A 71,623-nucleotide genomic window follows, 5' to 3' on the forward strand; every position below is an offset into this window, starting at 1 on the left:
CTCAGTTGTGTCTGGAACTATCTGGAGTCCAGTTCTCAGATATAACAGAGATTCAAGGTAGGCACCCCATAATGGGGAGCCCAGACTGAGTGAGTGCCTGCTTCCGAGGAGTTTGTGACCTGTCCAGTATTACGTAGAAATTCTGAGAGAGGAGAGGATGGAATCCAGTTTTCAACAGTAAAAACATCCGGATCATGGGTTATTTCTCCACACTTCACAAGCCTGTCTTTCATTCAGTGGCCCGTCCATGTCTTCTGGAACAGATGGGGCAGCAGTTTGACTGAAATACTCTGTCTAGATCCATGTCTAGAGACACATTTGTGTCGTGCAAGGAATAAAGCTGGGGTCTTCAAGATTTCAAGCCTGTGACTTTGTTGTTCATGATTTTCTGTGCGCAACACATAGGGAAACTGAAACTGCTGGAGGAATACTATGTGGCTCACTGTGTGTCAGAGATACAGAGGTGTGTATCTATGTATGAGAGAGAGGTTGTGCATGTTTAAGAAACAGGAATGGCCTCTTTGTGACCATATGTAGTGATTTTCAGCAAATTTCCCTTCTACATTAAAAAGTAGAATGCCTTGGAAGAAAGGAATTCACCCAGATGCATCTTAAATCTGTATTATGATAATTTTGTCTCGGAGTGCACGAATTTGAGGGGATTTATTTTATGTTAAGATTTTTGTCACAAGTAGGATGATTCAAGATGCACTCTAGGTGTAAATAAGTAGTATTAAGTCATGCTGGTTATAAAAATGTGTGGGTTTTCACTGCAGGTGAGAACTCGGGGTCTACTTTTCATATGTCATCATCAGCTGAAAAAGACGATGTGAAGGATGCCATTGAATATTATGGGGTGCAGGTATGTAAGCCCAAATATTTTGGATTACAGTCTGATTCAGTAAGTTGTATTATACACTAAGGTAAAGAAAACTTATCAGTCTGTGAATATTGCTGAAGAGAGAGTCCTGTAGGTGAAGGCTGCGTTACAGTCTGAAGGAGAGTTGGATACAGTCGTCTTATGGTGGGGTAAAATCCTTGTCACTATGTCGGATGCTTGCTGTTACACTGATTTGTTTTCAGTTGGTTTGCTTAATTTTTGAGGGGTGTTTTTCCTCTTGTGCACTGCTGAGAAGCAGTGCAGGCAAATGCGGGTTTTTTTGCCTGTGCAAAACGCATGTTCAAGTGAAGAGGGAGATTTGTCTATAATACGCTGATCTGTTTGATGAAACACGCCGGTCTTCCTCTTTGTAAGACAAAGATCAAAGAGAACGCCTTGAAATGTGGTGACCTTTCTGATGCTTCCCAAGCCTCTGCAAAATGTGCTCTTGTTTGGCCACGTGAAGTGTTTGAAAAGGGTTTTCTCGGAGGGTATCCTAGAGGGGAATAAGGCAGGCGTCCTGCTTGTGTTGGGTGTGCGGGGCAGGGCTGCACAGCGGGGTCTGGCGTCCTCTGGAACACCCGAAGGGACAGCGTAGCAAATGATTTCCACCCCACAGCCGGGCATCACGAGAGAGGGACGTGCCTAATTCTAGCAGGCAAAGCGCAGGACTTAAGCCTGTTGCAAGGTGGTAGTAGTTGGCCAGTGAGCTTGGGAAGGGGGAGGGTGAGACAGGTGGTGTCTGGCTGAGGTGCTCCTTCCCTCTTGTGAGCGGAGGGGTCTTTGCCGCGGGAGAACAGGGCCTGGCTGACGAGAGGAGCGCGAGGAGCGTGACGGTCTCAGCCCGCTGGGACACCAAGGCTGCAGGCCCTCTTCAGGAGGCACCACGAGGGGAAGGGGCGTGTGGGCAGGACTGTGACACGGGGCAGAAGCAGTGGGAGCTGTTGAGAAACAGAGCGTGGGGACAGGGACTTGAGGGGGCTGGGTAGGGTTAAGGCGTGGTGCGGTTTTCCTGCGAGCTTGGGTTCCTGATTCCTGGGATGAGGGCAGGAGCAGGCAGGTTTCCCTAATAAATCCTTTCCTTTGCACCTTGGAGTGGAATTCATTATTTCTGAAGCTCGGGTGAAGAAATAATCCTCCCTTAGCCAGTTCTCTGTGTGGTGAACGGTAAGAAGCTTGTCATGTTCATTCCCGTTGGGTTAGCTTAGGTGGCCGGGGACTGTACAATGCCAGACGGCAGAGCACGATGGAGGGAGGAGGGTGGGTGAGAAAAATGTTGGCAGTTTTAATGAAAAACGGTATTAAAGCAATAAAACATGAAAAATAAACATGCTCTGTGACAAGCGCCGGCAGTTACAGAAAGCAAGCAGGCTAAAAGGTAAAAGCAACCCTAATGCCTAGGGTGTCCCTTGATTTTTCTTATAAAAATGGCTTTCAAAATGCCTTATTTCTATTATAGGATGAGTTTGCAACAGAAATTGCATACATCAACTGTAATTTTTTTTTTTCTTGATAATCTTTCTGTCTGTACCTGTTTACTTAAGGATAAATGTATTGTAGAAACTATCAACTTGATAGAAAAAACAGCACATGAAAATCACACTGATAAGGCAGAAATTTCACATCAGAAATTTCACAGCAGAAAATGAGGAATTGCACAGCGCTGACAAGCAGTTCTAAGTCCAAAACCTTGGAAAGAAAGAGATGCAAGAATGTGGGTTGAAAATGAGAAGAGGGAATTGAAAACAAGTTTTAAAAACGTTACAGCAGAACTAAAGCAGCTGCTTGGTGAAATTAATGAAACTGGGAAAACTCCTTCCCTTGTGGAAGAAATGTCAGAAGATGGCTTCAGTGCTGAGCTGAAGAGTTCTCATGCTGTTTCATCTCATGCAACAGAATCAAGTAACAGCTTAGAAAGTAAAGGTGAATTTGGAGACATTAAACTTATGCTAGGTGGAAAAGTACCCAAAATGGAAACTGTAATCCAAGTCTTGGTGTCCTTTCTGATCAAGATAAGTGAAATGCAAACACAGAAGATACCTGGAGTACAGGTGAAGGAGATTGCACAAATAATATCAATGATACAAAGGTGCCTCTAGCAAATGCAGAGAGAAAAAAAAAGCCTCCTATGGAAATGGAAGAGAATGAAACTGGAAGTAGTAGTAATGCAGTGGGAGGTTGTGAATACTCCCCGAGATACAGCTTTAAAACAAGTCTTTTGGATGACATTTCTAATATGATTCCTAAAATAAGACCAGTTTCTACACGTGATGAAAATGCACTTTTTGTAACAGAGAGGGAACTTGGAAAAGACTCTGGATTTAGTGATGATTTTCCCAGGGACTGCTTTATCGACAGCAAAATAGGAGAAACAGAAATGGAAAGTCTTTTTGCAAATGCTCAGCAATCATACGTCATGCTGAAAAGGAATCTTGATGAAGAACTAAACCAAGATACGGGAAGATTTAAGGGTAGGGTAGGAATGCTGCAAATAGTATTCCTGGCTTTGGAGAAAGAGAAGGTACAGCTGCTAAAAGAGGTGGTTCACCTGCTACTCTTTAGTCTCCCTCCGGATCAACGGTCCTGTTCACTTTTGCTATTTGTCATGAAGGGGAAGATGCTTCCTACAAATTGGGTTTTGTTCTAATGGAAATAGGTGACTTGTGAATAAAGAGAGCAGTGGAGAGTTGTCTTTTCCCCCATTTTTGGAAAACGGAATGCATTATTGTTCCAGTTTAACAGCAGGTGGCACTCGGTTCCAGTGCAAGTAGTTATCACTTCATTGCCGTAAAAAGAAATCCATATAAATATGTCGGTTCTGATTCTGAATCAAAGAATGAAAATAGCTTCTGAACAGGGTCTTGACTAATAATTCATGTGCTGTGATATCTGCGTGGTGTGTCTTCATTGCCTTTCACTAAAATTCCTCTTTCCTGTGAAACCATTTGTGTTTGTGGGTTTGGGATCTTTTTTTCTTTCCTCCCCTTGTTCAGGAAGCAGTAGCCCAGCACAGTTCCACTTGATTTTTTTCTGGTGGTGTTACAACTAACATTGTGCAGTCCTTCTAACTCTGTCCATCAGTAATGCTTTCACTTTTTTGTTGTTCATGTTTTAAGAGACACTATTGTTTTCTTTCTAAGGGCTGTATTTTTGTTGTCTTTCATGATGAGTGAATTTGAAGAACCCCCAATGACATAATACATTTTGTAGTGTAATTTTGTGAAAATGCTTCTCTATGAATTACAAAAAAGATTTCATTTTATATTATTTCAGAGGTAAACCCTGAATTAATCAATCTTGGATGTGGTGTTTCTGTCTTCTAGAAATACTAAGAAATACATGAAGCTTAACTTTGTTTTTATAGGTTGAGAAGAAAAAAGCAAACAAAGATGTTCAAAAGTGCAGGCGGTGGCAAAACAGGAATGTGTGGATAAATTAAATAACATCACTAATCGGCAAATGAAACAAAAGATTACTGTAAGGAAGTATGACTGAAAATGGAGAATGAAAACACGAAGACAAAAAGAATTTTTCATCTGGGGAGAGCTCAAAATTATTAAAATGCCAATGAAAGGGTAAGCTAAGGAAATAATCTTTAATTCTTATTTGTAGTACTATGTAAGTGTCTTAGGTTTTCTAATATTGTAGTAGTTGAAGTAGTTTCCTCAGTGGTGAAAGCCATAGTGAGTAGTCCACTGCTTCTCAAAAAGTGAAGAAAATTTCTTCTTAGAAAACACTAAGCTCATGATGGAGGTTCAAATTTATTGCCTGCTCTAAAAAAAAGAAAAGGAAAAAAAAACAACCATCCAAATTCCTGTGATTTCCTTGTCAATACTGAGGCAAAATGCATCTTCAAAACCAGAAAGAGAAGCAGACTGGAAAAAGCAGTTACTTTTGTAGGAAATGGCCACCTAGAAAAGAAAAGTAGGAACTGGCGGTTTGCTACTACTCCCTTTTCTAGGTGATTTTAGTGATCTCCGTGCAGTTGGTGTTTTCCTTTTCATTAAGTTAATATGCCCTTTGTCAGGAGAGGGTGATTTGAAGAATCAGTCAGCAGTATGCAGGCGAGCGGAGGTTATCTTTATTCGGCAGCGCTGGGTGCATGGGGGATCGCTCCACCAAAGTCATGCACCCTGAGGGGACTTTTCAGTCCCCCCTTTATACAAGCTACTCAGACCTATTCATTAGTTTTCCAAGAAATTGCTTACATATTCATTACAATTCTGAGAATTCATTTACATATCTCGTGCCTGCGCAATTGTCCTTGAGGAGTTGTCTCTGCCCAGACTCTATTCATCAACGGCCATGTTTAAAGTCTTTGTCTTCGCCACGTTGCATGTACAACAGGAATCTAAGACAGAATGTCCCTTCTTAAGATAACCAACCCAAGGACTTAGCAGTCTGTGCATCCGTCATGTGGCAATAAGGGTCCTCGGACATCTCCCGACTTTTAACTAAACATAGGTGTGTCATCCTTTAGATAAGTGGTACAGCATTCACTGTTCAGAGTTCCCGTTGTTTGTCAGGCAGCACCAGTCCCGCTGTGTCACCACTTTTCCTTCTCAACCTGGACTTTGGACAGAGACCAGTCCTGCAGACACCTCGGCAAGGAGGAGCCCTTGATGAGGACGACGACGAGCCGCTTTTGGGTGAGCTCAGAGCTGACTGAAACACAAGCGAAAAGCCCCAGCTCAAACCAGGCCACTTTGCTTTTCTTGAAAGTCACAAAGCTTCGCTCTGGTGGGTCTCTTTGCATCGGAAACCCTTGTGCTCCCAACGCTGTGACCTGTGTGGGTGCCAAGTCAGAGCAGTCCGTCACCGCCTGCCTCTGAATTCAAGGTTTGAACCGCGCAGTGTGGCCAGAGAGGGCACATGCTGCGAGAGGTCACGGACCATCATTTCCCTGGCCCTGCGGCTAAGCCAGCGCAGCCCGCTGCTGTGCCGGGAGCGGTGGGGACAGTGCCGCTCTGTCCCCACACAGCTGCCCAGAGCTCAGGGGAGGGGGCGGCCTGGAAGCGCCTGGGCTCCAGCGGCCGGCCAGAGAAAGCCCCCCCCCCGTTCTCACAGGGGAAGTGACTGACATGTGCAGGGTTTCTCCTGCTCGGACTGCAACAAGTTTCCCAGGAAGCTCCCCAAGGCGTGGACGTTTGGGTCTGAAGCCCCCCGGGCCGAGAGCAGGCGCTGCCAGGGAGCTAGAGCCCGCGGCAGGCTGGCCGTCACTCAGCAGGCAGGTGAACCTGCTTCCCCGCGCCCCGCTCCATCCACCTCCACCAGCTCTTACTTCCAGCCTGCTCCCCCCGCCCCGTACCCCCATCCTTTCTCCCGTGCGGCAGCTGCAGCAGGCACTTACCAGCCTCCCGAGCCCCCGGCTGACGCGGGGCACTGGCACGCTCAGCCGGCAGCGCTGGCCCCGCTGCAGGAGGGCTAATCCGCAGGCTGCAGAGGAATCACTCACTGACCCAGGGAAGGGAAAGCCCATTTATTTAGGCTACTTGAATTTGGCACGCACAGAACATATCCCAGTAACGCATGGGAGGCTAAGGGGTTTGTTTTGTTTTTTTCTTTTTTCTTCTTCTCTACAGACATAGAGGAAAACTCTATGCAACTCCCATGTACACACCGCACAAAGGAAACAGCTTTAAGCAACCACCGGTGAAACGTGGAAGCCTTTTAAGATCTCTGGAGCTGGCACAGGAATGTTCTCTACCCCCCATACAAAAGGCATTTCAATTTCAGGTCAGACTGTCTAGGTGATATTTCCATGCATTTCTACAGAAGTAAAGAAGCTAACAGACAAAAAGCCCAGATCAAGCCATATTAGTCAGGCTGATTGGTTCTACCAAGTTAGATCAATAGTGATTATGAACAAATGGACCAAGTGACCAAAGCCTGAGGCTGAGAATACCACTTTTTGAGATGTGGTTTCTTTTCACTGTACTACCCATAGAACTGGAGCACTCTGATAGAAGTATCTGCATTTGTAGAAGCCTCAGAAGCATCTGACCCACTAGTAAGTGTGTATTAGAGAAACGAAGGTAGTTCTAAATTAAACTATGTCAACAGAAAAGTAGTTGATAGAATCCCTCAGGCTGAAGGAGAACTCAAGGCACTTCATAACAAGAACATTGAACCTCTAGAACAAGTGAACCTTTAAATATTATTACTGCACCGTGAGTTTACAAGAGTGGATTAGGACTATTTCTCCAGAAAAATGTGTCTATTTTATGTCTGTTTCACTTCAGGATTAGCCTTTATTAGTACTGCTCTGCAACTGCTAGCACTAAGAATTTAACCCAGTTTTTGTGCCAACAGGTTGTTTTAGCCTAACTTTCACTACAGGTTTTCAGTTTTGTATAAAGTGGTTACAGGGGAAACTGTTTCTGAGTTTGGCCATTTGACCAGCAGCCTCAAAAAGACGGACTGAATTTTGCTTTTTACAACAAAGAAAATTAAGAACAGGAACCAGTTTGTTCTCACCCCCCCACCCCCCACCCCCCCCTTTCATCCCATGATACATTGACACTTTGCAGCTTTGGACCAACATTTTTGGAGACCTTTAGTGTTAATCCATTGGGGACAGTATTGGGCTGCTGGACAACCAATGCAAATACTAATAAACCAAGAGAAATCCTTAGATTTGATTTGTTGAGGGTCATTTGTACATACGAGCTACATCTCCAAAATGTGCTTTATTCTACCAGACAGCTTCCCTGCAGTTAGTGAAACCCTTGCCTAGAGTGGTTGCTTTACATAACTGATCTATTAAAACATGGAATGCCTGTAGAGTTGTGGCACTGCATGACATCTACAAGGGACTTGCTTCAAAAGCTACGACCAGGGAGCCTCCTGGCTTCTCAGCAGTGCAAGCTCGGGGCAGGTCCTCTGGCCCATTTGCTTGGCATTCATGCTTTATGCCTAAAAAAGAGGCAAAACACTCAATGTGGTATTCCAGCATGCTAGTAATCAATCAAATGTACTTGGTAGTAACATTAGAAGAGGCAATCGGGTCACCAAGCAGGTAAGCCCTGCCTTGGCTTAGGCATTTGGATGGTTTTCTCTGACGTGTGTCAGAGCAGACCTCTGGCTACACGCCAAATAGCAATGCAGAAATACCGGGGAGAACGTTTTCACTACATCCGTGCTCAGACTGTTCCCCTTTTCACTGCAGGCTCTCTCAGGAGCGCATCTCTCCTTTCTAGGGCTACCCTGGGTATGGCGGGTGAGGAAGCTACACGCAGGCAGGCTCCAATGGCTGACTCAGCTCCCGCTGGCTCTGGAGAGGTGGGTGGAAGAATCAGAGTGAGAATCTGGGCTGTAGAGACCAGAAAGGCTTTGCTGCTCCAAGGGATCAACAATGGATTCTTTTTTTGGAGATCAGGGAGCCCAACCCAAGCCCGTCTGATGTGGAGAAAAGCTGAATTTCTTCAGGATTTCTTTTTTTTTTTAACTTCCACCTGTGCAGCACAGCCTCCCTGGCTAGTTCGAGTCCACTGGCCAGCTGTCGTGTGAAGGCTGGCACTGCTGCACAATGATCCTGTCTGTCTTGCAGGCTGCGAGATTTTGGCCCAGTGCAGCAGGAGGAACTGAAGGGGGTCAGCGCTCTCTGGCTACAAGCCACGCCGACTGAGCATGAAATCTCTGAATGCTGCAGCAACATGTTTACTCCTTGGTTAACGGTGTCTGACAGGCTGAACAGAACTTTGCTTCTCCACGTGGAGATGCAATGCCCTTTGAAATGAGTAATCACAACCACATCTCTAAATCAAGCGCATTGTTAATTACTACTGTTGCACAGGATGTTTGAGATCATGTCTTTCAACAGACACAGGCTTGAACGTCCTCTGCCACAGCAGCAGCTCTAGAAGGAATCTAATGGTTTCTAGCCTGTATGGTGCAGATGTGCTGCTCTGCATGGTACAGCTATGGTGTCACAGACACTGCAAAACCTGCTCTTGTCCTGCGCACAGTTCTAGTGCCTCTAAAATTCAGTCAGACAGTGTAAGTTTTAGCCAGAGCTCATTTGAGCTGCATCACGGGGCATTTCACTTATGAAGTTCTCATCTCTCACTAGTATCTCAAAAAACCCAGCCATCCACAACCAAAAACCAAAGGCCAATCCAGCATCCAGCTGCTTTGGGAGGTGGCGGGAGCAGCTGACGGGGCTGGAGAGCATTTGCCAGCCGTCAGTGACGCCCTTGCCCTAAGCTGGTGTGGTGAATTTTGATCTAAGTCTGACGTGGTGGCAGTGTGAGGTCAGCAGCTCTGTTGGTACCAGCGCATTGTTGGGGTTGCTAGGTGAGGAGTGCAGGGTGCTCAGCTCCGCCCCGGTCAGCTCCGGGGCACACTGGTCTGGCCCTAAAGCCAGCAGAAGGACGTGGGTACATGTTCTCTGGACCCTCGTTTCTGTTTCCTGCCAGGAAGAGGAAATCCATCCCTTTTCACCCTGCAGGTTAGGAATAATCCCTCTGTCCCGATGGGGACCATCCCAAAGTGATGCTGCGTTGTCAGGAGGGAGGGGGCTGGCACCAGCTGTGCTGGGATGGAGCCGGCTGAGGCCGCTGAAATCCCAAACGACTGGGATGGACCAGGATAGCGATGCCTGTAGTATCAGCTGGGATCTCGCGCGGTGCCCTGGTGTAGAAAGTTGGTCCTGCCGGAGGGAGGCTGGTTCCAGCTGGCGTTGGCAGCCTGCCCGCCTGCCGGCTCTCTGCTGCTTTGTCTGGGATGCTTGGTGAGGCGGGCAGGGAGAGCTGGGCTGCTGATTGAAACAGCCCTCAACAACCCCCCTGGGGGTTGGAGACGACGTTTCCATTGCACTGTCACCCCCTGGCTGCACCAGTGCAGATTCGGCTGTGAGTGAGTTCGCCGCTGTCGGCTGTGAGAAAGGGAAAGGCTCTGAGGTCTCTCCCTGTGAGCACTGAGGTTTTGAAAAGATGCTGATCTCCTTAGTTTTATTCTTATTTTTGCCTCCTCCCTTTCCAGCCACTCCCTCTGTCCCCAGCCCACAACCTCTTAAAGAGGAAATTCAATGATGTTTACAGTTAAGCGTGGGGATGGGAACTTCTGACAGCCGAGGGCTTGATGCATTGAACACGAGAAAGCGCAGCCTGGCACCTCCTGGGGAGTGCCCCTGCGCAGATGAACTGCCTGACTGCAGCATCGGGGGGGGTGGGGGGGTGGGGGGGAGTTGTGAGCCACATGGAGGTGATGCCCATGGGGGAAACGCACGAGTGGGACAGCGGGGAAGAGACTGGCTTCCAGACTCGGGACGGGGTTCGGTTAGCGATTAAGAAGAGTGGAGGCAGCAGCATCTTCCTCCGCGTGGGGTTGCACCCTGCCTGCCAGGTCTCAGACCAGGCAGTACAGTCTCCGTTGTGGCTCCGTGTGTTATGGGTGGAGAACCTGAGCGTGGAGAGGAGGGTGGGAACGGATGCCCGCCAGTTAACAGCAGAGGTGGAAAGGGAAGCACCACATCCAGTGCTCCCTTTGCAAGTCTCGTTTCTTCCTGTGGGCATCTGCTGGGGAGATGAGATGGTTAATGACCATGCTTTTGCTTTTTTTTGGCTTGAACTTAGGCCTTTTCCTGGTGTTTGCATTGCAAGGAGATGGTAGCGTCTTGGTTCTCTGTGTGGCGTCTGTAGCATCATTGCTGGGGTGGTTCTCATCACTGGAGGCTGGGAGCAGCGACCCAGTGGGATGTGGTCACTGTGTGTCCTCCCTGCCAGGCTGGGCAGAGGCCAGCAGTGCTGCAAGCTGCGGGTGGCAAAGGGAGGCGGCCAGGGCTGTTGCAAAGCTGGGGAAAGCTCTCCCGTGCATGCTTTCCCCTTCCAGGGGGGTGTTTTATTCCAAAACTGAGACCCTGGATGCACTATGGGTGCAGAGATAAGGCCAGGTGCCCCAGGGAGAGCCCAGGTCTTGTCCAAACTGTACCAGGCAGTCTGGAAACGGGCTCTCTTACTGCTGCAGGGCTGCAGGTATTGCCCAGGGTTGTGCAAAAGCGTCCCATTGGACATGTCATGGGCACTTTGCTCGTGGCTGTCTCTGATTGCATCCCTGTTTTTTTCTTCCCCCTCTTTGGTTCTTCTGGAGCTTGCTGCAGCCAGTGCAAGCAGCCCCTGCGGCGTGGCTGGAGCACTGTGTGCAGGCAGCGCAGCGGAGGAGCGCAAACCTGGGAGGGGGCGGGGGGTGTCAGCAGGTTGCCCACACAACACAGATGGACATGGGAAACTCGCTGCTCACAGAGAGGCCGTTGCGCCTCTTTGTTTTCCCCACTGTTTGCGGCGAATGAAGAGACGGGACGCAGCTTGATGCAAGCAAATGTCAGTTTATTGTACAGAAACACGAGTTTATAAACACTTTCAAAAGCTGCGCATTTCAAACTAATTGGTTCTTGAAGCTAAGCACTGCATACCAGGCAATCCCTGATTGGTGGTTAACTACCAGCAATCAACAGCAAGGTGTTACCTTTCCTTGGCGCCATCCTTGGCGCCATCCGTCTCCCACCCCCCTGTGCTCTGCAAACATGCCTCATGTTAATTGTTGTCTAGACAAGCTCGAGCAAATTCCCCTCAGCTAACTGATTGCCGCGCGTGGTCCCAGTTTGCAGACCGCTCCTGCATCTCCCCCTTCCTGTTGCACAAAAAGAACCTTTGAAACCGAACAAGTAAAAACAAGGTATAAGTAATAGAACAAATAAAAAACTGAGACATATTATCAGTGTCAAAATAACCCACTGTCTTTGTTCCGTACAATTTTACAATTTCCCCTTTTTGTTTTTGAACAGCTAGTACCAGGTTTGCCATGTTCTGCAGGGCCCTTGCAAACATGACAGCAACCAAGGTAATAGCAAACAAACAATACTGCCAATTGATTGAATGAATGCCAAAAAGGCTGAAATTTTCTCAGATTTTGATAACATGTTGCTGCAATGGGGCGCCTAAAATCCACGCAGCGCATACCATCAAAATCCTCACAGCCATGTCCCTGAACCAACAACAAAAAACAGTGGCAATTTTGACTCACATTCTTAACTGCCTACCAAACAAGGTGATTTAACTCTTTAATGCTTTCCCTGCTGTTACTCTGGGTAAGATAAGAACCGCTGCGACACATTCCCATCATAGCCTCCTACTACTTTAACATCTACAGAAAAACAATTATCGACAAAGTGTAAACAATATCATCTTCTTTTGGATTAATATTATACATAGGTGGAAGGGCACACCAAACAAGAACTGGTTCAGTCAAAAAGTCCGAAACATAGCATGCCTTCTCTGAACATACCTCTGGGGTCATTCCCTTCATTCCCTCTTTTTTATGCAAAGAGAGACACTTTACCATAACAGAGAAGCCCCTATTTACATCTCTGAGTCAGGACACAAACCGCAGCTGTATGCGCCACCAGGCTCAGGGCAGGAATCATTCATGTAGTTACATAGCTATATATCTCTACAACTGTGCAGACACCTATTAAACACTAAATAATCATGTTTATCTTTCCTATTCTCCTTCACAATACCTAGTTGTTCTCTCATTATGAATCCTCCCTTCCCCTCATCAGTGTCAATGGAATCATTGTCCGAGTTGTCCTGTGAGTTGTCCTGTTCCCATGCTTAGTCCAAGAGTATTACCTTTGTTAAGTGGTTTGATCCAGGGTGATAGTGTTCGTTCTAGGCGCTGTAAAAAGCGAAATCTATATTCTATGTCCTGATTTTGGGTATCTAACATTAATGCAAAACAGTAATCCTCACACAGTTTTTATTTCATTCTGTAGGGTCAGTGTCGCTATCAGTTGTCTGCGGTAAAGGTTCACGGAAAGGTCTTACATTCTTCGCTGGGATCCATCTAGGTCCTTTTTCTGTAGAGACACAAGCATAACCTTTTCCCCATGTAACAAGAGGATATGGTCCCATAATTTTACCTGTTTCTGGATCTCGGACCAATACTGGGGCTTTAACCCGTGCCTTGAAGGAGGCATTTGCAGTGAAATGTCGAACTATTGGTGGGTTGTTATCTATTAAAGAACAATTCAAAAAATTTAAAACATACAATGCTTTCTGTAACCGTTCCTCCGGAATAGCCATTCCCATTCCCCCTTTTTGTTGTTGTAATAAACGTTTTAGAGACTGATGAGACCGTTCAATGAGAGATTGACCGGTGGGGGAATGAGGAATGCCAGTAATATGAGTTATGCCCCATAGGGCAAAAAAGGTTTTTATAGTTGTTGAAACATAAGCTGGACCATTATCTGTCTTTATCTTTAAGGGAATACCCAATGTAGCAAAAGCACGCATTAAATGTCTACGAACATCTCGTGCCTTTTCCCCTGTGTGACAAGAGGCAAACAAGGCACCTGAAAATGTATCAATGGAAGAGTGGATATATTTAAGGTTACCAAATTCAGAATAATGTGTGACATCTGTTTGCCATAATTGTAGGCTTTGTAATCCTCTAGGGTTAACTCCTGCAGCAATTGATGGGAAAGAATGTTTTTGACAATCAGGACAGACAGCAATAATATTTGATGCTTGGTGAGAAGTAAGGTCAAACTGTCGTTTAAGAGCTCCAGCATTTTGATGGAAAAAGGAGTGACTCAGTTTAGCTTGTGCAATACGGTCTGGCAGTACTTGAACTGGTCACGTCAATAGATCAGCTCGTCGGTTACCTTCTGCAAGAAAACCAGGTAGTGAGGTATGAGACCTAATATGCATAACAAAATAAGGTGCAGATCGAGAGTCCAAAAGGAAAATAAGTTCCTGTAACAGGGTAAAAAGTTGTGAATGTGAAACATTTCGCAGCACAGAAGCTTCAGCTCGTGTAACAATACCTGCAACATAAGCAGAATCAGTAACAAGATTGAGTGGTACGTTCCATTTTCGGAAAACACGAACAACTGCATTCAGTTCTACTATTTGAGGTGAACCGGAGACTGTCTCTATGTCCGAATCCCATTGTCTCCGTTGATCATCCCACCATAGAAGAACAGATTTATGTGATTTGCCTGATCCATCTGTAAAGACAGTAAGTGCCTGTAAGGGTTGTTCGCTTCTTCTGGGTTTTAACATCAGACGAAAATCAATGTTAAACAGTTTGTGTGAAGGTGGATGGGAAGTTATTTGACCTGTATAGTCAGCAAGTGCCATAGCAAAGGTGTCTGATTGCTGATAAAGCCATTGTAAGTATACTGTTGTTATTGGTAGACAAATACAGACAAAATCCTTCCCTGATAAGGTTAACAGGCGTGATCTAGCTTTAACAATCAGAGAGGCAAACATTTCATGTTGTGTCAAAATAGTTTTTGTAGACTGGTTAGGTAAAAAGATCCATTCAATAATTAACAGGGGGTCTGAGTTCTGAAGGTCCCATTGAAATATCAGGGCATGAGGCTGTCGTGCAGGGTTTAAAATAATCAAGTAAAAAGGTAGTTCAGGAGCCCATCGGTGGGCCTGTCGAGAAGCGATAGCTGAGGCAACCTTTTGTAAAGATGTATCTGCTTCAGAGTTAAGACTACGTGGAGAACAAAGATTAGTGTCCCCTTTTAGTAGGTCAAACAAAGGACCCAAGTCTGTATTAGAAATTCCCAATAATGGTCGAACCCAATTTATTGTTCCCAGTAATTTTTGTGCATCATGCTGGTTTCTTACATTGGTATTGATCTGCAATGGTTGAGGAACAATAGTGTGTGCTCTTATTCGCCAGCCCAGATATTTCCAAGGGGGAAACTTCTGGACCTTTTCTGGTGCTATACAGAGACCTGCCGAATTCACGGCATCTGTGACAAGGGCTACAGCTTTCTCCATGACTTCGTGATGTTGTGCTGCCACTAAAAGGTCATCCATATAATGATACAATAACACAGTAGGCATAGCATTTCGGACAGGACTGAGTATTTTTGCAACGTACCATTGACACATTGTAGGGCTATTTTTCATACCTTGTGGCAGTCCAACCCACTGATATCTCTGCAATGGAGCTTGCATGGTGATGCTTGGAATGGAAAAGGCAAATTTTGGGGTATCATCTATATGCAATGGGATACTGAAAAAACAATCTTTAAGATCTATGACAGTTAGATGCCAATCTCGAGGGATCATAGTTGGAGACGGGAGACCAGGTTGGAGGGCTCCCATATCTTCCATAGCATCATTAATTTTTCTGAGATCATGGAGCAAGCGCCACTTGCCAGTTTGTTTTTTAATAACAAAAACTGGTGAATTCAATGGGCTGGTAGAGGGTACAATATGTCCTTTGGACAGTTGTTCTGAGACTAAGTTTTGAAGTGCGCAAAGTTTTTCCAAAGGAAGGGGCCATTGATCCACCCAAATAGGAACATCAGTTTTCCAGGTTATTTTCAGGGTGTCACGCACTTCAATGGCCCCATCTAAAAATGTGTACGGATGGACATTCCCCATTGTGACAATACATCACGTCCCCACAAAACCATAGGGACAGGTAGCACAAAAGGTTTAACAGAAGCCACATGTCCCTCTGGTCCTTGAATTCGAATTAGTTCCAAACTCTGACGACTGTTACCAGTCCCCCCTATCCCAGCCAGTGTCTGAGAGACATTAGTCAGTGGCCATTGTGGAGGCCATTTGGCTTGAGAAATTACTGTGACATCAGCTCCAGTGTCAATGATCCCATTTAGTGCTATTTGTTCGTCATTGTAAATAAGGGTACACTGATACATAGGTCGCTGTGGAGAAATAGATTGTACCCACAAAATGTGAGGCAACCCTGTAGAACCAAAACCTCCTCTCCTCTGCAGAGGGTGATCAGTGGTAAGAGAGCTTACCCCTGCCGGGATCAGAATCAATTGTGCTATTCTACTACCTTGAGGTATCGTACAGGGTGGAAATGGAGTCCATGCCATGATTTTGATTTTGCCCACACTGTCAGAGTCAATAACACCTGGTAAAACAAATAGACCAGACAATGTTGTGGAAGATCTACCAATTAACAGAGCTTGTGTATCAGGGGGTAATGATCCTTTGACATTTGTTGATAATAAATGAACCGAGGAATCGAGCAACGTTACTGTGTGTGAGGTTGCCAGGTCCAATCCTGCGCTGCCTGAGGTTGCTGGACAGAGACTTGAGGTGTCGGTGCTTCTCTCCGAGCTTGTTGAAATGTCAGCTGTGGCACTTGTGTCTGCGCGCGTCGCTGCCCCGCGCTCCGCGGTCGGTTTCCCTGTATCGGTTGTCCCTGGAAATCATACTTAGGTCAACATCGATTAGCATAATCATGCCCTTTCCGACATGTCGGACAAACTCCAGGACCAGGAGGTTGTTGTTTATTCCCCGCAGCCCGAGCAAGACAATTTCTCTTTAGATGACCAGGCTTACCACAACCATAGCAATTCCCCACAACACACATCGCTGCAAAAGCAGCAGCCATAGCTTCAAACTTGTGGTCAACCGTACCGATTCGGTTACATGCTTCCACCATTTCCACCAGAGTGGGGTTTGGGTTGGGAAGAGACTTCAATAGCCTTTTACAATCAGCATTAGCATTTTCAACAGCTAGTTTTGTTAGCAATATATCCCGAGCTTCCGCATTATCTACTTGACGTTCCAAAGCCTGTTTTAGTCTATCAATAAACTGCATATAAGGTTCTCGAGACTCCTGAGTGATGTTAGTAAAGGCTTTTTGTGGCTTTTGTACGTCAGGAACCTGGAAAAAAGCCTTTTTCGCCTCTTCTCTAATTGCCTCGAGAGCCGCACGGGGGCAGTGTTGAGCCTGCGCTACCGGATCAGCATGTGCACCGGTGCCCGTAAGATGCTCTATTGTCAGTGCAGCTAATACAGGATCATTATGATTAACATACGTGAGCAGGAGTGCTTGCAATCCTCCTTTCCAATGCGACTCCCACAACGTATACTGAGTCGGGGTTAATAGCAATCGTGCTAAAGATTTCAAATCATGAGGAGTCATGATATAAGTATCAAACACAGAAGATAACAGACTTATAAAATAGGGAGAAGAAATACCATGTTCTGTGACTGTGCGGTGCAGTTTTTTAACAACCGAAAAAGAAAGAGGCTCCCATCGTGCTCCCCCTGCCCGACCCTGAGAATACAAGACTGGAGCAACTATAGTTTTAGCCATTTCTAAATCCCCCTCCTTTAAGGCTTGTTTCTTTATTTTTGTCCACACATCACGTAGATCAGGAGGGTATAAATCAGGTTCTTTTTCACAGTCTATCAGTCCTGCGTCAAAAGGATCTTCTCTGGCGGATACCCCACTGCATTGACACCCAGGGGTCTAGAGCACTGTGACTTAGAGGCTGATAAGGAAAGAGCTATAGGAGCTTGCGATTCCTCCTCCTCTCCTTCCTCTGCTTTCATAGTCTCAAAAATAACTCTCCATGAAGAAAGCAGACGGTGGGACTCAATATTGCCTTTTGTCGCAGAATCCCATAATTTCACCCCTGTGTCGTCCCAAAGTTCCCGCGTAAAAATTGTAGATGCAGTCACTGCGGGCATATTTACTTGCACCCACTTGAGCATTGCTTTAAGGTCTTGCCCAGAGATATTTTTCTTATGTTTATTAAGAATACCTTTCATAAGCTCATAAACGTCTCCTTCTGGGGACGAAGCCTGATTCCCCGTTACGGATTTCCCACAGCTCACCTCTCAACTCCGGAGGGATTTCTGGCCGGCTCCTGCTTCCTTTCAGCAGATCATTCAAAGTTCTGTGGGATTCGCTGCATGTTGCTCAGATAGGCGATTCGAGAGCCCTTCACTATAGATCCTTAAACGGATCACGTCGGGGTCACCAATTTGCGGCGAATGAAGAGACGGGACGCAGCTTGATGCAAGCAAATGTCAGTTTATTGTACAGAAACACGAGTTTATAAACACTTTCAAAAGCTGCGCATTTCAAACTAATTGGTTCTTGAAGCTAAGCACTGCATACCAGGCAATCCCTGATTGGTGGTTAACTACCAGCAATCAACAGCAAGGTGTTACCTTTCCTTGGCGCCATCCTTGGCGCCATCCGTCTCCCACCCCCCTGTGCTCTGCAAACATGCCTCATCATGTTAATTGTTGTCTAGACAAGCTCGAGCAAATTCCCCTCAGCTAACTGATTGCCGCGCATGGTCCCAGTTTGCAGACCGCTCCTGCAACTGTTGTTCTGGTGTCTTGCAGGCACAGAAGAATAAGGCAGGATGGGTGTCTATGACCCTCAGATGCTGAAGGTTGTGCTCTTTGGAGGTTTGATGCTGGTATCGGCCATCGGGATCTTCCTGGTGTTCACCTTCGTGGAGAAGGTCCTCCGTCCTTCTGAGGAGGCCTTGGCCAAGCAAGGCAAAGGGCTTAAGAAGACTCAGCAGAAGGAAAAAGAGAAAAAGAAGAAAGAGGAAGCTGTTGAGAAAAAAGGAAAAGGAAAGAAAAATCAAGAGAAACCTAATGGACAGGTCCCAGAGGCGCACCAAAGTGCTCCAGTGGTCAGCTCTGTCACCATAAAGAAAAGCAATGTTCTTCCAGCCCATGAGGAGCAGAAGCATAATGGACCTGTCAAGAAGGTGGCTGCATCCAAGAAGAAGAGCGAGCCAGGTAAGGCCAAGTTCCTCTGCATATATCCCCGTCGGGTAAGCCGGCAGAGGGATCGGAGAAGGGCTGGAGTCATCTCGTTCCCTTAGCAAAGAGCTGGAACGAACCTGCCTGGTGAAAGGCAGGAGATGACCTTGCTGCTCTGCATCACTGGCACCGCTGCGTGGAGCGACAGTCCCCCAGCGAGGCTGTGTCACGATGGAGTCCAGCTTCTGATGCCCACCATGTCTCTGCTCCCTGGCTTTAGCAAAGCGTGCCCAGCTCCGTCTGGAATCGCTCAGTGTGATGGAGGGTGGTGGCAGGGCGGCAGGAGCAGTAGCAGAGCCAGGCAGAGGTGGCAGCTGGCTCAGGGAACACTTGTCTGTGGTGGGTGCCGTCCCCAGCACTCGTCACGTTGCTTTCAGTTAGAGAGGTATCAAACTTGGCTGTGGAAATCTGGGCGGTTGCTGGCGTGAAATGGCAGTTATGGGGTTGAAGTCAACTGAGGTGATGCTACTCAGCCCTGCCGTTGGCTCGAGCGCTCCCAACCCCTCCTCTCTCCTCCCCAGCACCTGCGGACTCGGATGGGCCCCTCTACCTGCCCTACAAGACGCTTGTGTCCACTGTCAGCAGCACGGTGTTCAGCGAGGGGGAGGCCCAGCAGCTCATCGAGATCCTGACGGAGAAAGCGGGCATCGTCCAGGACACCTGGCACACGGTAGGGCTGCCAGCAGCGTCGTGTCCACCAGGGCTGGGCCAAGCCTCCGGGGGTGCGGAGGGGTGAAGGCAGCCCGTTTTCGGGCAGGCTGTCCCCCGAGGGTCAGCCTTAGAGACAGGAGCTGAATTTTCCCCTGGAGCAGAGGGCAGGACCCTGTGCGTGTGGGGTGGAGGGGTTGGATGCGGAGGTGGTGGTCCCCGCTGATGTGCCACCCTGTGCCGGCAGGCCAAGCAGAAGGGTGACCCTGTCACTGTCCTGAAACGCCAGCTGGAGGAGAAGGAGAAGCAGCGCGCCACTAAGCAGGAGGCTGCAGCCGCTGCCAGAAACAAGGTGGAGGAGCTGAGTCAGGTAAGTGCCGCGCAGCCCTCCCGGCACCCCTGGCACAGGCTCTGCGCCTCACGGCTCGCCGTGTGCCTCCCTCTCCCCACGTCTTACCCCCCCTTGCAGGTGAAGCCCAGGGGTTCTCTGGGCCCTTCATTCATTTGCTGTTTTCTCCCCAAAAAGGGGAGGAGATGCCCACCTGAGCTCCTCTCCTGGGCCTGATCCAGCCCGGGGAGGCACGTGCCCTGTTGGCAGCCGCAGCAGGAGCGGGCTAAAGCCATGCCTGTAAGAGACTGCAGCTTTCTGCTGCTTTACGGAGGACAATAAAGCCCTTCTCATCTCTTGGCAGAGCCCCTGAGCTGAGAAGGTGTTGAACAGTCGCTTTTTAAGGAGCCTGATCCTATTTACAGCCCCCTTGCCTGACTCAGCCCCTTGCCTCCACCTCTCGTTGGGTGTTGAAGTCAGAAGGGACCCCCGGCGCGTCGTGCTCAGCACCTCCTGCCCCGCAGCCGCCAGGACCCTGCTGCAGCAGGTCCATCTGCCTGCAGGCAGGAGAGGAGAGGGCGAAGCCACCCTGTGCACTGAGTGCTGCGCTAAACCCCGGCCTGTGCAGGCAGCCCAGGACAGCGGCACGGCATCACCCAGCCGGCCAAGAGAGCACCCCTGCCTTGGCAGGGGGCGGAGGGGGAGTCTGTGTTTCATTTGTGGGGGTGTTTTCTTTTTTTAGTTTTCCTGCTTTGCCGCAAACTTGATGTGATGATGTTGATCCTGGGGCCGGGGAGGGGAATAAAATTCCAGGCCCTCACTCCTGTCTCTTAGCTGGCCCAATGTGGAACAACAGTGGCATCCAGTGGCCACTGAGCCCAAAGCTTAATGCAGGAGGAAATGTAAGTGCGGAACGGTGTAGCTGGGCCTGGGGGCAGCGCCGAAAGGGTTACGCTTCTTAAAGTCTTCTGAGCTAGGAGGCCACTTGGTTCGAGTCCCCTTAAAGCAGGGAAGTTCCTACGCTGAAACTGACCGGGTGGCTTCTCTCCTCGAAGGAGCTGGCGGCCGAGCGGGCCAAGGCGACAACCCTGGAGGGCAAGCTGAAGGAGCAGCTGCTGGCCCGCGAGCAGGAGATGGCAGCGGTGCAGGCACGCATGCAGGCCAGCTACCAGGACCATGTCAGCGAAACGCAGCAGCTGCAGGGCAAGGTGAGCCCCACGCGGTGCTCTGCAGCTTCCTCCACTGGCTGCCGGCTGGCCCTCGGTGGCAGCTGCCTGGTCTTTTGGAGAAGACCGAGGTGGACGAGGGGACCAGAGCCTCGGGGAGGGGCGAGAGCCCCGCAGTGCTCCTGAGCCGTGGTGCTCACGCTAGAAGAGGGATGTGGGAGCATCCTCACGGGATGCAGCAGCCGCAGGGGCTGTCAGCATCAGCAGACACCTCGCTGTGGCTTCCTTGCCAGTCCCTCTTGCTCATGGAGTGGGCTCCTCAGGGGAGAGCTGAGGGGCTGGCAGCGGCGGCATTAACCCCTGTTGGTCTCTCCCTAGATCCGCACCCTGCAGGAGCAGCTGGAGAATGGCCCTGACACGCAGCTGGCTCGCCTGCAGCAGGAGAACTCCATCCTGAGCGATGCCTTCTGCCAGATCAGAAGTCAGATGGAGAGCAAGTAAGACTAGTGGTGGGGGTGGGGGGCAGAGCCTGGGGCCGCCCTCTGGCAAGCCCTGGGGGTGGCTGTCCATCATGATTGGCCACCCCCTTTCTTGAGGGTGCTTCTACAGACGCCCCAGCTAGCTGGAGGTAGAGGAGGGAGTGAGGAAGAGATTGCCAAATGGCTTTTGTGGGCCTGGCAGGGGAAACAAGGATGCTTTTCCCAAGTGGAAGGGCAGGGGAAGCCCTCTCTGCTTTGGAGTCACCTGTGCTGATGCTAGCGGAGGGGGCAGAGGGGACCAGAAGGCGCTGCAGCATTTCTCCACACTTCGGAGAGCTTGTTCTCACCAACTTCAGAAGAAATGTCGCTGGCTCTTTGATGGGAGCGGTGCTGCAGAGAACCGAGACCTGCCTGGTGCATACAGAGCAACCAGGAGCTAGGGGGAAGAATTTGGCACTCTCTTTTTGTAGAAAGTCTGAAATGGCTGGTGATTAACAGTGGTCAATTAATTACGGAGCAGACTCCAGCTGCTTACAGTGCTTCCTCCTGTGTCTGGGAACACAGATCCTTGCGTCTTCTATTTCATGAGAAAGGAATGTCTCCTGTGATGGAAACGGAGCTTTTGAAATTGATGTGTCAGCTCCTTCCACCCCATCCCTGAAGGACCAGGCGTGTCCGAGAAGCAGGCCAACACAACCGTTGAGATGTTTCAAGCCCTGTTATCAGGCCCACAGGAGGATGTGTTCCCCCTGGGTAACGCCAGGGATGCTTGACTGGCCTGCGGGCTGCAATAACGCTGCTTCTGTTGGTGCAGGCAAAACGCTGAGGTGGCCAGGTTACAGGAGTGGTGCGGCAAGCTGATGAACGAGCTCTCTGAGAAGTCAGAGGTGCTGCAGCAAGAGAAGCAGCTGAGGAAGAGCTGGAAGATGAAAGTGGCAGCCTTGGAGAGGCAGATGGAGCAGCTGCAGGTCAGGCAAGCGCCTGCAAACCTGCTCCCCCCGGCTGTGAGGGTGGGGGGGGAAGCCTAGGTGGTGCACCGTGCTGGGTGGTAGCCTCAGGTGAGAGAGGAAACCCAGTGGCCCCTGCCAGCGGGTGCTCACGAGGACGTAGGTGCTCCCTCTCGACTCTGAAGCCCTTGGTGCAGGAGGTAGAGCTTGTGGCTTTGTTGTTGTCACCGGGGTGTGGCTGGATTTGGGTTTTTTAGGGGTGTTTAAAGGACACCTCCCAGGTAGAGCCTCTGAGCACGCCGCTGGAGCAGTGGTGCATCGCTGGCTTGTGGCTACCGAGGCAGCTCAGTGGAGACCTGAGGTGACCCGAGATGTTTTGGAGGGGGGAGTGTCACCAGACGGCCAAGGGAGACTCAGGCAGATGCCTTCTTTTGACTCCCATGTAGGAAAAACTAGGAAAAAAAAAAGAGAAAGAACCGGGGCCAGGCAGCAAGCGAACTACAGGAGCGACTGAAGGTTACCCAGGACCAACTGGCCAAAGGGAGAATGAAGAAGTGTAAAGAACAGCTTCAGGAAACGGTACTGGTGGTAGCCACAGCCATCCCTCCCCTTGGTGCTGGTGGAGGGCAGGGGGAAGCGCCTGTCAGGCAGCGGTTGAAAACCGGAGACAAGGTGGCACTTGCTGCCAGAAACCATCTGGGTGGCTTTTGGGAAGCTCTGGGAGCACAGGAGATGGTGGTCATGGTTCTCCCTTCTCAAAAGGCAGGACCTGGCCCATCTGTGAAACGCTTTGATGCTTGTGTTACCGAAATCTCGGAATGAAGAACTTATCGACACCAATGTGATGTAGATAAGCAGACACTTCTTTATTGACGGCCGGGTGCGTGAGCGAGTCCTCTCACGATCAGCGCACACCAGGTCCCACACTCAGATTCCATATATAGAACTTATTCATACATATTCATTAAATATTCATGCATAATCATAACATTTCCCATAAATCATTTACATACTCTCCTCCTATATCCGTTTCTGCGCAGTAAAGCTTAGAAAGGTCTAGAAATGGGTCTAGGGTACGATTTGGGTAGGTGGTATATGAGTCGGTGGTCGCGATCTCCCCCTGCCGGAATTACCTTTTACTAAAGTTCACAGTTTCTTGGCAGGCACCTACAAGCTGTTCCAGTCGACTCTCCCCAGTTCCCATTAATCTCATCCTCTGACATTTCAATGCACCTCTACGTAAAGAAGACTGGTTAAGTACAAAGGAACCTTTCAACCCTAAAGTTATTACCTAAGTTTTTCCACAATAGTTCCAGGCCCTTCTTCTAGCCTTGGTACAGGACGTACAAAAGATGTCATAACTACTTCTACTATATAGCTGTAAATTTTCCATAAAAATTTTCTTATTCCTCTATATTTTAATTCTATTAAATGATTTTATAAAATCAATCAATCAATCTAATATAATCAATCAATCTTAACTTATTAACAAATCGATAACATTTCCCCCCTTTGAAAGTGTTGAAAATCATCATTTCAATACTTTCACATTATTCATATATCTTTTGTTTCAACATATTTTGGTGATGGATCATATCTTGGTGAAATGGTTGGTACTTCTCTCATAATCATACGATTCACTGCAATTCTATTAGTAAACTGTTTCTTCAGACATGCTTATACTAGCATGCTCATCAAAAAGACAACTAGCAACAGAAACAAAGTTTTAATTATAGATTGTATCCAAGAGCTCAAATTCCATCCCAGTTTGTTAAAAATTTTTCCAAACCAATCTTCTGACATATCCTTTTGAATTGTTTCAGTTTCTTTTTCAATTTTTTTTTCCCAATAGGTCTAGATCATGTTCCACATCCTGAGTGACATTTGGAATGTGGACACAACAGTGGTCCAGTTTATCTTTGAGATATCCACACACTCCATGTTCTTTAAGCAGGAGCCTATCTAGTGCCATTCTATTTGTAAAGTCATTCTGGAGGTCGCCTGTAATTATATATTAAATTCCTTAAACCCCTTTTTGTTAACGTTTGCTAATTTTTCCACTTGACCAGTTAAATGATAGAGCCATGCTCTATTTCTATATGAAGCTATAGGATTTAAAAGTGATTCCAGTGCCCAGCCAATTTTCACTCCTGTAGATGGTTCATTCCAAACATCATTATTTATCCCTGATCTCTTTATTCGTTTCAATTCTAAATTCTCTAGAGATCCTTTAAATGGTGATTTCTTCCAGATTGGACACAATGTTGGCATGCCTAACGTGATTTGTTTCACCTTACCATCTAATGGTAGGTGTGTTGTCCAGGTTCCATCACTTAATGCCCAAACTAAATGTCCTGGACTTCGAATAGTAGATTTTCTACAACTAAACAAAGTTCCTCTTCTGACTGTAAAAGCGCTGGTTAAATTTAGAGTATTCTTAAGACCTCGACAAAAACAACCAAATTTTAAAACAGTGGCCTACAGAGGAATTCTTTGGATTACTAAGTCTGCATTACTGCAATCATACACTTTTTCACATTTCCACCATGGCACTATTTTATTTTCTTTCTCTCCCAATGTAGTTGACCTATCATCTACCCAGGGTAATACTGAAAAAACTTTTCCATCCCATGTAAAACACCAAGGAGTTCTTGATATATATTGAAAATGGGAAAATATGGACATAGACCATATAGAGTCCCACTGGTCTACTAATTGGGTGCTTTGGCCAGTTTCGTTACACTTCCATTCCATAACACTTTTGCTCACATTGGTTTTAAATTGTTCATCATAAGAACACCATCCTACATTCTTAAATCTCCCTATTTTGGTAAAAACATGATTTAACAATTTTTCACAATCTGCCAGACTACCTGGAGTTTTCCATTGTTTTCTAGTGACTTTCACTTGTTCATACCATTGAGTCACTGGCCTCTGTTCACAATAATTGGTCTCATTTTTATGTTCCAGGTTAGTCAAATTCATGGTTAAAATTCCCCATGGAATAGATTCACCTACTGCTCTTGGTATAGGTAAACAAGCAGTGATCTGCGTGATGTTTTGTAAATTGGCAAATTCTTTAATTAATCCTACCATCACATCTTCCTCAGCCATTTGTTTGGGAATGTCAATCACTTGTTCTGTTTCTATTTGTCTTTTGTTCCTATTCACCAAGTCATCCCATGATCCCACCAACACTATCAACCAAAAGAAAATCCAAAAACCAATCATAACTTGATCTGCAAAATTAGACATGTTCCAAAGTCAATTTTTAAGTCTCTGGGTCACGTTCCACAGTCCTCCACGGAGTAGATGCCTTCTTTATGGTGCTTTCTTCACTCGAGTATAATGTATCCAAGCATCCGATTCTGCAATTTTGATAGCTGTAAAAGTGGTTAGCAGTATCTGGAAAGGTCCTCTCCAGTGCTCCTGCAAAGGTTCAGAGGTCCAAGTGTTCACATAGACATAGTCTCCTGGTTGGAAATCATGCACTGAATTTTCCAGGGATAAAGGTCTATTCCAAATTACTGCACTTCAAATCACAGCCAAAGTTTTCCTTGGAAAAAACAAATAGTTATACACATCTTGTTTTCCTTTTACATATATGTTTGGATTTGGTTCTGGAGACTCATATGGTTTTCCATATAATAATTCATAAGGACTGACTGAGGTTCCACTCTTTGGTTGTACTCTGATTCGTAATAATGCCAATGGAAGTGCCTGAGGCCACTTTAAACTAGTTTCTTGACAAATTTTACTTATTTGTCGTTTTAACGTTTGATTCATCCTTTCCACTTTCCCACTAGATTGTGGCCTCCAAGATGAATGTAAATCCCAATTAATACCCAATGCTTTGCTAACACTTTGGACTACTTCAGCCACAAAGTGTGGACCTCTGTCAGAGGAAATTCCAATAGGAACTCCAAATCTTGGAATTATTTCTTGTAATAACCACTTCACAGCCTCTTTTTGCTTTTGTGGTGCGACAGGGAAGGGCTTCTGGCCATCCTGTAAAAGTATCAACCCTTACCAGGATGTACCGGTACCCATTTTGTCTAGGTAACTCTGAAAAATCTACTTGCCAATAATCTCCAGGTTCTGTACCAGATTTCAGTCTACCCATTTGAACCTTTTTCTTAATCACTGGATTATTTTTCAAACATACTTCACACTTTGCAGTTACCATTTTAGCTATTCCCAACATCTTAACTGATATTATTTGCTTTCGTAAAGATGTTACTAAGGCTTCTGCTCCCCAGTGACATTCTTGATGTCTTGTTTGAATTATCTCTCTCATCCCAAGAGGTGGAATTACTACTTGTCCATTAGGAGTTATCCACCATCCAGCTAAGTTTTTCTTAGCACTTAATAACTGACCCAATTTGTCATCTTCCTCTGAATATCTCGGTTTTTCCCTAGGAAGGGTTACTGTTTTAGAAGGAATTATTGCCATTTGCAATGCTTGTTTCTTTGCTACCTTTTTTTTGCTGTTTTATCAGCTAAATTATTTCCAATTATTATTTTTATATTTCCAATCTGATGTGCCTTACAGTGCATGATTGCTACTTGATCTGGCTTTTGAACTGCTTGTAATAATCGTAATATTTCTGTTTGATGCTTAATGTTTGATCCTTGAGAGGACAATAGCCCCCTCTCTTTCCACAAAGCTCCATGGACGTGCACTACCCCAAAGGCATATTTTGAATCAGTCCAGATATTTACTCTCTTGTCTTTGCTTAATTCTAAGGCTCGAATTAAAGTAATGAGTTCTGCCTTTTGGGCTGATGTGGTACTCGCCGATGCTCCTGCTTCTATAACTGTAGTCTCTGTTGTTACCGCATATCCGGCGTATCGGACTCCTTGTTCCATAAAGCTGCTTCCATCATTATACAATTCCCAGTCTGGTCGCTCCAATGGCACATCCTTCAGATCTTCACGACTGGAATAAACATACTCGATGGTAGCCAAGCAGTCATGTTCCAGTCGTCCTTCTTCCTGTATGGAACTTAAAAACACTGCAGGATTTACCAGGTTAGTTGTCTTTAGATTCACATCATCTTGTTCAGTCAATACCACCTGGTATTTCATCATTCGGCTGGGGGACAGCCAGTGTCCCCCCTTCTGTTCTAGGACAGTTATCACCATGTGTGAAACATAGACTGTTATTGTTCTTCCCAAAGTCAATTTCTGAGCTTCTTGTATGAGCATCACTGTTGCTGTCACTGCTCGAAGGCAGTTTGGCCACCCTTTACTCACTGTGTCCAGTTGTTTAGAGAAATATCTGACTGGTCGTTTCCAGCTTCCTATCCTCTGGGTTAACACGCCCAGTGCCAGGTGTTGTCTTTCATGTACGAACAACTGGAAATCTTTGGTTAGATCCGGCAGTCCCAAGGCAGGTGCAGACATTAAGGCACGTTTCAATTCTACAAAAGCCTTTTGCTGTTGTGGGCCCCATACAAAGGGAGAGTTCTTTTGGGCCTCGTACAGCGGTTTAGCTATTAGCCCATAGTTCATGATCCAAGGCGACACCACCCAGTCATTCCCAAAAATGCTCTGAGTTCATGAATATTTCTCGGCTCAGGTATACCACAAATAGCTTCTGTGCGATTTTTTTCCTAATTGTCGTTGTCCTTTTAAAATCTCAAAGCCGAGATATATCACAGTCTGGCAGGCTATTTGGGCTTTCTTCCTGGATACCTTATACCCATTTAGTCCCAGGAAATTCAAAAGGTCAATAGTCACCTGTATACAAATAAATCTTTCTTTTGTATCAATATATCATCCACATATTGTAAAAATAAATGTCCAGGTCTTGGTTTGTCCTGTTTCCAGATTTCAAATTCCTTAGCTAAATGATTTCCAAAAATAGTTGGACTGTTTTTAAATCCTTGGGGTAATCTAGTCCATGTCAGCTGCATCTTTTGGTTTGAGGATTTTCCCATTCAAAAGCAAACAGTTTTCTGGTTTCCTTTTCCAAAGGTACACAAAAGAAAGCATCTTTTAAATCAAGCACTGTGAACCACTGATAAGTCTCCCTTAACGCTGTTAACAGTGTATAAGGGTTTGCTACTACAGGATAAATATCCTTAACTATTTGATATACTGCTCTCAAGTCTTTCACCAGCCTATATTCACCCGAGGGTTTGGTTTTTGTTTTTGTTTTTTTTTTTTTTTTTTTTTTTTTTGTTTGTTTGTTTGTTTTTTGTTTTTTTTTTTTGTTTTTTTTTTGGGGGGGGGCTGGTAAAATAGGAGTATTATACTCAGATTCACATTCTTCCAAAATTGTATACTCCAAAAATTTATCAATCAATTTCTTCAATTCCTGTCTCACTTCTGATTTGATTAGATATTGTTTAATTCTCGCTGTTCCTGCGCCTTCCTTCAAATCTATTTTAACAGGTTCTGCTAGTTTCGATTTACCAGTAATATTTGTTTCCCATACAGTAGGGATCACTGCCAAATCCACCTCCGGTGGAATTTCTTGTTCCTTTACCTTTTTTTGTATCATCAAGATTTCTCCCGTTTTTGACTCAGGTATTTTCAAGAAAAGTTCTCCTTCATCAAAAACAATCTGTGCATTTAATTTGGATAACAAATCTCTTCCTAAGAAGGGTATCGGACATTCTGATACATACAAAAATTCATGTGTAATTATTTTATTTCCAAATTTCAAATCTATGGGTTGTAGGAATGGCCTGTTTTCTTCTTTCCCTGTTGCTCCTTTTATATTGGCTGTCTTTGTTCCAATTTTTCCTTTACAAGTATCTAATACTGAACGTGTCGCCCCTGTATCTACTAAAAATTTAACTTCTTTATCTCCCAGCTTAATTTTAACCAGAGGTTCAGCTGGGCTCCCCTCCGGTCCCCTTCAGTCATCTAAAACCATTATTTTGGCAAGGTCGTGAAAAGCACTCCTGTTTCTGGGGCAGTCCTTTTTCCAGTGTCCTTCCTCTTTACACAAGGCACACTGATTTATTCCTAAGAGGGTATTAAATTTCCGATCACCACAATTCATATACCCTCCATGCCACTTCCAACATTGCATTTAAACTTCTTGAATTCTCTCCCTCCAGTTTCTGGAGTTTTTTTTTTTGTTTTGTTTTTGTTTTTTTTCTTATATCTGGTGCCAATTGCCCCATAAAAATCAAAGCCAATTGTATCTGTGCTGCCTCTGTTTCCACTCTCAAATCAGTGTATTTTCTAGCAGCTTCCTTTAATCTTTCCAAAAATGCTGAGGGAGATTCATTTTTATCTTGTCTTACTTCATATAATTTAGACCAATTCAAAGATTTAGGCATGGCATGTCTAATCCCATACAAAACCCACTTTTGATACCGCTTTAATCTTTCTCTATGTGCCACATTATTTGGATCCCACTGCGGATCCCCAGATGGAAAATTCTGTTCTATTGTTCCACCTGTTATTCCACTCATCACATCCAACTCTGCCTGTGTTTTGCCAGCTTTTAATACCATTTGTTTCTCTGTATCATCTAACAAATTATCCAAAATCACCTGTAAATCACTCCAGTCTGGATTCTGTGTTCTAATTATAGTATCTACCACCTTGCCCACTTTTTCAGGATCTTCTCTATAGTTTCCTGCTGCCTGTTTCCAAGTCATCAAATCCGTAGCTGTAAAAGGTATTTTCACATAGACTGGTCCGTCGCTGCCAATTCCCTGTCGCAGGGGAGCTATTGTATGGGTCTGTTGCCGAGTTCTCCGTGAAACAGGAGTATGAATTACAATCTCCGATAATCTCTCTCCCACATCTCCTGTTCCACTGCTATCTGGTTCAGTCACCGGTTCTTGTATCCTTAATTCTCGACCCTGATTCATTTCTCTCCTAGGAGGGGATATATCTAACTCTGGTCCATCGTCATTCTCAATAACAGTCCTTTTCTTCAAACAACCTTTCCCAATCTCACAAGTTGTACAACACTTTTTCACTTTCTTATTATCAGCGGTTACAGCCATTACTAAATTATCTCCAGTAGTTAACTTACATTCCTCCTGCCAATCCTTTCTTTGTCTCAAGTAAAAGAACAAATCCACATATGGCATTTCACTCCATTTCTCTTCTCTTTTACAATACAACATTAACTGCAAAATAGTGTTATAATTCAGTGTCCCGTTCATGGGCCACTTTTCCTGATCTTCTAGTATATATAGTGGCCACCAATTATTACAATACTCAATCATCTGGCTTTTTGGCAAATCCTCATATAAATCTCCCCAATGCGCTAACAAACATCCCAATGGAGAATTTTTCGGGATTTTATCAGTTAACACAAGATTACCCAAGCTTCTACTTTTAAACGACCGAGTTAACTTATTTGCCATGGTGTAATTACCCACAGTACAATACATAATTATTCAACTCTGTCACTCCGATCCGCGGATCCACACTCCACACTCGCTTTCGTTTTCAATTATACGTCTCACCCTTACAACCACACTCACACTTTCCCACAGTTGCTTTAAACAAGCATATAACACAATTTTATACCTCTTAATTTTCTTCTTAATACACAGACTCACAAAACAACAGAAAGACAAACATATAACACAATATTATACCTCTTAATTTTCTTCTTAATACACAGACTCACAAAACAACAAAAAAAGCACTAAAACTTCTAACTTCTTGTTAGAGGCACTACCTTAGAGAACACTATAGCATATAGTTTCTCTTGTCTACACTTTTGTCCAACCCTGCAATAGCTTTCGTTATGTCTTACGGGCAGACGCCTAGGCTTCCACTTCCACAAGGATCCTTTTAGTCCAACCCTGCAATAGCTTTCGCTTATGTCTTACGGGCAGACTCCTAGTCCTACCCTGCGCAGGTCTTTCACTGCGTCTGACAGGTAGACTTACTCAGTGGGACTCCAACCCACTGGTGGGACTCCATCCCACTCTTTCCCATACACTTATTATAGTGGGACTCCTGCCCACTTCCTCTAGTGCACTTACTTACTACAATTAAAAGAAGAAGTGTCTTACCCAAAAAAATCCAGGGAACGTCGCGAAGAGCCTTACGGATCGGGGATCGATGGGTGTCCCCGAGAAATCCTCGGTGCCGGCTGGAACCGATCAGGTCCCCGACTCCTCTGGTCTCCTTCAGCGAGGTCCCATCTGGGTCGCCAAAACTGTTACCGAAATCTCGGAATGAAGAACTTATCGACACCAATGTGATGTAGATAAGCAGACACTTCTTTATTGACGGCCGGGTGCGTGAGCGAGTCCTCTCACGATCAACGCACACCAGGTCCCACACTCAGATTCCATATATAGAACTTATTCATACATATTCATTAAATATTCATGCATAATCATAACATTTCCCATAAATCATTTACATACTCTCCTCCTATATCCGTTTCTGCGCAGTAAAGCTTAGAAAGGTCTAGAAATGGGTCTAGGGTACGATTTGGGTAGGTGGTATATGAGTCGGTGGTCGCGATCTCCCCCTGCCGGAATTACCTTTTACTAAAGTTCACAGTTTCTTGGCAGGCACCTACAAGCTGTTCCAGTCGACTCTCCCCAGTTCCCATTAATCTCATCCTCTGACATTTCAATGCACCTCTACGTAAAGAAGACTGGTTAAGTACAAAGGAACCTTTCAACCCTAAAGTTATTACCTAAGTTTTTCCACAATAGTTCCAGGCCCTTCTTCTAGCCTTGGTACAGGACGTACAAAAGATGTCATAACTACTTCTACTATATAGCTGTAAATTTTCCATAAAAATTTTCTTATTCCTCTATATTTTAATTCTATTAAATGATTTTATAAAATCAATCAATCAATCTAATATAATCAATCAATCTTAACTTATTAACAAATCGATAACACTTGAGCTGCCATGAGAATAAGGTCGAGACCCAGTTGAGTAACCCACCTCTCTTTTCCTTCTCCAGGGGGAAGAGGACAGTTTGAAGGAAGGGACTTCAGCTTGATGAGTCTGTGACCTAGACCTTACTGTCAGCTTGCCAAAATGCCTTACACATTCCTAAAACTAAAACTAAAAATATATGCCTGATTTACTGTAGAAAAAAGTTGCAAGCCATTTGTGACCTAAAACCTAGTTTTGAAACTTAAAAAAAACCCCAAACACAAAAACCCAACCAGTAAACACTGGAGGCATATGTTTGTAAGAAAATCTTCATACTGTTTTGTACAACTACCGTTTGTTCCCAAGGGCACCGCACCGACCACATCGGGGCAGGCAGAACCCACAGATCTGTGAAAAGGGAAGACTCTGTTTGTACATCAACTGGTGAAATTATTTTTTTTCTTTCTTTTTTACTTTTTTTGGTTTGTTTTGGGTTTTTTTGTTTGTTGGAGTGCAAGAAGTGTGAAAGTGAGACCCAGCATGGAAGGAAGCCTCTCTTTGATGGGTGGCTCTTGGCACGTATCTTTTTGTGTATTTCTGGGTGTCGATGCATTTACAATGATGTAGTGAAAAGAGCTTATCCTTGCTTCATTTTCCCGTTATTATTTACTAATTTTTTATCAAGTTTGCAAGCCAGCCAGGTGTTTGGGGTCACTGAAGAAGGACCCTGCTGTGGCCGGGAGCAGATCCTTTATTCCCCGCCTTGCTTGCTGTGCTGCAAACAGCCATCCCCTCTGTTTTTTCTCCAAGATACGCAAAGGAGAGAAGCCTTCCCTTCCAGCCACGAGTGTCCTCACACTGGCTGCACCCCGAGGTCCCCTGCCATGGGGTCAGGCTGAGCGTGGGGACAGGGCACAGCAGCGTGAGCGTGGGGACAGGGCACAGCAGCACAGCCTCGCCAGCCCAGCGCAGGCTGCTCCTGCTCTCTTAAGCCTCAGCGCACCCCTGAAATTCTGTCCCTGCGGGTGCTGTGTGGTGGTGGTCCTTGGGCACTGCCTTCTCTCTCCCCTTCTTGTGGCTTTCCTTTTGAAACTCCACACAAAACCACCCTTTTTTCCCCAGGTTTTCTTCTTTTTAAATAATTTTTCTTTTTTTTTTTTTTTTTTTATTTCAAGTTGGTTTATTGGGAAATGGCAGAGACCACGTCACAGCTTGGTGCCTGCCTCCTCACAATAAAGCTGCTGAGCCTGGCGCTGACATCAGTGGGATTTGAGGAGCTGGTGGGGGGACAAGGCCCCCAGAGTACTTGGTACCTCTGGGGTGTGTGAAGAACCAAGGCCAGGAAGGGGGATGAAGGCCAGACCCGCCTCCATTTTGTTCCCAGAGAAGTCTGCGTGTGCTCAGCCTCTATATTAGACACACCAGAGATTCCACGCAGGCAGGACTGGGTAGACACGTGTCCTGTCCCCCCAGCACTGCAGCTTTGGGGGTCATGATGGAGAAGGGATGTGCAAATCACACTTGGGCTGTGCGGTATGTGCATGACCTGTCTCTGGTCAGGCAAGAAAAAGGGGTCCTGCTGAATTCTGGCTGAGGGAATGGCAAGCTGAGAGCCCACCACCCACCACCACCCCTACTGCCTGGTGATTAACAGTGGTCAATTAATTACGGAGCAGACTCCAGCTGCTTACAGTGCTTCCTCCTGTGTCTGGGAACACAGATCCTTGCGTCTTCTATTTCATGAGAAAGGAATGTCTCCTGTGATGGAGGAGCTTTTGAAATTGATGTGTCAGCTCCTTCCACCCCATCCCTGAAGGACCAGGCGTGTCCGAGAAGCAGGCCAACACAACCGTTGAGATGTTTCAAGCCCTGTTATCAGGCCCACAGGAGGATGTGTTCCCCCTGGGTAACGCCAGGGATGCTTGACTGGCCTGCGGGCTGCAGTAACGCTGCTTCTGTTGGTGCAGGCAAAACGCTGAGGTGGCCAGGTTACAGGAGTGGTGCGGCAAGCTGATGAACGAGCTCTCTGAGAAGTCAGAGGTGCTGCAGCAAGAGAAGCAGCTGAGGAAGAGCTGGAAGATGAAAGTGGCAGCCTTGGAGAGGCAGATGGAGCAGCTGCAGGTCAGGCAAGCGCCTGCAAACCTGCTCCCCTCAGGGAGATGGGGCGGGTGGCTGAATTGTGTGGGATCCGTGGGGCTGGCCATGGGGAGAGCTCGGGGGGAGATGAGCGTCCGCATTTGGATAGCGAGCTGCCTGGCGGACCTCTTCATTGCCTCCTGCCCCCTGTCAGTTTGTCACATGCAATGAACTCTATTGCACATCCCCGGCAAAGCCCAGGGGGCACGCTGCCCTGGTGGGAGCCGTTCTCGCTCACCTGTGAAGCTCCCCAGCCGGCTGTGAGGGTGGGGGGGGAAGCCTAGATGGTGCACCGTGCTGGGTGGTAGCCTCAGGTGAGAGAGGAAACCCAGTGGCCCCTGCCAGCGGGTGCTCACGAGGACGTGGGTGCTCCCTCTCGACTCTGAAGCCCTTGGTGCAGGAGGTAGAGCTTGTGGCTTTGTTGTTGTCACCGGGGTGTGGCTGGATTTGGGTTTTTTAGGGGTGTTTAAAGGACACCTCCCAGGTAGAGCCTCTGAGCATGCCGCTGGAGCAGTGGCGCATCGCTGGCTTGTGGCCACCGAGGCTGGTAAGATGCATGGAGACGTCAGGTGAGCAGCGTAGTCCCCAGGAGGAAAAGGTACCTTGGGAAGGGGGTTTGCTGACCAAGGGGTGGTCGCTAGCGATCTTGAGGGCAGATTGAGCAAACCAAGGTTACTGCCAAATCCTATTAAAAGCCCGGAGGCCTCGCAATGGAAAGCGGGGGGCAGGACGGAATAAGGCAGAATCTCACAGTAATAAGTTAAAAAAAGGGGGACCTCATAGCAGAAAGTAAGGGAAACTTTGCGTCGGGAAAAAGGAAAACAGGGGAGTAACAAAATCTTAAATAATTCATTACCAATAATCGTTTTTATTATCTGTTACATATTCTGCACAAGGCACTCCAGAAGCAGCCATGGCCCTCACGGAGCCTCCTGGCCAAAAGGCTTCAGTCTTGAGGGCAAAGGCTGAAGAGTGCACGAAAGTGAGAGAGACACAGGGGCAAGCACTTGTCCCACCTTGTAACATCACTTGTCGGCATCTTCTCATCTGACCCCAGGCTGCAAAGGGTTGCAGCTCCGCTTGTAAATGACTGGGTACCATTACAGCGGTATTATCAATCAAGGAACAACGTTAGAGTAGCAAAAAGACACGGCTTTGCCCTCGGCTGGGGAGGCACACTGGGACAGCCTCCAGCGCCAGACCATTTTTAGCAAAACAATCACAAATACAATTATCTTCTTAGCTGACTTGTCTACAAAGAGGGAAAGGCTCCATACGATAAGCAGCACTCACTATTACTCTGCTGCAGAATTTAGTTCTTCCAGAGGTAATACACTCTGTTTTGCCAGCATCTAACAGCAAACCATGTAACACGAAGATGCGGAGTTAAGGTACCTGTAAATGCACTGGTTTTGTTTCCTGGCTTTTGTGCTTCCCAGGGCTGTCCTGTGTTGTGCAGCTCTGATATTTTCCAATGTTTTTATATTTGGATATAGTAATTGTTAACACAGAGCCTAAGGCTAGCAATCATAACATCTATTTACAACATGCACACTGGCTGTGTGCACCTGTTCCACCAGCCTCCCATTTGCTTCAAACATGTCAGTCTCCCTGAGGACACGTTCAATGAGAAACCACCCCCCTACCCTGCAGAGCCCTGCTTTACTTGCTGCCAAGCCTCCTGCATCCCCCTGGGCAGATTACTTTTGGAAGGCTGGCCAGGGAATATTTACCAGCTATTGAATCAACAGAGTTCAGCCACATGCCAACATTTCATGCTGTTACCTAAACGGTGTCGGAACTCTCAGAACTCCATCAAAACAGAAGTGGTTTGCACTTTGGTATTAAAAGTTATGTCCAGGCCTGAACACCTCGTTGGGAGCTGGGCCACACAGCAGGCTCCTCTGGGCAAAGATTTCTTTTCTAAGCAGCCGTTATGCAAGTACCAATCTGTGAAAAAATTTTGAAACTCAAAGAGAGCGAACCTTGATTTGACATAGTGCTCTTGCTGCACGTTCCGTAGAAGGGAAGTCACCCACATCTCTAGATCTAATGGAAAGTAGGAAAGAGGCACCAAGTGCCAGGTTCTGCATGTGGGCTGGGGCAATACCAAGCACAGGCACAGGCTGGGCAGAGAATGGATGGAGAGCAGCCCTGAGGAGAAGGACTGTGGGGTGTTGGTGGATGAGAAGCTCAACTTGGCCCAGCAACGTGTGCTTGCAGCACAGAAAGCCAACCATGCCGTGGGCTACATCCCCAGCAGGGCGAGGGAGGGGATTCTCCCCCTCTGCTCTGCTCTGCTCTGCTCTCGTGAGACCCTCCCCGTGCAGTGCTGTGTCTTCTCTGAGGCCCTCAACATAAGAAAGACATGAAGCTGTTGGAGCAAGTCCAGAGGAGACCGTGGAGATGCTCAGAGGGCTGGAGCCCCTCTGCTGTGCAGACAGGCTGAGAGAGTTGGTTTTGTTCAGCCTGGAGAAGAAATGGCTCCAGGGAGACCTTAGAGCAGCTCCCAGTACCTGAAGGGACTGACAGGAAAGCTGGAGGGGCGTAGAGGGATTTTTAAAGGACCGAGGACATATGTTACCGTTGTCCAGGTTGGACAACCAAGGCCTGTTAGTTGAAGCTGCAGAGCAACTTTAAATTGTCCTTGGAACAAGCAGTGTGAGAAATAAAACAAGCTATGCACGAACAAGAAGCCAGGTGCAGAGCAAGTCCTGAGAACCGCAGAATCGACACAGTCATTGGCACACTCTGATCAGGTGCCTGCAGCATGTGACACGGGTGCCCGCATGGCCAGAGTCTTTTATCCAATCACCTGTGTGTAAAGTCGGGTGGGCGGCCGGTTTAAGTTATAAATACGACCTGTTTGTTTAATAAAGTGAGCACGGCATGTAGCCATATTGGTGTGATTGTCGTGAATTGGCTGACTCTCCACGGGGGACCTTCTTCGCCTGGTGTCACCCGTCTGGAGATGCACCAGGATCCCTGGAGCTCCTGACCCCCCCCAACCCTCCCATCTGTTGCCCTCATCCCCACTCCCAAGCAGTGCAAGTATGTCCCAAAAGGCGTTGCCTCCAGTTAATGGCGAGAGGAGAAAAGAGACCGCTATAAACTTGTAGGATGTGTCAGGGCAGCGACTGTTACAGGCAGGTTTAAAGAAACACGCATGGAGGGGCCCTTGATACTCTGGAGGCAGAGGGGACTGCACATGCAGGTGGGGAGGCCGGGGGAAAATGCTAATGAGTGAGAGGTGGTTAGCAGCAGTCAGAAGCTGCTGATTATCCCACGCTCCAGCTTGTTCTCAGGAGAGCTGGGAAACTCTCTCTTTGATCCTCCTGCATTTCATCTGATAATTGGATGGGGGTTCCAGATGTTACTGCTGAGCATTTCAGAGAGCTGATGCAAAGACATATCTTGAATCAAGGGGCCTTGGACAATCCCAGAGGTATTTTCAGGGCTTTGCTAAAGGAGTGGGACACCATTCACCTTCTTGTCCCTGTTGAGTTATTGCTAGGGTTCATTTGTATTGTCCCCTGAATGGCCTTTTCTTTACCATATACATCCATAAGCTTCCACCCTTTTTTACTCAAGTTTCACAGAGAACAGCGCTGAATCTTTATTTCCTTCTGCTTAGAAGAGCTTTGAATTGGATTGAGTTTGTGTGTCATTGCTGCAGCTCTGTATGACTATTTCAATAAATGGATTTACTGATTTAGTGGCATTTAGTGGTAGCGACTGCAGCAGCAAGTCTGAAGATGCCTCCAAGAACATCAATGGAAAGGGAATTTTGAATTTGTCATTGCAAATATGCATGTTGAAAGCCTGATTCTGGCACCTAGATCTTTTCATGAACAGTACATCCAACCAAAGCAAAACACCTTGAAATACAAAGATGTAGGTTTTGTAATAAGTTGCTCATTGATGGGCCACAGATCAAGGTTTTAGCAGAAATCAGCTGGGGAAGATTTTTCCTGTCTATTCCAGGAGGAGACAAATCCAATCCCAAAACGCCTGGTCTCACAGAAGCTCAGATTACAGACTGTCATTGCAGGTTTCTTTGGATTTCCAGAATTTCTCCTGTGGCACAGTACTGGATGAATGGAGAATGACAGAGACTGAGAAAGGTCTGTTGGCTTGAAAAAAAGTTACAACAGTTATCAGCGTAGTTAAAGTACTGTAGGTGTAACAGCATGATCTCTATTATTATTCCAAAGAATAATGCCTTTCCCCAGTTGAGTAACACAAATAAGATCAGAAAAGTGCCTCTTTTGGGAAAGCATCCCGAGTGGGAGTTATGCAGTATGAAATGGCTGTATAATTTTAATGGTAAATTTCTTAGTGCAGACAAGCCCTGCTCTTGTAACAGTCCCGGGGCATGTCACAAAAGAGGGCATTAGTGTTACTAAAGGGCCAACAGTCTTCTAGGGAAATGTTTTCCATAATCAGCTATAATGTGAAATTATACAGTGCCTAGATACCATAGTGACATAGATAGATAGATGGGATGTGTCAGCTACTCCCTGTAACAACATCTTGAAGATCTCTTTATGGATGAAAACACCCAGTCACACACTTATCGTCAAGGCTTGTAGCTCCAGATGGAAGAAAAAGCTGCATTCACCCAGGCATGCCCATTCTTGTCTGTTTTACTTGGCGGTTGACCACGGGCACTGTATGGAGCCGTGTCCACTTCCAGGACTGCTGATAAGCAGGAGACTGGGACCCATCATCCCTGTGTTCTCATGAGGCAGAACAAGAGCACAGAGGGGAGAGAGTGTCTCTGTCCTCTGTAAAATGTTGTGTTTGCCTCCTGAGATAAAGGTTAAAATGCACAGAAGAATCCTCAGCAAGGGGTACCAAAGGTAACATCTCTGGTGGTGCTGAGACACCCAGGGAACAGGGATGGGAACCTCTCAGCCCTGAGCCACTCTGGAGTTACAGTTGAGGAGGCAAGTGGTGGAATCTAAAACTGGTTCACACTGCAGAGTCTGTGAACGCACTATGGGTACCACAGTCCTTGACTTCTTGAATACGAGCTCTGCTCTGCAAAGAATGTGACAGGAAGCAAATACTGAGGAATTTTCAGTATGGATGGCTGGGAGTTAAACAGACTTCTGTGCTGATCTCCATAATCAAGGGCAGGCTGTCTTGCTCCTGCAGCTGAGATTTGGGGCTGGTTTTATGCATTTTTTTGGGAATCTTTTTTTCTTAGATGATGTGAATCTTCATGTCTGGGCACTGGAGCACAAGCTGTTTCTAGTAGGTCATGCAGATCTCTTTCCCTGCTTTGTCTTGATACAGGTGTTCCAGCTGCTGAAGCCATTTTGGGGCTTTCATGCAGCAGGGGCTGCCATCAGCTCAAAGTGAAGATAAAACTGCACTGCTGAACGGGTCTAAAATGTGCAAAAAGGTGTGGGGCATGCACAAAACTGTATCTTAGTTTGAACGATGTGCTTGCTTGCTTATTTTCCTGCCACCACAATAAGCAGGATGGGGCCTATGCCTGTGCTTGATGAGACTCCTCCAAAGAAACCCCCTTGGTGATTCATTTAGTTTAAACCCCTTTTTCTCTCAGTAGAATTAAGGATCTGGACAGATGTCAGCCGTTTTGGAAAGGACTCCTGAGTTGCTGTCCCAGAGTTGGCCTTACGACTTCTAGTATCTAGAACCTCCTCCTATTGTACCACACCAGACGTCCTGACAGCAACAGCATAGGGTGTTTCTTCTGTGAGGATGGAAGCAAACGGTAGGGGCATATGCAGACTATGAGCATTAGCCATGGGGACCAGGAAACTAAGGGAGTGAAGGGAGGAGAAAGAATGGAGGCTCAGCCCAGAATAAAGTGGATATAACATCCCTAACCAAGCCCATTTACCTGGATTTGCACTGTGTCCTGGGCTTCTCAAGGTTGACGCTAATAGGGTCACATTCATGTTACAGAGAGAAATGAGTGGCCTGGTTTGCATTACTGTATTTCATGAAGCAAACTACAAATCTGATCAGAATGAGGTATAAAATTGCAGATGTATATAGCCTCTGTGTGTGTGTGTGTTTATGTGCACGTGTGTACAAACACACAGATTACTTCCAAGAAGCACAATGTATTTGTGGTAGTCTGAAGGTTAATCCAGACTGGGACTTGATTTCCATATTCATTCACTGAGAACCAATACAATCTTTGTAGTAAACAACAAAACCCCAAAATATATTGGAACAATGAGCATTCCTGCAGTCAAATACAGCAAATTCCCTGATGAGTTATGCTAGGTCTACTCTCTCAGGTATTAGCAGGAGAGAGAGGGAGAATCTTGCACTCAAAAACTTAAAGATCCATAAAGATTTTCTTTTTTTTAGCAAGTAATAATTCTTTGGAAATTAAGGCTATTTAAAAGCAATACCATCCCAATAAATGCATTCAGTTACTTTGTCAAGACAATTTTATATTTGTTTCCTATGATGTTGCCATGTGCATCCTAATCAGTGTTTTGCTGTAATTGTAATTAGAGACCATACCTCAGAGGCAGACTCCTTAAAAACTGAATGAAAGTAGCAAGCAGTGGGTGGTAACAGAACTGAGTGTCTTCTGCATATTTACAATGGATTAGGCTTTTTTATTTGAGGGTCAGTGCAGCCTTAACCTATATGCAGTGGTTTATGGCTAATGCCAGCATTGCTTCTGGGTGCAAAGCACGTGTGAGAAATTTCTGCATGCTTGATGTACTTAAAAGGGAAGACAGGAACTTAAGAAGATCTCTTTCCTGCCCTACTCATTTTCCATAATTGGCCCCAACTTCCTCCTAAGTCTTTTCCAGGTAGTGAAAAATGAAATGTGTGTTGGAACCCAGCTTTTTGCCCCTTCAGCTGTTGGCACATCTGTTCATCTGCTGAGGATGAGATGCACGTTACCATATGGCTGAAATGTTAGCGACTGAATTTCTGATGACTGCTTCCATAAAGCCAAACTAATGTTTCAGCAGCATGTCTCTTACCAATTGATATGCACAGAACCTCAGGTTTGATATTTTAGCTCTTCCTCTCTTTTTCAGGGCACAAAAAAAGAGAAAAATTAGCCTTCTTGTTTACCCAGAATCTATTCTCTGAGTGCACATGCCCGTGCATCTCTGTGTGTCTGTGTCTAACACGGGATGGCCCTTGGTGCCAGGCTGTCACTACTACTGCGTGTGTCAAGTGCTACAGGACTGTAACTGTTCCCCTCATTTTATCCGCAGCTATGGCTAACTCTGTGCTACAGACAACAGACGAAAGGAATAGTTTTTGCAAACAGCACAATGTTCAAAATGCCTTTTTATCCTTTTCTTTTGGTGCAAAACTTTAAAGTTTTTGACTATGTACAGAGTAGTTTTCTAAGTGTGTGCTGACAACGTATTTATTTGCATGTGTGCCTGTTGAGTGTGAAGAGTGAGTGAAAATGCTTTGTGCCATGTCTGGATGCAGATTAGTTTTGGCTAGGAAAAGGAAGATGTATGACAAACAAAATCTTTTTCTCCTGCTGTGAACAAAATAGTTATTTCTAAGTATTTTCCAAAGAGTTTAGATGAACAATTTTAGGCATCAGGCATGAAAATTATGCGCAAACTGCATGCTCTGACATTTCTGCATTTGCTGCTTGTGGTGCATTGTGGCTCATAATTACTTGGTTTTGCTCAGTGACTGAGCTATTGAACTTGAGAGAAACAGAGCTATAGAAATCTATAGTATGATGAGATGGAGATGAATGAAGAGTGTGAGCACCTGAAGAGCAGTACTTCCGCGCTCTGCTTTACAGAGATGTTTTCTCTCTGTTTCATGAGTGAAGAACCTGAGTCTGGAGTCACTAGGTGAATTGCTGCCGTCACACAGTGATGCAAAATAGGCAGAAATAGAAATGGGAATGCCTGACTCCACATGTAGAAAAGTTCAGGTTTGGAAGTCTGACAAACAAATAAAAGTTGGTGCTAACTAGTTGCAGCAGGCAGCTTCTCTTGTCCACAAGCATGCTGCATTTGCTATGAAGCAATGCAAAGGAAGGAGCAGAAAAGTTGCTCATCTTCCAAGGAACTCAAATCCCCATGAGAAGATTCAAACATGTAAATGCCTGCTTACATATTTTTTTTGAAATTCCCTTTATTTAGTTTTTGTTATTCTTTTCTTAATCTCATCTAAGTTTTTGTTTGATTTAAGCACTCTGTTGCAGTGTAGTCACAGCAACAAGTTTACTTCATTGAGTCTCTTTTTTAGGAATGTAAGATTTAAAAGAAAAGAAAAACAAATTCAGACAAGATAAGCCTTCATGTGGTCCTGACCCAGCATTTATTCATAGTCATGGAGGAGGTGTGAGCGAGGAGTGAGTGCAAAGTTGTTCATGTGCATTTGTCTCCTTGAGTTCACTGGAGGCTCTGCTTGTGCCTGTGACTGTTTGTAGGTATGCCTTTGAGTATGTTGTGTCCAAATACGATGTACATGGTAGAAGAGACCATGTAAGAGTTCTGGTCACAGTGACGCTGAAGTTACAGTTGCCTGCCTGTACCGGCATTGATCTAGGTAGTCCATGAAACAATCACAGAGAAAGCACAGCAGCACAAACTTCAGTGAGAATTCCCTACACAAACGTAGGTCCGCGTTGATGGAGCTCCTATGTGATGTCTTCTCAGAGTTACCAGTGTTAATTTAGGAACATTGAACTATGGCAGACGGGCACTTGCAGTCATATCTGAAACTGCAGTATAGACACAGCTCTGACTAGGGCCTATCTGTACACAGTTTCACATTGCTGTACCAGTAATTGTACAGAAACATTCCTAGCGGCATTTGCACAGCTCTCTCCTGGGGTGCAGTTATACTAGTGAAGAGGTGATGCATGCTCATCCCACCATTAGTAGGGCAGTGACTACACTACATCAGTTTCTAGAAGAGGAGAATAAGAACAATACAAAACCTGTCTGCAGAGATGCCCAGTGAACGATTTAAAGACTTTTGAACGTGTCAGCTCTAATTAATGTGTTTGACAGCTGTAAGCCAGCTCAGGTGGTGTGTACTTTAGCACCCCCTAAATTGGTCAAGGCATGTTCCACCTAGTGTTTAATTTGATCTTTCTAGCATGTATTAAAAGCAGTCACACCTTGATTGCACTAGACTCTTCTGAAACACTACTTCCAAAGGAGTAGCTAACAAGGTTCACCTGCCTATCCTAGAAAAAGTGCTGTTTGTCCACATTTGTATATGCATGTGAATTAAGGGAGAGACCCATGGCTTATTTGTCTGTGGCACTGTTTGATGTTGGGATGGCATGCCTAATGTTATCATCTTTCCAACGGTCACAATTTTTTAATTGTTTTAACCCAGCAACAGATTCCAACCATACCCAGATTCTTGGATAACCAGTTTTTCAGTGTATCTTTTTGTTAGTGTGATTGTAGGAGGGAAGGCAGGCGGGAAGTTAGGGAAGTGGAGTAGCACAGAGTATATACACAAGTGTTGGGACACAGCCAAGCTTTAGATTAATACGTGACTGTCGTTTCACCATCTTTTGATACACGGAGTTTTTCTGAGCAGTGGTGCAGAGTGGAGTAGCACAAACAAAGGCTTTAAGGGAAAGAGAGAATCTGGTGGAGGCTTTCTTCTGCATTACATCTCTGGTATCTCAAGTCTTTCACAACAGTTATGAATTAGCAATAAATAACCTCTGAGGACAGAGGAATAGAGAAGGATGCATTTTTAATTGCAGGATGCACAAAGAAGTATAGTAAATAAGTACAGGGAAGCTGTCCAGCAACTGGGACTCCAAAGGTGGCAGCTCTTGCCTTACAATGGTCAGAGAACAGTTACTATAACAGCAGCTTTGATACTTAAAGCCTTATTCCATTAGTGATTTCTGTAAATATGTTTTTTACATCATAGAGACATCACTTGAGTGTAGCTAAACTTGTTGTTTCCCAAAACCTTTGCAGAGAAGGGCAATCTCTTGCTCTGTTGTGGAGGACTAGAACACTGGAGTGTCACGTCAGTAAAAACTTGCTGTTGGTTTTAAGAGAAATCGGATTGTGCCCTTTAAACTTCTTGTACAGATCTCAAGGTTGATTCTGATCTACATAACCCCAAGACAGCTGAACTTCAACCAGTAAGGAAGAGCGGCGCATCAGTCCTCCTACCATCTCATAGGTTTTCCAGTGCCATGTCCTTTGACAGCACATCACAAAGCAAAATGGTCACTTGGCGCACAGCCAGCCTCCCAGGGCAGTTGCAGGGTGATTCTTGCTGTGCAGTATGTGCAGCAGAGTACAAAGGTCTCTGAGCTGTGGGCCAGGTGACTGTTTACAGTGTAACCAGTATACCAAGTCAGAGAGAGAACAGAAAACGCGTTCCCTGCATGTGAAGTTATTCATGATTTAGAAGAATGGAGCAGCTAGTTTAGAGTTAGTCCTTGTCTCCCAGATAAAACTTCCTTCACTTCTCCCCGACATTTAATTCCTCTAGGGTTAGAGTACTGATCTACTGAGACTGGTCACAGAGCTGTACAGGGCACTTGTAGGGAAGGTGATTTGGAGAAGACATTTTGTGAAAATAGTTTGATGAGGAGAGAGTTCCTTAAAGCACCATTGACCACCCCCAACCCTGACCACGCCCAACGTCTGACCCTAAACCCGACCCCGACGTCTAACCCTAACCCTAACCGGCGCCTAACCCTAACCAAGCGCTCCAAGCGCGCGGCTGCAGTACCCAATTTCTGGCCGCCAGGTGGCAGCAGCGCCCCACCAGCCCCGTGCTGAGCACTGGCCGCGCGAGCACTGGGCGGGGTCTCAGCCCAGTTTACGCCACCGGAGCCCGGGAGTGCCCGCTGCGGCGTGCCCTGCGCTCTGCCCTTCGCCCACTCGCAGCCCAGCCGCTATTACCCGTTGCCTCCGTACTAAAAAGCACCCGCGTGGTTCGAGTGGCTAAATCCTTTGCATCTGACAGCTTTACAGTTGGGTGGCTCTTTCTGCCCGTGCCCCCGGCCCACCAGGAGGGAGCAGCAGCAGCATGGGGAACCCCTGGCACAAGGTGCAGGGGGGGCGGTGCATGGTGGGGCCCTACGGATAAGCCCCAGCGATTGCTGTTGTTCCAGGAGAAATTTAAACAGATGCGGGTACCACTGGGCTTGCTTTAGTCACAACTCAGAGCCGGGCTGCCACCCCAGCGAGTGGCAGGAGCAAAGGGATACAGCACGGCTTAGATATGCTTCTCAAACCGTTGGGATACAGCATGGCTTAGATATGCTTCTCAAACCGTTGGTCAACGTCTGAAGTTTTTAGGAGTTTCCTTTGGTCCTGTCAGTTCTGCAAATCCATCACCTGACTGTCCCAGGTGATTCATCTCCTCAGTTCCAGGCTGCTCCTCAGATCTTGATCTTCTTTCTGCCTGCTTTAACTCACACACTCCTTCGAGTAGACTTAAGTCTTTGAACAAGCAATTACTATTCCAGTAGACAAATTTTTCCAAAAACACCTGAATTTGAGAACACCTGTGTACACAACTTGATCATCTGTTGTTTCTCTGCTCTCCCACTGCTTAACTGGACTGGGCTTTAAACCAGCCTTGGATTAGGGCTACACTAGGGACAAGGCGTGGTTCTGCCACTTAGCTGCTTCAGCACTTCACATTTCCTAATTCAAAATACTTTTTCTCTAACAGACAACACAGAACAAAATGCTAAACCTCCAGGTTTTACAACAAACAAAAAAGCCCCAAACCCTAAACAGTGCCTCTGAACTGTTTCCCTTTCCATCCAACGAGTGGAAACTTCTTCAGTAAATGACAAGTGTCCATGACCACCCAAGTGACCTGTGCTTACTGAGCAGGAAAGCAAACAATACCTTTTCAGCTGGCACATGTATCCAAATATATACCCAAAGAAACTCCGTCAGCGTAACTTGCAAAGAGCCCTGCGATCTTACAGCCTTACCTGTAGTGAGTGCCCCTCTAGGGAACTGCAGAGCTGTGGACTCTCAGACGTACTGGAGCACATCTCTTGCCTGCCTGAAACGTTCAGGAGGCTCTCGGATATCCAGGCAGCAGCAGAAAGCGTTCTGATTTTACAGCAAGGCTGACCACACTGGCGAGTTTTCTTTTGCATGCTCACACCTGGAAGCCAAACCAGAACAGCTGCACACACAGCAGAGCAATTACTCAGCACACCTACACCAACAGAGCTCTCCTAAAGCACACCTGGAGCTATTCATACCCCAAGTCAACATCTACACCGGAACTTGGCCACAAGCTTTGACACAATGTCATTTTGCGGTCAAACTGGTGCACATCAAAAAATTAGTAAAACGCACCTCCTTCTCTGCCACGTCAGGTATCATGCTCCTTCAGTTCAGCTGTAACTGTTACATTATTTCCCAAATGCAAAGCCAAACAGAGAAAAAATAACCACAGCATGCTCCTTAAAAAGCAACTCTGCGCAGGCAACCGTTCATTGTGTGTGACCAAGGGAAGATGTGACCACGGCCCTTCAAACTTTCGGGATGCCTAGGCAGGACTAAACGGTGCTTGCGAACACAGAACATGCCTGCTCGTTAAGACAGGCTGGTCAAGTTTACCACCAAAACTCTACATCAGCATTTGCCACCCCTGTCCAGCTTTGGGTAGCCAGAGCTGCACTCGGATCACTTGAAAGCGTCTCCCAGTAGCGGCCAGTACTAAGCTCAGAACTGTACCTCCCTGACACCTGCATGGAGGAAAACTCAGACTGTGCCCCCTTCTCCTTAAGGTGCCTTAGAGCTTGTGACAGGAATTTCATCCACTGCTTGGAAAATCTCCAAGGTTGCAGCTTAAGGGAACCAGAGTTCCCTGGGTCTCAGAGTAATTCCAGAGCTAAAGCGGTGACAGACATCAGCTCTAGGTCAGATGATACATGCCAGCACTCACCACTGACCCAGGGTGGCAACCTGCTCCCATCCGCTACCTCCTGACCTAGGAAGCCCCTTAGGGAATTACAGCAGCAGTTTGCCAATGGAAAAACCACAACAGCACGACACGGTGACTCAAAGATCTAAAATAGACCCCTTGCGCCTACAGAAGCTGGTGCTAAAAACACAACAGGTGAACGAGAGAACATTAACTGCCATGACTGATACTAGAGCAAACCTCACTGGGCACTTAAGGAGAACAGCAAAACCAGAATAGTAGCAAAAGCCTGCATGCCCAGGACTGTAATAAAAGAAAAAACCCTGCCTGGAGATTGTTATGAGCACAAGTAATACACATCCTCTTCAGTTGCGATCTGAGTTAAGACAGACAACAAATATCACAACACACCCATATAGATTAGTTGCAACAGCTCGCCTCTCACCGTGTCTGTTATGGGTCACAGGTTCTCCCGCTTGTCTCAGCTACGTTGGGCACCAGTTGCTGTAGCTGGAGCCCAACTCAGGCAGCCTCACACAGGGCACCCGCTGCTGCAGCACAAGCAAGCTATCAGGCTGCAACAAGGCTTTTACCATCAGTCAGATTCTACTGTCTGTGCTGTTTCTCCTTCCTCCAGGGATGGGATGGGATGGGACGGGACGGGACGGGACGGGACGGGACGGGACGGGACGGGACGGGACGGGACGGGACCCCCTCCATCCAACCCCCTCTCCCACACTCCTCAGGGCTATTTAACTACTTAGCGGGAACGAGCTACAGCTGCTCATCATCCATGTCCCTCAACCCACTGCCTTGGAGGCAAGGTCACAGCTGCATGTTATCAATACTCATCAACCCTCTGCCTTCACTCCTCTGCACTCCAAGAAATTGCAGGGAAGACAGTGACAGAAACCTGTGTTGGAACTAAGTGCCTGGTCAATGCCTCCAAGTAACAGCAGCTGTGACATCCAGACAGACTGTGAAGGGACAGATGGATCCAAGAATTAAATTAGGGAATGAGGTAAGTAAAAGGCACAGAGAAACAGAGACCTCTGAGTTCTGGAGAGTATATTTTGATGTACCCAATTTCTGGTTTTGTGGCTCAGAAAGAACAGAGCCCAGGTTTTGTCGCAGCAGTTATATGGCTGCAAAGGGAAGGCGAGAGCCAGCAACAGAACTCCTTCCTGGCACCTTCTGTGTAGGAGCAGCGGCCAGACGTTTTCAGTTTCGGAGCAGGGCTCCGTGGGAGTGACAAAGTGAGGGGACTGTTTTGTGGCCGAGAAGGAAAACCATGACACCACCATACAGGAAGCAATTCCATTTTAATAGTCTCCAAAGTGTCACGGTTCGAAAGGAAGAACAATAGGGTAAGAGCACGAATATGCAGCCAATACCGACAGAAGCAGCGTTGGTAAGCTTCTCAATATTGCTTTTTGGTATTTCACAGGGAAAAACATTGAGCCTAATATTTCTCATCTGTAGAGTTCTTGGGGGCTTTGGGGAGAAGGAAACTGACACTCTTACTAGGTTGTCTGAGAATCACAGTTTACGGTTACTCAGTGTCTTCTGGTCTCACAGGATGAGGCAGAGGTATAATTGATTTCTTCTCTGTAACTCTGCAAAGAGCTTTCCTCGTACCTATGGCAAAAGAAAATAATGCTATTATGAAAGACAGTCATTGCACAAAGCCACATTAAGTGACTTCTCTATTACGTTAAGATCATTTTTCAAGAAGATTTCCTAGAATATCTTGAGTTGCAAGTGACCCATAAGGATTCATCAAGTCCAACTCCATGCTCCTTGCGGGACTACCTGAAACTAAACCATATGACTAAAAACATCATCCAGATGCTCCCTAAGCTCTTGACAGGTTTGGTGCCCTGACTGAACGCCCTTTCAGTGGATAAGATTTTCCTAATGTCCAACCTGAACTTCCCCTGACGCAGCTTCATTCCGTTTCCTGCAATCAAGTTTCCTAACTGATGTACTCTTCAGTAGGAAAAGCTATCTAAAGCAGAATACAGAATCCCATTCATCAACGACTATCTGAACTTGTACAGGCCCAGGAACCCTCAACACAAGAACCTTTCCATTCAACTTAAGGCACAACAACCACTTACCGTAAGCATCTTCATCTGGCTCTCCACTGCTAGCAGAGTAGCGCTCCGATACTGTCCAGTACACACTGCAGCCGAGCTGCTTATACATATTTACTGCAACCCGATTTGATACTCTCACAAAGAGATCGACGAAAAATCCACCCTTTCTTTGGAAACATAAAACCAAAGAAAAACCACAGTAAGGAACAGCAGGTGAATGTATTGCTAAATAACCCATAACTTGTAATCTGACCAAGAGCAGGTCTGACGATGTCATATGCTAATCAAACACCTTTCACACTGCAGTAACAGATGCACTCCTTTCCCAAGGGACAAATCCGGTATAAGTTCAGATTTTATTCTATTTTTGTCATATAACCATTCTTTTATACCAGCCCGTACGTTCAAAATTATGAACAGGAAGAACAGGGCAAGCTAAGCACTCGCACAGGTCTCATATACACATAAGAAATCTTTCATTAAAAAAAAAAAATCATCTAAAAATCCACATTTTCAATTGCATTGGCTTAGGGACTGCCTCCTTCAATGTGTGTGGCAGGGGGCAGTGGCGGAACGGGTCACAAAGTTCAGTCACCTAACACAAGGCAGCCCTTCTCCTCACAAGGCAGATTCCTCAATGTGCAATTTTCCCATTTTACCGATTACAATGGGGTTGCCCTACCACCATGAGTTCAGGACATTTCCCTGTGGGTTCATTTGATGCTCAATTAAATCTTCAGCAAGTACAAGCAGCCAAGCATGACAAAAAGTAAGCTAAGGTACTGTCTGCCATACAGAATTGGTTCCAAGGCTGCCTGCAGGAACTGCAAAAATCTCACGATCACTGAACAAGCACGCTGGAGACCCTACGGGAAAGTGTTGACCCTCCATGAAACTCTCTTGCTGTCAAGACAAGGACCTTTTTCTATCCAGTATCTCTATTAGAATTCAGGCTACACCCTACTCATTCTGGCAAGTTAGCTTTCATAGAAACCCTGAGATCTTACACCGCCACATGACAGTTTTAGTCTTGTTCTCTAATTACAGGGAATCCTCAGCGAATCAGAACACTACTTAAAGCAAAATTCCGGGTCTCTTTCATGCAAGTCAAATACCTAAGCCATGTCCATTGAGAGGTTACTTTTAGAAGATTAAAGATAAGCATGGTACTCACACTTCTGAAATTTCTCCCAGTAGTTCCATCAATTTAGCAGCCAAACCCAGCTGTTGAAATTCCGGTGCAACAGAGAGAGCAGTAACATGTCCGTGCCACTCTTCCCCAGCCACAGAGCCTTCCGCTTTACCCAGTACTGCGAACGTACAGAGCATCAGAGCAGTAAGGAGCACCTTGGGAATAATGCACCACACGCAGCCACACGACTTTACAAAAAACCAAGCAGTCTACAAACAAACATTGCAATGATTGTGGTAAAGGCTTAAGCAGCGATTCTATGCTATTACTCAGTGATTCAGCAGCCACTAAGTTTCATTTTGATGCAGTATTACAGTTTTTTCTTTGTTAGTATAAATAAATAAATGGATCTCCACAAATTCATTGTTTGAGGCGTGACTTCCAAATGCAAGTTTTAAGCAATTCTCTTGAGTCTTTAACTGAGCGGAATTCACGACTGAAGGAACGGAGGGCTAGAAGCCCAAAACTCACTCACCATCCCAGCAATTACTGAAGACTTTTTTTGACTATGGGGCAATAGAGCTTGGGACGCTTTGCCAATGTGGCAAGAGAAAGCAAAGGCCCAGGAAACACTGGACGTTTAAGGAAAAATAAAAAATAAAAGCAGGGATGGGTGTGTGTTCTTCATAGTTCCTCTCCTTTCTACACAGAGCCAAGCTCCTGTTAGCTCGTTAATGAATATGCAGACTTCCACAGGGCACTCTTATAAACATCAGGCACTGCTAAATAAGCAACTGATGTGGTGGGTACAGAGAAACCTTCCGTACAGCAAACGCTTTAAGCTTTACTGTTAAACACTTCATTTCCTGGGTCCCTACAAAGACTCCCATTCTGTGCCCACCTTCTCAAACCTGCCAAAAGAAGGGGAATAAAAACAACTGGAAGGAACAAATACATATATATACATATATATATATATATATACACACACACATATATATATATATATATATATATATACACACACATGTAAAAACACGGCGAATCTCTGTAATTAAAAAAATTAGGAAAGGATGCAATCATCCAAGTAATGAGGAGTTAACTGATGCGCTGCATCGGACAGTCTTGTCAAACTCATGCTGGTGAAACTAAGCTCATACCAGTTGGTTTACTGAAACACTTGTCAATTTGATTCAAGTATATGTATGCTAAGACATTCGGCTATAGAGTGAGTGCAAGAAAATACATTTTTGCACACTACAGCAAGAGACCTGCAAAGGGCCACGGTATAATATGCTTCAAAAGAGTCTGTGGTACAAGAAATTCAGCCTCATGGGCTGCTGGCTCAAACACACTGGTGGAACACTCTGTATAACTGGCCATACGCACGGTTTACACGGAGTGTTGTATGCAATGCACATGTTTAACTAGGTATTTATGGTTTAAGACCTTTTTTAGCTCCTAAGGCAGGCAGCCAGCAAAGATGTTTTCAAGAGTTAACAAGGAACAGAAATTAAAGGAGTTGCTGGTTTTAAGAAGCTGACTCATCATTGTTTTGAAAAATGGCACCATATGGATCACTGTTAATGCGCTTGTAGACAAAGCGAAAGACCTTGGGTTGCGGGCGGCTGTGCAGCTCTGTCTTAATCTTCTGAGGGTAGGTATCTTCTGTCAGTTGCTGCCGGGTGTCATCAACAAAAAGAAACAGGCTATAGTCTTCTGGATTCTCCACTCTAAACTTTTCAGCACAAAGCTGACATACATCTGCGGTAGTGATGTAGGGTCTTACTAGTGAGGTCTTTCCTGTACACGCACTGTTAACTTCCTGGAATGCAACACGAAGGTAGTTCTGTAGAATGAGAAAACAGACATCAGAAACAAAACCTCCAAACCTCATCCTCTGAAAACAGGAAGCTCAGCAACAAACAGCAATCCTCTCTATGTTCTAGTTGTGAAACGCACACCAGTGATTCCTGTACATTACAGCCACCTTGTGAATTGACGTTGGTGATAAGACTGTGGCAGGCATAACAAATTCATAAGTTGACATCCTCCTTTCCTTGGCTCACATTCTAACCCTGCAATTACAAACGAACAGATAGCAGTCTTAAAGCCCCATTGAAAACATCAGTGGTTTTAACGGGACTGGGTGTTTGGCCTTACTAGGAAACTAAATGCTGTGAAGCAAAATAAACATCAGAGGCTGTAGGACAAGGCCTCAAGAACAAGAGTCCAAGTACTGATAGCCTGATGCATAGAGACTTGTTAGAACTCATAGGGCACAAGCCCTGGGAACCAAGGAACAAGCTAACTGCAGACCCCTGAGCCGTTACAGCTGAGGAGGCAGCCAGACGGACAGAGAAACAAGTAGCCGGATAAGGGAACGCATAGTGCTGATAAGGAACTTTGCCAATCACGAAAGCTGCGTAGAAAGAAACCCCCTAATCTTAGAATAGGAATTGTTGCTATGATAAGGTAAACTAATCAGTTCCTATTGTTTAAACGGTGTGTCTTAAATGTCAACCAATCAGTGTGTAATATGTAGAAGGTAGAGACGTATATAATTGTAAGAAAATCACTAATAAACTGACATCTTGCTTGCATCAAGCTGTGTCCCGTCTCCTCATTCGCCACAAATTGGTGACCCTGACATGATCCAGTGAAGGATCCGACGTGGAGGGGCTCTTGAATCACCTGAGCGACTTGCAGCGAATCCCACAGAACTTTGAATGATCCGCTGAAAGGAAGCAGGAGCCGGCCAGCCTGAAATCCCTCCGGAGTTGAGAGGTGAGCTGTGGGAAATCCGTAATGGGGAATCGGGCTTCGTCCCCAGAAAGAGACGTTTATGAGCTTATGAAAGGTCTCCCTAACAAACATGAGAAAAGTATTTCTGGGCATGACCTTAAAGCAATGCTCAAGTGGGTGCAAGTAGATATGCCCGCAGTGACTGCATCTACAATTTTTGCACGGGAACTTCAGAACAACACAGGGGTGAAATTGTGGGATTCTGCGACAAAAGGCAATACTGAGTCCCACCGTCTGCTCTCTTCATGGAGAGTTATTTTTGAAACTATGAAAGCACAAGAAGAAAAGGCAGAGGAAGGAGAGGAAGAGGAGTCGCATGCTCTTTACCAGCCTCTAAGTCACAGTGCTCTAAACCCCTGGGTGTCAATGCAGTTGAGTATCCGTCAGAGGAAGATCCCTTTGACCCAGGACTGGCAGACCCTGAAAAAGGACCTGATTTATACTCTCCTGATCCACGCGATCTGTGGGCAAAAATAAAGAAACAAGCTTTAAGGGAGGTGGATTTAGAAATGGCTAAGACTATAGTTGCTCCGGTCTTGTACACTCAGGGTCGGGCAGGGGGACCACGATGGGAGGCTCTTTCTTTTTCGGTTGTTAAGGAACTGCGCCGCAAGAGGCAGCATGCCCAAGAGATGATGCTGCAACTGCTGGTCAATACTATTGAAGAGAAGCTTCACACAATATGTTCATCATAAGGAAAAAGAAAAAAACCCAACCCTCTGCCAGCAACACACAAGGGTGTTGATCCACAGGTTGCTGCACGATAAACCATTCACACTCTTTATGCTGCAGCATGCAAAAGGCAATCCATTTTCATGCAGGACATTTCCATCACATTAACCGATGGCAACTTAGTGTCTGAGCCTGATGTAACCAAATTTCATCTAACAGGCTTAGAGGGAGGCAGAAAGAAAATTTACTCTGCAACATTAAAGTAAATCCGTATGATCATGAGGCAAAAGCTGGATCTTTTTTCTCTGCTGAAATTCACACATGTGCACAACTGATAACATAGATTAATTCTAAACAAGCCCTACAAGGAAACGCAGTTCTATCTTTCAAAAAGTATTTAAAAAGTAAAATAAAAAGCAACTGGAAAAAAACACACCCAACCACAAAACACTTTTGGACACATGAGCAAAGCAGCCTGCCATCACGTGCTTTTTTGCAAAAAACTAACTGCAATTAGAAACTAAAAGCAGTAAAATGAAAGGAGATGGGAAAAATGACAGTAAGAAAGACCTGTTTATTTACTGAGCTGATACTTATGTTTGTACACTGAATAAATTAAGCATGCTAAATCACAATGGCAAAAATTCACGTTTCCTAAGAACAAGCTGTTAAAAGCTAAGACTGAGAAGAATGCTCATATGACTTCAGTTCCAAAGAGCACTCTGGGTTTTTAATAAACTTTTGATAGCTTGCAGACTGAAACACTGGAACTTTGCAACAGCTTTTAAACCATTAGGACTGAGCAGAACTAATCCATTTTTGTTAGCCGGTGTGAAGAAAAAATAAATAAAAAAAATCAAATCAGCTCTAAATAAGGCAAAGCACACTACAGTTTCAATTTCTAATGTAGCTAACACAGAGAAGACCTGTTTTTCGATGCTTCTAGATGGACAGGATTGCTTCAAGGAGAGGCTGAGGTTTGTGCAAATGCCTGTAACTCATATAGTAAGTATCAAAATTCTTTATGCAGTATCAGCAAGTTGTATTTCATCATCATCAAAATACCGGATTTTTTGCTTTTCCATCCTTTTGAGGGAGGGAGGATGAAGGCCTTTCCAGGACCCAAAAGCTGGTGGTAAGGCTGTGAGACAGCACCACAGACATGTAGTGACCACATCCTGGTTCAATGTGGGAAAGATGAGTTGAGCTGAAGCTGTGTTACACATACCTTGTAGGGAAGGTGCTTCATGTCAGGACTGCAGATGTGGAGAAGGGAGATGGAAAACTGGCATTCTGGGCAGGCAGCAAAGTGCTTGAATTTGTGCCAAGCATAGCCTGGAAGCGGAGTGACCTTACTGATTTGAGGCTCTCTTTCAAAGAGTCAAAGGAGCAGCCCTGGACACAGCTGGTGCCAGCTCTTCCTGTGCTCCCCTGCATCTTCCAGCATCCAGCACGGTGTCCAGCTGTACAGGTAGCTTGGCTGAAGTTCAGTTGCTGAGGAAGAGAAGGTGAAACTGAATACAAGATCCTGCTGAAAAAAATCTTCTGTCATTTAGTCATCCAGCAGAAATACAAAGGTGATTAATTTTCCTATTAAGCGTAATATTTTGCTAGAAAGAACAAAGACTCAAGGTACTTGAATGTGACACCTAACTACAGGTAAGCAGAATATAAAATGGATCCCAGTAAGATGGACTAGCTTTGTGCGCTTGCCACAGTTTGGAATTTCTGTTTGTCAGTTCTCCTGTTCCTAAGAGAGGCATATTGTGGGAGACTGCTGCTTTTCCCAGCTCCTTCCTGTTCAGTGATGTGCTGTGGTTGTTTGCATGGACACTGATAAAACAGAAGGAGCCGCAAGTGAAAGGTTTAATTACCTCCTGATGACCCCATACCTTCATTTATCAAGCTCTTAGCTCCATCATAACTTATTGACGGTTGTTGTTAGCCTCTCCAGCAGCTTTGCACTGTGGTATGGACTGTAAACAACCAGACACAAAGAAGTAAATCCCTTCTTCTCGATTCCAACATCCTCCTTGCTTCAGTTCGCAAACTGATGCATCTGGACAGACAGCAGCACGCCTATCTACGTAACAATCTTTTCCTATATGAAAGGCATGCAGACTTGGTTTTAAAAGATGAAGTAATCCCGACTGTTTTGTTATTCTTCAGTTGGAGTTACTGCCCTACTCTGAAAGAGCAGTAAGAAATGGGAGGGGGGAGAAAAAAACCCCACAAAACAAACTACAAACATGAAGACATCCACAATACAGAACTCTACTCCTTGCTTAAACTTTCAAATTGTAGGCAAGCTTTTCTGCCAAGTCTCCTCTCTATTACCCACGGTAAGCCACCAATCGCTACTGGGGAGTTGTGATGATTTATACCACTGGAAATCTGGGTTTGTTCTTTTTAACAGCAAAGCGTACAAAGAAGCTGAATCGAAAATACAATTTGGTCTGTCCTCGCTCCGCACGACTTAAATACAAAGGACAGTGGGAAAGCTCCATTATTTAGTGTTTCCTTTATACCATATCATAACCACACTCTGTTATGAAGTGGAAAGACTTTGAAACAGAGGCAAATTTGCCAGCCATCTTCTCAGCACTGCTTCACACCACTTGTGGCCCCAAGGAAATCATTATGAATCATACTTCTCAAATGGAGATTTCCAACAAAACAACCATCCCCTGGGCTTTTTTTCTCTTCAGCCTAAAGCTCTACCTGAAAATCATCAACTGAAGACATTGTTCTGTTAGTTGTCCTCCTCTTGTGCCATTGCCGGAGAGTATCTCTAGCTTCTGAACTCAGCAGCTGGGCAGCCTGGTCTTCCTGGAAGTTCTTGATCAGCAAAAGTGCTCCATAAGCACTTGCCAAGGAATATCCTCCTGTGAAGGACAGCAGGGGAAGAACAATTCACAGTGGTTGCAAACACCACGCCAGTTCCAACGGGTCACAGTCAAAAGTACAAACGATTTCTGGGTTTTTTTTTTTTTAATAAACAGATGCACACATACACGAAAGTCACTGCATTCTATGGCCAAAATATTTATACGTAAAGAAAAACAGCTTACTTGCCTGCAAAATACTGGACAGTGTGTTCTCAGCTGCTAAGAGCTATGCAGTGGTTGCCTGGGCTCCATATTATCAAAGTGGTGCAACAGTATCCATCTCTGGGTCCGCTAGCGCTGGGGGTGGCCGGTTATTTAAATGACCAGTGTCGCTCCTTTACTCCTGAGTGTTTTTACAAAGGTGGAACATGAGTTTTCTTCTAAACAGTTTCCAAACAGCGATTTGTTTTCGTCCTGAGCTTCAAGCAGGGATCAAACAAACACAGCTGTTTAAACGACATAAAAGACCATCTACCACTGTTCAGGAACTTAAAAGTGACCCCCTTAGTGGCAACAAAGCAATGACCGAGCGTGTGATTTGTACCTGGAAGCATCCCAAAGGTTTTGCTTTTGTTTTTAAAAGGCAGGCTGTGTTTGTTCACCTATGTCCAACACTACATCCAACTAGTTCAGGAGGCAGCGTGTACAGCTCTCCAGACTTCACCTTTATTACATGAGTGGAGAACAAAGTACAGCCACAACAGAGTTGCCGATGTACAAAAGGAGCTGCAGGTCACAAAGGAAAAGGACTCTCAGCAGGAGGCAACAGTCCTCAGCAACCAGGAGAAACAGAAGACAGGCTATCATATATTTCTCTTGCTCTTTAAGTAAACTATTTGAGTGGGAGCGTTCAATTAAGAGGCAGCACGGTCTATTTGTGGAGTCATTCAGAGATGCAGTCTATGCTCACAGTAGTGCTTTCTGTATTACCGACAGCATCCTCTCGCTTTCAGCTCTGTGATGAGTTCAATACATGGAAGACACGCAAGACCCACCAGACAAACTGGAAAATACATTTACATTTGTACCGCACAACCCCAAAGCACTAAACAATTTTTCCTGCACCGTACAGTTTAACTAGTGCACAGACAGGGCCAGCCAATAGATGAATGACTTTTGCTACATTAAAAACGACACGACTTAACAGCCCAGTAAATATTTCTGCCTTTCAAGCGTGTTAATGATCTCCAGCTTCACATCTCAAGTATTTTCTGTCCTAAGATTCCTGAACAATGCACCCTGCACACAAAGCAGGGAACAGACTAGTACTGAACCGGAGGAAACCCGACACAGTTCTGTCATGCATATCGGCATGTAAAAGGATACAGCAATTTCAGCAACCCAAGAGATAGCAGAAATGGGACGTATACACATATACTTAACTCACAGCTGAGCTTGGTCACAAGAACCTTTGAAACTTCCTCATAAACTGATAGATTCTGGGGCCTACCAAGGGCTGGCAGAATACCTCTTTGTTAAAACCACCACCGTGAAAACAAAGGAGGGAGATTTCCTTGCCTCTAGCAGACTTCAGCCATTGTTCAAGAGTGCCTTAAGAAACATATTCCTAGGCCTCATAAAAATACTCTGTGAGAAGCAAGTATCGGGCATAAACCAGGATCATTAAGGGGGGCACCATTCTCAAAAGCACTCTCCCCAGAGGGGCAGAGAATCCCCCCAAAGATTTTACAAAGCACCTAACCTGGGTCCCATTCCAGGTCTCACAACTCAATTGAATGCTGCAGACCCAGACATACTCTCGGGACATTTTCAGGCACAGAAGGATAACCACAGTTGGCACCTGCACAGCCTATGTTTGCTTGCTAAGTCAGGGCGCCTCCTCCTTCTTGGCAGAAAACAACATACTCCCTCCTAAGACGTCGGTAGATTCCCAGGTCACTTGGGGCTGTAACTCTGCAAGCTAACCAGCCTTCTCTTATTTTAAGGTGGAAATAATTACGAGGTTCTCTTGTTACACTACCGCCATCACCGACTACATGACTCTGTCAAAAGGGTTTCTACTCAAACGAGGTGAGGAAGAATCCCCCTTCCCCAGCCCTCCACTCAGTTCTAATAGCAGTTGATTACCTTCTCCATGCAGCAAAGATGGGTCCAGCAATTCCACCATGTATTCAGTTTCAGTATCCAGATCCAGCGTATCACCCTGGGCCAGCACATATGCCAACACAGGCAAGAAGTCATCAGCTCCAAACAGCCTCCCTGGGTCAAAGAGAACACAGGCAGCGATAGACAAATCACACCCTTTTACCAGTTTCGGTGTTTGAAAGGAAAGTGTTATTTTGCTGCCTTTACTGACCGGGTTTGTATTACTCTAGAGCCTCTCGTTACGGATGTGCAGCAAAGAGAACATCATCGGACACTTGGTGGGCAGCGTCCAGCTTCATCTTGTACTTCTAACGAGCACAAACTGGATGACGCAGACCTTGAAGCACACAAGGGAATTTAAAGACTGGGCTCACCTTGGTGTCAGCTCAACTGGTGAACTCACAAGAGGTAGCCATGCCAGTCTGGCCTGACCTCCACCCGCACTTCTGTCAGTGGCTAAAAGAAAATCAATGGGCATTTTCTTTATACGTGCACGGACGACGTCCCCTTTCTGGAAGGATCCAGCCACAAGTATCAGTTCCTGAGTCCGAAACCCAGCAGAGAAGCCTGTATATAAAAGCCTATTAGATTTTACATGAAAACTCTGCGCATCTCCTTGATGGATCATGGTTAGAAACACCAGTGAGCAAAGCCTCACGTAACTCCCAACTAGCTGGTGAAGCATCATCAGTAACAACAGCACGCAACACAGAGGCTCTGCTGTACCTAGGTCTGTATGTGTTCCTCTTACCGCATTTAAACTTTCTCTTTAGAAAACGCTATGTGGCTAGATCTCTGGGTCTGGCCAAACTGTGCTCATTGCAGAAGCGGTGTGATGGTCACTTGAAACATCAAGATCGGGAGCCAGTTTAAACTATGGCGAAACTCCAGAGGACTGAAGGGCTGATATTGAAAGTCAGACCAGCTAAGACATACCCTCCAGGTATTACACTATTATATGGCTGAGATTACAGGACAAAGCAGGTACTGGAAACAGGTGCTGGCTCGATGCCACATTTTAAAACTTTACACAACAAAGCAAGACAACCCCAAGGAGCATTTGCTGCATCTTAGCCCAAGCCCCTCAGTACAATGGTTCACCAGAAGCCTCTCAGTACTTTTCTTTTGCATGTTGGGAATACCTTACTCAATGTGATAATACAGTATGGAGAAAAAACCAAAGTTTACATCACTTTGGGCAAAGATTCCTATATACATTTTAAAATGCAGGATTTTGCACAGAAATAAGCCAGGTCTAAGCTCCTGCCCAAATCTTGCCAAAGTGCCTGGGGGTCTTTTACAGCCTCAAGCTTTCACCATTCACCTCAAGTCTCAAAAGAAAGCAAGCATCCTGATCGGCACAGAGCCCAGCTGCAGATTCAGCGCTCGAAAGAAAACTGCCAACCACCTGCAGCAGCTTATACTTTATTAAGAGAAAAAAATCTTCCACTACCACCAGCATTGCTTCACCTTAGCTCGTGACCTACCACGGCAGCGTATGATAAGATGTCAGGCAATAGAGCTGCACCTATGAATTCATGCTGTCCAGCACAGTGTTTTAACTGTGCCACTGACTAATCAAGCGGGTCTTAACTGGTCTGTGGTTCCATTTCACCATCTAGGTTTCAAGTCACTTTGGGACTCCTGCTACAGCGTAAAAATAGATGTTATTTCTCTTGCAAAAACACAAAGAAATTGTCCAAATGAGAACGTTCAGAGGCACAGCAAACCCAAAACACTGGATCAGGGGCTGCTTTCCTCCAGCCATTAACACAGAGCCCTTGTAATTGTCATATTGCATACACACTGCTGAATTACTACAGCTAGATACTGGGTGCATCCTTTATTACGATTTCCAGGAAAATACTAATTTAGAACCAGTGTCAAATTCTAGGCTTACAGGACAGCCTTTCTGACAGCCAAATTCAAATGCCTACAGTCAAGCAAAGCTGGTGGTTGTTTTTTTTTTTTAAGCTGCTCCACAACTCTGCTTCACACTGAATTTGTAAGATGTGCTGCCAGATGCAGAGAGATCAGGAAGGAAGCAGAGAGGAAGAATCCCTCTCAAAAGGGCAAGGAGATGCTACAAGAGCTCCAGGAGGAGGAGACAAAGCTGCAGAATCAGGTGGTCTCATCTCCTCCGCCAAAACACAACCCCAGGTTTAGAAAAACAATGACCTTGAACCACAAGAAGCATCATACCAGAGTTATTCTCCATAACAGTATAAATCAATTTGCAAACTCTCAGCAGCAGCATGACTTTCTTTTCAGGTGAATACATCTTCTGCGTGGTCACAGACTTTCAACATCCACATAGTCTGGTGTTGGAACAAACACGCCCAGTTCCTGAGGATTCCTCTGCCACACCACCTGAAGGTTTTCCTTCAGTTGTTTCCAAAAACCATCTGCAGCATGAAACACTTTCAACATTGTTTCATTATGGCTCTTCAACGGCTTCAGAATGCACTTATGCATGGCCTTCTCCAGGACAACATCTGCAACGGGAAAACACAAGTTGAGCTGTCTTCCTCCTCTAGAGCAGAGCCAGTAGTAACAACCACTCCCAAGAGACACTGTAGAGCAAGACCTACTTGCTAAGGCTTAGTTATTACAGAAGCTGAGTCTCTAGAGTTTGTCAACAAGAAAATAAAAGGCAGAACAGAATCTGTATTCCATTTTCATTTCTGACAACGTGGGAAGTACAAAAAAATGCACAAAGGCAGACTACAGATTGTCACAACAAAAAAAAAAAAAAAAAAAAAAAAAGAAATAAACCCCAAAACAAAGCAGCAAGCAAGCAGCAGCTCCAGTTAACTTTTTCTTTTGTTGGCCAGAAGTGTCCTGGTTTTATTTTACTTTGAGCTTAGACTTTAATTCTGAAACTTGAAGCATAACACAGTCAAAACCCTAACTTTTATCTGCTTTGGCATGAAAGCCCATCTTTTTTTGCATGGTTTCCATCAGAAACTATAACTCACCCAGGGTCTCCTAAAACTTGGCTCAGCTTTAAGATCTTTATGATGCTGGACAGATGACGGGCACTAAACTATAAATGAAAACCAAGCTGCGTTTATCCAGCTTCAGATTTCATCATGCAAGCTTATATACAGCTTTGTCATCAAGTCTGAAGTTCTTTGTTTGGCAATAGTGTGCACATGGCACAGTAACCTCTCAGTTATTTTTCTTTTATTCTTGTTTTACTCAAGGTTTTCTTTAACAGTCAGTCTCCATTTCCAAGGTACAGAACACATCAACAGAGAAAGCTCTTTGGTAAATATTTTCTTTGAAAACCTTTACTTTGTAAGTGAATTTTCTCTCCCACTCAGCCTCCCGATGACAACATAGCTTACATTAATAATTAGCTTATATCCATTATTTGTACTATAGTGAACCGCCACAAGCACAATAGAAACTAAGGACCCTTCAGCCTGGCCACAGCACAAACACCCTGGCGATGGGGCAGGACGCGAGCCCAGACTAGGCAGATGTATTAGGGGAGCACAGGGACCGAGAAGAGAAAGAGGAGAGGCCGTGTCACCACTAGATCACACATTTATACAGGCTAACAGTGGACATCCCTGCTGCTAGTGGCAACTCAAATGTTTCGTTAAACCTCATGCCCTTTCCAGGTTCTTTCCCTGTTCTTACATGTTTCTCCTAGACCAGTCTCTTTTTTTCTCCCCCTGGCCTGCCCTTTTTGGGGGTGTTTTTTTTTTTTTTTGGAAATTGCAGGCTATTCCTAAGGCTTGGGATTTACACACACACACACTCCCCTCCAAATAAACATTACCTACTACTTTCGTTTTCTTGCTTTTGCTTTATGTTTTCATTTATTTTATCCTTGTGTTCAACCAATTTTCCTTTTGTGCCTTCAGACTGCTCTTTCTCATACAAACACACCCTTCACACACTCCTCACCTTACGGTGTCTTTGCTTCACATGTAGCATTTATTCTGTACTTGTCTGGCACACAATTCCCAAATGTCCAACCCTATTGGGAGCTCCCATCTCCCCTGTCCCAATTCTGCTGCGGCTTTGGTAGCTTCTCTTACTATTTTCCCCTTCCGAGATCCTGATGGAGGTGGCAAAGCCATGTCTGCTTCATTCCCAGATGCTTCAAACACATCTAGGTGCTCTCTCACGGAGCCTGCAAAAAGGTGGAAAGAGTGAATGTGAGGAGCAGCACTTGCCCTCTGATTTTCTATAGCCACCAGTAAAGGCATAACCAGTCTGACACATGGTCTTGATGGCCTGTCACACAGCGTGAAGGGCAGATCTAGCTTCCCACCAGACCAAAGCCACCAATTATACATAACAAGCGGCAACATTTCAGATGACTGATCTGGTAGAGCCACACAATCACCATTGACAGCACTACCAAACCCAGCCAGGAAAGCAGAAGCATCACCCGTCTGCACAGTGATAGAAACTGCCTCTCCCTGCTATCAGAGCCATCCTCAGGGCTCACAGGGCAGAAATATTTTTCCACCAAGAAAAATGCACAAATCTCACCCACTGGTATGTTAGCTAGCTGAATTTCTAGAGCAGGAGTCCTCAAACTACGGCCCGCAGGCCAGATACAGCCCCCCAGGGTCCTCAATCCGGCCCCCAGTATCTACAGACCCCCCCTGCCCCTGCCAGGGGTTGGGGGGGGAGGGGGCGGGGAAGGGAACCAAGTAACTGCAGATGACTGCCTGCCACTTCATCTGCACGCCGCCCCCCTGTTCAAAAAGTTTCGGGACCCCTGTTCTAGAGGGTACACATAGTTCCTTGATAGCTTCACTGATTTTTATTTTATTTTTTTTACAGTTCAGCTTGCTTCCTTTATTTATACTGCCTGTTCAGTTTTCTAAAAAAAGTGAAACTGTCAAATGCTTTGCTTGTAAGTGGAACATCTCTGCAGTTTGCATTCCAAGTGCCTATCTCATTTAAGTCAAAATTAAAGCAGTCTGTGCCACCAAGCACTGGATTAAAGAACTCTCTATGCCCACGTTAACTCCCACAGGCTTCCACTGGACATGACTAGTTAACATCAGACATCCTTCCCCTCAGCAAAGCGGGGTCATCACCACATCTGGTCACAGGAGGCTCAATAAACTGTAGAGAGTTCAGCACAGATCCCCAGAGCCCTTGGTCCAAAAACAAGGGAGCACCTAGCTTAGGATGGGACATCGGAAAACTCAGTACACTTCTCCGATCCTCTTTATAGGCTCCAGCCCGGCTGGTTCAGCTGCTGCCTGCAGCATCAGCACAGAGGGAGCTGCAGAAACCGTCCCTCCCCAGAGGCTACGGGAACTGGACGTGGCAGGCAGGGAAAACTCCTCCATAGAGCCCCAGTCCCTGGTCGGGGCCAGGCTTGTTACCTGTAGGCAAGAAGTAGAAGCCTCAAGCCTTCTGCCCTCAACCCTCGCTTAGTGCTGCTCCCACAGCTTCCCGTGCAGATGAGCGTCGCAGGAGGCGTTATTTCACATTGACAGTTTGTCACGGGCTCCAAAAGCAGTGCCTGCAAATTGCTCCGAAATGTACTTGATCACACTCCACATTTACTCTAAAAACTTAAATCTGAAGCAGCACAGAGAAACAGAGCAGATAACTCACATGGCTGTGCTCAAAGCTCTGAACAGGGTCTAAATACTTATTGCTGAAGGCTGTTCCTAATAGTTTCTGTGCCGTTAAGGCAATCGGGTAAACAAAAACAGGACAGAACATTGAGTAAAGCATCCTTCAGTGCTGTCCAGTGACTCTGTTACAGCTAATAGGAATCAAATGAAATAAAGGACATAGCCTCTCTTTGGAATCGCAGCCGTAACTGCCTTGGCTCCGTAAGGGCAGACCGAGAGAGACTGTCATTTTAATGCAGCACGTTTGCACAGAACTAGAAAATGAGGAGATGACTAAGACATGACAGTGTGTCTGAGGCGGTTGTTGTTCTAAAAAACAAAACAAAAAATCACAACCAAAAAAGCCCACCAAACCAAACAAAAAAACCCACCCCAAAACAACACACAGCCTTTTATTCTCCCTCGTGAATTCTTGGAATAGGCATAAGAACCACAGAGTTCTGCCCTCAAATTAAAAGTGGCAAATTCCAGCAAGTTGAAGCGGCCAACAACACAGCAAGATTGATAAACACTGGAATTATTTCTCAATGGTCAATAAACACCCCTACGTATCCTAATTAATAGAAAACCTATAGAAACGTTTAGATTATTACTAAAGCCTGGAAGGACAGCATTTCTAGTAATCTGGGTCCTAGACCAATATTCAGTGTCAGAAGACACCTATAAGCTGTTTATCCTTTCTACTGAACTGCTGTTACTGCTGCCTTTCAGAGAAAGGTGTTTCTGGATCCGATCCCCCAAATCAATTCCCAGCTAGCAGTTTTCACTGATTAAATAAAAAAAAGTATAGGAGGGTCATCCCCCCCAGGCAAATGAGCATCTAAGTTCTGAACTGAGGACTGATTCGTTGCATATGAACATCTCTGTATACTCCCCAAATCCAAACTGGCAACAAAAATTCTTGTTTGCTTCGGCATATGCAAAGTGTTTTCAGCTGTCCTCCCAGGTTGCTTAATACTCTTCAAGCCAAAACAGACACTCTTCGGGTTTTGTGGGGGTGGGGTTTTTTTGTTTGTTTTGCTTTTTAACTGAGCATCATTTGAGCTGAGCACCATGTAGTGTTCCTGAAGTGATACTTATCAATCATTAGCCTCTAGCCTCAAAATGGGAACAGGAAGTGATCTGATAAATGAATTGTAAAGGCAAACCAGCTCGTTTCGTCATGACTTGTGGATGCATCTGTATCCTGTGCTGACGTGCTGTTTTGTTTTGCCACAAACCCCACAAGTCTGCATCTGGAAAGGACAACGTATTAGTCATCACCACTGTCCTTACACAGCCTCTTTACAGCCTCACTGCCTGAAACTGCAGGCGTGCTCTTGCCTTTTCCTGGCTTCAGTTTACCTGTTACCCACCACTGTTGCTCCACGGAGATTACCTGTCAAACTTCAGATTTACATACAAGCCCTGATCATCACCTACGACAGAAAAACCATCCATCCATAAAAGAAGGGCTCAGTAAGAGACTGAACGAGCCTGGGAACCACCACAAAAAGGCACAGTCCTGTAAAGTAACGTTGCCTGGGAGGCTGAAAGCAGAAGGCTGCTTTAGAACACCACGGTGTGTGGTGTGTATGTGCAGAATACACGACTACGCTGCATTTGCTTTCTTATAGCTCTTCCTAATGTCTTGCACATGTATAGACTGGCATGACTGATACAGATCTATTTCAAGACACCTCATGTCAGGATGGCCAGGTGTCCAGCTCTTGGTGGACATCTACAGTGACACATGCCTCACCCCTTGTGCAGACAAGGGCATCTCCTCCAAAGAAGCAAGGCTCGAAAATCAAGACCTCACACAACCTATATGCCTTGATAATCTGCACAACCCTGAAAAGAAAGGTAGGACTGAGGCAGGTGATGGATAGGTGGTGGTGCCAGGAGCTAAACAACTAGGGAAGATAGGTCTCCGGGTAAACCTCCTCCCATTTTACCCGCCTAAAGCATGCCAATGAATGACAGAACTATCTGTGCTAGGTCTGGTTTGCTTTGTTCAGCTGTGGGTTAATTAATTAAAACTCACGTTATGGCAGTGTGGTAAATACCTATCTTTTCTTAAAGAAGAGGTAATAAAGGGCCATGGAATAAGTCACAAAGCAAATCAAAGGGATGCCTGGGAAAGGGAGAACCAAATCCTCTGCTTGGCACTTTTACCGCTTGTTTCTTACTTGCCCTATCTGCCTGCTCCTATAGCGAAAGGAGCAGTGGTGAGGGACACAGTGGTTGGCCTCGACTCAATATGAAAAGATACTAGGATGAACCACAGGGTAAGGGAATGGGACACCAAAACAAATGTACAAGCACCTAAAAAGTAACGCAGCACTAGAAAACAGTCACAATTTTTTTTTTCCCCAAGAGCCAGTAGTGTCATACCATTCTAATTCCTTTAAGAGGATAACTGGATCAGCGAAGTAGAGGGAAGTAGGGGATGGGCTGTATCCTAACCTTTTTAAAGCCTAAAACCCTATTCCATGCAAATCTCCTATAAGCAAACAAGGGAAATCCTGTCATGCTGTAATTACCATAAGGTGGGTGGCTTGAACGGGTGTATAAAATACTGCACTTGGAGCCCAAGACAGGTATTTGCACAGGGGTCAGCCATGATGTCAGAGCAGAGACTTTACATACAAAATCTGCACATGACATCACAGCACGGGTGGAAGAAGGGCAGCCCCAGTCCTTCGCAGACCAGGTTTAATTAATAAGTGAGAAATGGGCCTAAAGCTAACGTGACAAAATCTCATGAGAACAAAAGTAAAACATTGCCTCTCAGCAAGAGGAATACAAAAGCAAAAGCGCTGCTCAAAGCAGCCTCCCCGGAGCAGCCGGCAGAGTGACTCAGCGGGGGACGGGCTGCGCCTCTGCACACCGCAGCTCTGCCCGCCCGCAGACCCCAGCCCCTGCCACAGGGCATGGCCTGCCAGCCAGGGACCAGCACAGCCTCTCCAAGCCTCCTGCAACACCCAACGTTTAAGAATCCATTACAGATGAGACATACCAAAGCAAAGAACAGACAGTATTGTTTAGGCACCTTCCCACACAACCAGTTAATACCTTATGGCCAAATTATTGAAGCAGCCAGTCGTTTCTTGGGCTGGGCCCAGGCTTGGGCATTGAGACCGAAGCTGTTCGGGTGTCCACCCTGCCTGGTAGAACAGCGACAGTCGGCTTGATTCCCTTCTCTTCACAGACAAGATGATGCAGTATTACCGTTAGATTGCAACACTACCAGAATCATTCCCGGTTTGTGTTGAAGTACAACAGTAAGTGTTGTGACACACAACATGTTAAAAAAGCAGAGGAGAGGTTTACGTATAGCCAAGGACCACTTACTCCAACTTGTAACTAAACTGATAAATCAACTGAAATATATTTATCAGGTAAGCATTAACACACACAAAGTAAACGCAGTAAGGTGATAGTTTAGGCTTAAAGTTCAAGTCAGTGGAGCTTTCCCTGGAAAGAGGCTCATTCCTCTAACCAGCTTGTCCCATTTGTCAGCCTACCAGGATTTAAAGATTGGGCAGCAAACTCAAAAACAGATAAGCCAGCATTGTAGCCAATTACAATTAATTTAATACAATGACTACTGCAAACAATTTAATCTAACACAGTCTGTTGCCTTTACAGGCACGCGGTGACCTGGCTCAGGAACGGCACGGCGGCCGACCCCTGGCTGCGCGGTCCATCAGCTCACAGACACCAATGTGGTGGATGGCAAATGGCGTTTATTGCTGAACGACGTGACACTATATAGCCTAGGTTTACAATGTCACTTCCGTCTGCTTACATCATAAACTAAAAGCTGTTGGCTACCTGGAGGGGGGCCCTGTGTTTCCATACAGCATGAGATCTTCCGGCCGCCAGGCCCTACCTAGCAACATTTCCCCCCACCCCATGCTTAACTAAACAGGCTAAAATAGTAAAAATATTTCTAAAAAAGAGTACAAAGATAAGGCACACTGAGCAATTGGCACTTGGGAAGCGACTGGGGGTAATGGAGTGTAGCTTGGGATATTTGGGGAGAGCCAGGGAAAATCGGGGGAAATACTGATCAAGTACATTTTTAAAGCAGTTGTTGGTGTTCTACAAACATGATGTTGACCCTTTCTAGCCGGCTCTTGACAAAGGACACAAGCCTGTTTAATATACAGGGTCCGAAGATCAGTGTCAGCAGGATTATTGCAATCGGACCTACCAAGGTGGATATCAGGGTGGCTAGCCACGGAGATTGCTTAAACCATGATTCAAACCACCCTTGTTGGGCTTCCCTGTCTCTTTTTCTTTGAGCCAATCTCTCTCTCAATTTGGCCATTGAGTCCCTAACTACGCCGGTGTGGTCCGCATAGAAGCAACATTCCTCTTTCAAGGCGGCACAGAGGCCTCCTTGTTGCATAAACAGGAGGTCTAATCCCCGTCTATTCTGCAAAACAACCTCTGATAGCGAGGAGAGGGATTGCTCCAAAAAGGTAATGGATTTCTCGATTTTTTGTAGGTCTTCATCAATGGCAGCTTGCAGTTGAGGCAGGCCTCGTCGCTGGGTCACTAGGGAGGTCACTCCCGTGGCCGTGCCGGCTGCTCCCAAACCAAACAGCGTTGCTATTGTTACAGCTGTCAGTACTTCTCTTTTTTGAAGCCTGCTATTGGCTTCTCCCCAGTAGCGGTACATTTCTTCTTCTGGATGGTATAGGATCCTAGGAACAATCAGAATTTGTACACAAAAGTCAGCAGAATCGTCAAAAAATTTGAGGGACACACAGGGGGGTTACTCCTGATCGATGGCAGATCCACATTCCAGGTGCGGATGGGATCACCCATTTACGGGTCTTGTCAACCGCAATGGTTCTTGCGCAGACAGCACTATCCCAGCTTGCTAGGGCGACATTACCAATACATACGCCCAGGCCCCTGACTTGGTTCAAGGTAACTCCTTTCCATGGTGTATCCCACCTACACTGGGATGGATTGCTGTCTGATGAATAATCAAAGGAAGCATCAAGGGCAATGCCCTCGTAGAAGGGGGGATACACGTCATAACATAACCAACAGGAATTCATGAGATCCGGGTTTGACTGATTCAGCGACCGAAAGGTGGCATCTAACACGCTAAAAAATGGCTTGTCGGGTAAATGGTGAAGGTTCATGTTAGGTTGGCTTGAGGGAACTATCTGCTTGGTTAGTAAGGGATCGGCTGGGGCGGGCATGGCAGTCTGCAAGTTTTCTTTTCTTTGCTGGTTATCGCTTTTGATCACGACGTTGGGGCCAATCGCTGTTCCGCTTTTTACTTCCTGTTTTTTAATAAAAAACAGTCCCCCCCTATCTGTGCCGGGTTGCCAGTATCTAACGCCCCAAGTTTTGCCGATGGTCCATCCTAGGTCGTTTTCATTGGTTACGTTTAAGAAAATATGTTGGCAGTCACATTTCCCTCGGCATACTGTCCTTCCCATCCCACTTGGTCTCCTAGGGGTGCAGCCTGTTGGTCCCCAACTGGTTTTAAGAAACGGGTCTGGTTTCGCTACCTTCCAGCCAGATGCAATGGTTTCACAGCCCCAGCGAGAACAGTAATACTGATTAGGGACGTTACAGTAAGATTTGCCGGGGTTAGAGCTGGGACACATATAATACATTATAGTGTTCGAACAGGGGGTTGAGAGGATTAGGTCACAGAGATATACTTGAAAACTAGGGGATCCCGGGGTAACTATCCTTTGCAGTATCTTTTGGTCCTTCCATCTTGCCAGTACCCATTCCCACGGCTGATGTTCATACAAGCCGCTAGACGGCGTTATGAACCCCAAAATTGAGATCACACAAAAACATCGCAGCCCCGCCTTGCGGGAGCTGTTTCGCCGTTGTCTGGACTCCGCCGGTGCAGAGCTCTCAGATGCGGACAGGCCGCTTGCCGACTCGTCGTCTTCTCTTGTCACCAGGGTATACTGGTTACGGGGGTGTCTGATGATCCGGTCCTGCAGATAAAAACTCACAGTTTTCATTAGTTTTATTCTGAAGGTCTGGCTTGATAGACTTAAGTGGACACCATTTGATTCTGTTATCTTTTCTGACCACAGCATACCCTCGCCCTGTCAGAACTAATTTCCACCCTTGTTCCCACTCTCCTAGCTCATTTCTGATCATGACGTACGGACCTTCTTCTAGCGCTCGAGTGGCCCAGTGCTTCTGGGCAGGGCTATTCACTTCGTCTCCCCTGGGGAACTGGTTTAAAGCTAACAGGGCTGTTGCTAATAAGTGTGCCTGGTCCCTTGAGGGAATGACGTTGGTAAAACCTTCTGGTTTTGCTAATATCTCTAATTTAGATTTCAGAGTTTGATTTGCCCGTTCGACTATGGCTTGTCCTGTACTATTATATGGGATACCGTGTATCAGAGTAATACCCCATTTCAGAGCGAATGCCTGGACTGATTTAGAGACAAAATTTGGGCCGTTGTCCATTTTGATCTGATTAGGGATGCCAAGCCACGCCATGGCTGTTAGCCAATGTTGGATGGTTGCCTTAGCGTCGGTCTTAAGGTGTTGTGTCGCTACGATCACCCTACTATATGTGTCTACAGTTACTGCTAGCCATGCTCGAGGTTTTAGCAATTGGCAGAGCGTAAAATCTGTCTGCCACACCTCAGCGGCTTTAAGACCTCTGGGGTTGACTCTGCTAGACCACAATGGTGCTTTTTGACAGTGGGGACATGTAGCTACTATATGTTTCGCGTCAGTGGCCGAGATCCCACATCTCTTTGCTAACGCTTTAGCTCCAATGTGGAGGGACTCATGTAATTGGCGGGCATCTTTCAGTGTCCACAACCCTTTTGCAGCGGCATCTGCTTTGTCGTTGCCGATTTGGAAGAACCCTTTGATTGGGTTATGGCTGTTGACATGGATAACCGATATAGTGCCCTTTCGGGAAAAAAGTGCTTCTTCTAGCATCAGAGCTATTGTGGATGTTGACACGCCGGGCCCTGACATGGCTAAGCAAAGCTTGGCCACAAACATTGAATCAGTTACTATGTCGAGATGTCCTGTTGGGAACAGACCGCATGCCAGCACTACAGCTGCTGCTTCCAGCTGTTGGACGGAGATCGCACGATCGGTCATTTTGACACAGTGCCATTCTCCTCCCGACTGCCATACTGCTGCCGCGGTTGAGGTCGCTGAGGATGCGTCTGTGAAGACCGTTGGTCCCTGTTGGGGCCGGTCCATGATTTTCCGCGGGAGGTCGACGTCGACAATAGCTAGCATTTGAGTCCAGGGGGGCTTTGTGGCATACCGGACTACCCCCCCAAATCCGGCGAGGGCTATAGCTAGATATTCTGACATTGCCACTGATTGTGTTGGGAGCTGTTTGCGAAAGGGTAGGTATATTCTGGCTGGCTCAATGCCCAGATGCCTTAGGGCGAGTTTCCTG

General features: G+C 45.9%; 2 protein-coding genes and 1 long non-coding RNA gene across 6 annotated transcripts in view; 2 read left to right on the forward strand and 1 right to left on the reverse strand.

Annotated features, from left to right (window-relative positions):
• LOC308058028 (uncharacterized protein) overlaps positions 1-2,969 on the forward strand; it is an 8,637-nt gene extending 5,668 nt beyond the window's left edge. The window contains exon 5 of the mRNA XM_080412038.1: positions 777-2,969. Coding sequence (XP_080268164.1) covers positions 777-922 — 146 coding nt within the window. The 3' untranslated portion in view covers positions 923-2,969. The remainder of the gene's footprint in view (positions 1-776) is intronic.
• A 15,081-nt stretch (positions 2,970-18,050) lies between these two features.
• On the forward strand, positions 18,051-22,831 carry LOC308058076 (ribosome-binding protein 1-like; the record flags this gene model as incomplete). Its single annotated transcript, XM_080412084.1, has 7 exons — positions 18,051-18,438; positions 18,984-19,132; positions 19,358-19,480; positions 20,494-20,646; positions 20,983-21,101; positions 21,898-22,051; positions 22,477-22,831. 7 exons carry the CDS (start codon positions 18,051-18,053, stop codon positions 22,588-22,590), a joined length of 1,200 nt encoding a protein of 399 aa, XP_080268210.1. The 3' UTR covers positions 22,591-22,831.
• A 25,355-nt stretch (positions 22,832-48,186) lies between these two features.
• On the reverse strand, positions 48,187-67,422 carry LOC308058056. 4 transcript variants are annotated; one of them, XR_013925638.1, is made up of 6 exons: positions 67,264-67,422; positions 60,788-61,080; positions 56,313-56,476; positions 54,820-55,085; positions 50,157-50,292; positions 48,187-49,149 (listed from the first exon to the last, which is right to left on the reverse strand). It is a non-coding gene; the product is annotated as an uncharacterized lncRNA (long non-coding RNA). The 4 variants fall into 4 exon arrangements; XR_013925641.1 differs by lacking the exons at positions 48,187-49,149; positions 50,157-50,292; positions 54,820-55,085; positions 56,313-56,476 and adding an exon at positions 58,810-59,152; XR_013925639.1 differs by lacking the exons at positions 54,820-55,085; positions 56,313-56,476; positions 60,788-61,080; positions 67,264-67,422 and having other exon boundaries at positions 48,187-49,145; positions 50,157-50,815.
• Between the last annotated feature and the right edge of the window lie 4,201 nt (positions 67,423-71,623).

This window comes from Falco punctatus (assembly GCF_963210335.1).
Source record: "Falco punctatus genome assembly, contig: scaffold_23, whole genome shotgun sequence".
Taxonomy (NCBI): Eukaryota; Metazoa; Chordata; class Aves; order Falconiformes; family Falconidae; genus Falco; species Falco punctatus.